Source organism: Helianthus annuus, chromosome 4 (genome assembly GCF_002127325.2).
Source record: "Helianthus annuus cultivar XRQ/B chromosome 4, HanXRQr2.0-SUNRISE, whole genome shotgun sequence".
Taxonomy (NCBI): Eukaryota; Viridiplantae; Streptophyta; class Magnoliopsida; order Asterales; family Asteraceae; genus Helianthus; species Helianthus annuus.
The window spans coordinates 144,972,936-145,045,024 of record NC_035436.2 but is presented as its reverse complement, the minus strand read 5'-3'; the positions used below and the strand labels follow the sequence as shown (position 1 = coordinate 145,045,024).

At 39.9% G+C, this 72,089-nt stretch overlaps 1 long non-coding RNA gene across 1 annotated transcript; it reads left to right on the top strand.

The window, feature by feature from the left end:
• Positions 1–27,059: 27,059 nt before the first annotated feature.
• LOC110936748 lies at positions 27,060–42,333 on the top strand. Its single transcript, XR_002590246.2, has 4 exons — positions 27,060–27,674; positions 39,537–39,718; positions 40,764–41,554; positions 41,685–42,333. It is a non-coding gene; the product is annotated as an uncharacterized LOC110936748 (long non-coding RNA).
• The last annotated feature ends 29,756 nt before the right edge of the window (positions 42,334–72,089 follow it).

Here is a 72,089-nt window from a genome sequence, read left to right as displayed (position 1 = left end):
ATGACTGTGTATTCATTAACTTTGTAAGCCTCCCCTAACAATGGCAGCGCTGTAGGTTGAGAAACGCCCCTCCCATAATATTATGGGTATTGTTAGGTTTATTCTATGTTACTCATTTACCACCCTTCTAGGGTTAGGCTATGTTAATTGCGGTAAACTTTGGTTTGAACACATAGATATCATCGTTACGAGTATAACTGTTAATATGAAATCATGTAGTCACGTGGATTTGAGCATGTTAAACTATTTCAAACATATTATACTATATTCAAACTTGTATACTCGCCAACATGTTTTGTTGACTTTATTTTAAATGCATACTGCAGGGTGAGGAAGTCAAGATTTGAAGAAATGAATAGGATGGCCTAGAAACCCACTTTTGAAATAAACTATGTTTAATGTTTGTTATTTCCTTTTATGACAATGTATGAAACTTTGCAATTTTAATAAATGAAATTTAATTATATTGTCACATGTAGTGTTATGATGTTTTGAGCAATTTGTTCGTCTCATCCCGATGTTTCCGCCATCGGTTGGGGTGTGACAGATTTGCCCATTTTTCTTATAAGTTATTTTCCCCTGGTGGATTACTGTTAATTTCCTGAATTTCCGGGTTAAACCTCACTCTCTTGGTTTGGGGTTTCTTTTTCTCTTGACCCTTCCTAATAATCAAATTCCTTTTCTCCGGTGTAAGTGGGTTTTCATAATTTTCCTTACGGACAAAGATTCTTTCCTCTAACTTGACAGGAGATTTGGAGGAAGAGGTTCCCTGTTCTTTGGGTGTACTATCTAATTTACGGTAGATAGCAGAAATCTTTTGTTTACCCATACTGTAATTTTAACAATTAGTCAGTTAATAAGCATGTATTCACAGAATGACAAATAAAATTTTTCTAATTGTTTTTCAATAGTCTTAAATTAATTAGAACAGTGAGCTTAATCAGTAAGCTTAAAACAGTGGCTCTGATACCACCTTTTCCTGTCACGGCCCCCGACCCGGTGGTCGACAATCAGGTGGTCGACAAAGCGAAGATGTTATGGGAGATTGCGGCGGCTCGAACTTAGTTTACACGTGTATATATTGTGCATATGTATTATATATAGACAAAACAAAAATCATCTAAACTTTCCAACTTAACTACAAAAATACATTATCAAAGTGATGTAACCTATATCTTGTAATCTACACTTCAACCCAAGCCAACATCTGGACAAACAAAATAAACAGTTGATAAACAGTTAAAAGACTTAATCATACAAAATTACCCACTTTAAATCCAAGGCAGCCATGGCTTTCTTAAATCACTGTCCTTCGATTATTAACAATTGGAAATCATCTAAACCGAAAGCAAAGCAAATTAAATCATTATAGCTTCATCCATAAATCAACTTGTTATACACTTATGGAAAAAAACAAATGAGTTAAACCTTATTGCAATTTTGTAACTGTGTATAAATATATGCAACTAAATGAACACAATGGCACCATTTCTGTAAGGAACTATACATAAAAAATGATTTATAAAGTAGAGGTTACCTTGTAGCCTTCATGGAATTCTAAAATTGTATGTTGCATGTTGGATGTACCGACTTAGTGATACTATAAAGTCTTCTTATAGCAACCACCGGGATTTAGTCTATTATTTTAATAAAAACTAAAGTTGACGGGTCAAAACAACCCATTTTGACAGAAACTAAAAGTTTACCTTCGAGCTTTAGCTTTAAGTTCACCCGTCTAAGCTCAGGTTCGGAACTTCGGGTGGCAGCCGAATGTTGGTATTTTTCAACTTCTGGGCGTTACAACTCAACTAAGCTAACTTGGTCAGATTAAAAAAAAACGCATGCTTTGATTTGGTCCCAATACTTAATGAACTATATAAACGAAAAGAGCGTAGAAGATGCACTTACATCAAACGAAATTCGAAAATAGGCATACCTTTATGAACATTTCTTCCTGAATCCTCTGGCAAACAAATCTCTCATCATCGATCACAATATATGTCTGGCCAACATCTTTCCTTCACTTGATGGAATGCAAAACAGCACACGATGGGGGGGGGGGGGCTGAAAAATCCCATTCAGTCGACCCCATTCAATGACAAACGGGTCAAGCATCTAAGCTAAATGGATTGGTTGATTATAGATTATTAATGCATAAAATAGGTTAGAAGGGTAAATTTAAAATAAAAAGTTGCAAAATATGAAATTGGTTAAATAGATCAAAAGTCCCCAATGGTGTATTTTCAATGCATAAAAACCTCCTATATCATGTCCATAAAAACTTAGATTATTGTTAGAATAACATACTTTTTGTCAACTGTATAATTGCTCTTTGTTCCTCAGCAACAGCCACATATATGGTTTACCAGTAGCATCCTTTACATGCCTACTAGCCAGTATCGAGCATGTTAACCTCCAGGTCATCATCAGACTCAAGAAGCATGAAAATGCCTTGCTTGATTTGTTTAGATCTGATGTCATCATCAGACTCAAGAAGCATGAAAATGCCTTGCTTGATTTGTTTAGAACTGATGGCATCAGAATAAAGAGCTTTTCTTTCTCCATGTCATGCCTATCCATGGGCATTGATACAAGCCTCTTAGTATTCAGATGACCCGAGTTCCCTGAGTTTAGATGCTGCTAAATCCACCTTTCTTTTGTACTCGTCCAACAGGTCAGAAAATGACCCCACAAGTTGATATGGCGCCTCCTAGATTACAAGACCATAAAGGCAATCACATGAGCATGCTAAAAAACTTATATAATCTAATTACTAAAAATAAGCAGATGATAGTCATTGTGGTCAATATGAGTTGTGGTCAATATGAGATTCATCGTCAGTGTCAAGTAGTTTTCCCTAAGTACCAACCAGCACAGCACCACCACCACCTGATTTCAAGGTCATTCAGCAAAACAGTATAATACAAACATTTAAAAGCTACACAAAATAAACCAAAAGCTTGAACACTCGTGACTACATTAGCTTGAATTCATAATAGAAATGATGAATTTTTTGCAAAGAGAGTAAAAATCAGAATTCAGTTACCATGAAACCGTCGACCGAACCCTGGATCTCCCGCTCTCTTCCGTTTTTGTTAGCAGTCGTGCGTAGCCGCAAACGATTTCCTTATTAAACACATCCCATCGGTAGCCTCTCTGTCCGATGAGGAAGCCACACCCATTCAGATGACCTACGACTTTAACTCACCTTTGCGTATCGGTATAAACAAGTCGATGTCGTTTAATTTAGTAGAGCTCGAGCTCGAGCAAGGCTTATTTTGAGCGGAGATGAGGCCTCTGATGGATGTGAATGCTCCCATTCGACTGCAGTTTTAACGGACGGGCATATGTTTTCATGAGAGATAGGCTTGTAATTTTCTTTTGGCAAAGGACCTCAGCTGAGAACTCCTCGTAATTCTGGTAATTCTGGTTGATTATAAGCAAAACAATACCACATGACCGTAAATACTTTAAGCTTACAGACCATGCCTACCCCTCTACATATATCTTATACTCGCTAGCATAAACACCACAAACAAAATAGACACTTGTTAAACAGTTAAAGACCTAACAAGATTATCCACCTTAAACCTAAGACATGCATGGCTTTCTTAAATCATTGTCCTCCCGTCACCAAATGAGAATCGTTTAAAATGAAAGCAAATTAAATCACCATAGCCTTAGGTTTTTACCCAAACCCATTTGACCCGTTACACAACCAACCCACCCGCATGTTTTGCCATCTTAAAGGTCTTAAGACAATTTAAATGCATGATGCTAATGAACCATAAGAAAATTGATAAAAAGAAAACTGCATTTCTTTGTTGGAATCTATTAAAATCACCAAAGGAAGAGTAAAAAAAGGTCACACCTCCAAAAGCCCATTTGTGTGAAGTTGCAGTTGTGAATAACCTGTGACATCACCTTAACCGATACAGAATTTGTAGAAGATTAAACATTTACAGCAAAAAAAAACCAAGAAATCTTATCAAACAATCAATTGGATTAATCACATGACCCACTTTGAATCAAGTGTTTAATCTTTGTTCAGAAAATAGAGATGAGATCAAACATTTTCAGGCACACCATTTGTCATTCAGAAAGAAAAACTGAAGCTTTAACAATCACGGATTTTAAAAGAACAATAACAAATAACACTAAGGAGTTATATGGGCAGGGTAATATCAAAACATTGAAACAAACTATCAAAACTTAAAACAGTCACCAAAACAGAAAAATACTTGTTTTTATGCCTTCTATAGTTTGGAAACGACCAGGACCGAATTTTGATTATGTGTCGATAAAATTGAGCTTGATCTCTTCAAGAGCCAAACAGGAAGTCTGTGCGAGCAATGATGATCTGGATTCATTAAACTTTTCAATCACATCTGCAGTAACAGTTTCCAAAATCAAATTTAACAGTTAACTATCTCATCAAAACTCACGATGCTGGATTCATTTGCAAAATAATGTGTATTATGTATACCTCTTAAAAAGACCTTCTGATGATGTGAGAGCGACTTCGAATCTGATAATTCAAATTCCAATCCATCTTTCCAACTTCAAAGCTAGAAAATGAAATCTCCACAAAAACCTATCCTGAAACAAATAAAATGATAAACAATAAGCAAAACATGTATGTGTTAGTGTTACTATTTAAATTCAAATATAGATTGAAATATTAATAAATAGAAGAAATTACCTTACTAATCAATACCAATTGAGGTATAAAGTATACCCTTAAGAAACCCTAGCCTTCATATAACTTGATTAATGGCCATCAAATACAACTTGATTATATTGAAAAAAATAGAATGAAAAAGACTTCGAATTACCCAAACACCAGTTTTGTTGCCGGAGTTAATAAACAAGGTAATCGGTCGCAACTTCTAAGAGCAAGAAAGGAACAGAGAAATCATCGGCAACTACTAAAAATCATCCACTCATTGAAAACGAGATGATGATTATTCAATACTTTGCCCTAAATCTGTAGAAAGGAAAGTAAACAGCAGCATACTTGAATGTTGCCTCTGAATCCGTCTTGGATTAATTTTCAGATCTGTAGTCATGGTTTGAATCATCGCCAGAGCAACCATACCATCGGAGCACACCATCGTAGTTTGGATTTGAAAAGATAGAGAGAGTAGGAAGATGAGAAATGAATTGTACTGTCAATTATAATCACCACTATGGGAGTTATAGCCATAAACAAAGAAACTGAAGAGGTGGGTATAACAGATAATGAATGCGGCATTCAATCGATCCTGTTGCGAAATCTCAGTTTTACCCCTAATGCGTCTTAAAAATAAATCCATCTCTCTATTGTATTGGCTTGCACATCCTTGTATATCTTGCTTTAAAACTTGTACTTATAGTTAAATTACAATATTGTACATCACTTTTCCTTTTTATAATAGTATAGATACTTGTATATACTTATTTCCCTTCTTTTTATTTGCTAAAAGAAATTCATTTGTTATTCTGTGAGAAATTGAGGACCTATGAATGCGCCAAGTTAACACTTGTTTTTCCCATAAATAAATTAAGAAGCTAGAAGGTTTTCCAAAATTTCCAATATGGACCAAGATAGTTTCAAACACTTCACTAATTTGAGCTTTCAGCTATATTATGAGGTTTGCTTCAAAAATCATGTTTCGTACACTATTAGGTAGCGTTTGGTAATGTAGGAATAAGACGTGGAATGGAATGGATGATTACGAGGGAATGAAGAAAAGGGTGTTTGGTTGGTTAATGGAATGGAATCACCCATTCCAAAAGGCATTCCATTCCCTCAAAATCATTCCTTCCACCCCCATGTTTTTTCCATTCTATCCCCTCTTGCATCATTCATCAATAACAGCACAACCCACCACCTTCGCCACAACCCACCACCACCACCACCCACCACCGACGCCATTGCCGCCACCTCACCCCGACAACCACCGCCGTCGCCGCCACCCACTCGCCACCGTTATCACCCACAGCTTCGACCAACTGCCAACGCCACTCGTCGCCGCCGCCCACCACCATCGTCGACGCCACCACCACCGCCACCACCAACCACCGCCGCCGCCACCAACCGCCACCTCTGCTGCCGCCACCACTCGTCGTCACCGCCGCACCGCCACTCTCCGCCACCACCACCACCCATCGCCGCCACCAACACCCACCACCGCCCCCTATAACCACCCACAATCACTATCACCGACCACCACCACCACTCACCGCTGATTTTTATTACTCCGTTTTTCTTGCCTACCGAACAATACACAATAATAATTCATTCCATTCATATGGTAACCAAACAAGACATGGAATTGGAATGGTAATGATCCATTGCATTCCCTCGTCCATTCCATTACCTCGTCCATTCCATTCCTTCATTCATTCCATTACCCCATACTAAACAGACCCTTAATAATTCTTGTTTTTAACGTTTCAAGTCTAATACTTTTAATCCAATTCATTAACTGTGTCAAATTTTTTTTTCTGTTAATTCTTCTCAAATGACCAAAATAAATTTGACAATTAAAAAATAATTAAATATGATGGGTCCCACCTTTACCAAAAAAATAGAGTAAACTGCTATTTTGGTCCCTGTGGTTTGGCCAGTTTTGCCACTTTACTCCAAATCTCAAACTTATTACATCTGGGTCCCTGTGGTTTGTATTTTGTTGTCATTTTAGTCCAAATTTCAAATTTGACCAGATTTCCCTGTTGCAACCTCCTATTTTGTCTTTTAGTTCAGGGGTATTTTAGTCATTTTGCTTTTCATTTAACATTTTCTTAATTCAAAAATTAATATATATATATATATATATATATATATATATATATATATATATATTAATATACACACATACATATACAGTCTATATAACCCTCGATCTCACTAAAACAACACAGATCCATACTCTCTCTCTCTCTCTCAGTTCTCTCTCCCTCTACACCATTCACCACCGTCATCACCACAAATCACCACCGTTCACCACTGCCATACACACTCTCTCTCTCTCTCTCGGTCTCTCTCTCTACACCGTTCACCACCGTCATCACCACAAGTCACCACCGTTCACCACCGCCACACACACACACACTCTCTCTCTCTCTCTCTCAGTTCTCTCTCTCTCTCTCTCTACACAGATCTCTCCTCCATAGGGGATTTTGGGTGTTTGGGGATTTTGGATGTTTTATGAAGTGGTTCAATTCCGGTGATAGGGGATTTTGGGTGTTTGGGGATTTTGGATGTTTTATGACGTTCAGCTCCGGTGATAGGGGATTTTGGGTGTTTGGGGATTTTGGATGTTTTATGAAGTGGTTCAGATCTGCCGGTGGTGGATTTACGGTGATGGATTTACGGTGATGGATGGTGGTTCAGATCTGTCGGTGGTGGATTTACGGTGATGGATTTACGGTGATGGATGGTGGTTCAGATCTGTCGGTGGTGGATTTACGGTGATGGATTTACGGTGATGGATGGTGGTTCTTGATGGATGGTGGTTCTTGATTTTCTAGGTTTTGTTTCACTAACTGTGAATATATATGGTTGAATAAAAGAGTTGTTGAGCTTGAAGAAGAGGTGTTTAGTGCTCTCATGTTGGTGAAGGTGAGGCTCGCTGATAGAATTGTGTAACCGTCGATTTATGGTTTGTCGTAATCATAAATTGTGTTTTAACTTTGCTACAAAGATTAGGTATGGAATATTGGAATTTGGTTTTGATGATGTTCATCTGGGTTTTATTACAAATATGATATTTGATGATGTTTTGATGATGTTCTTAATATGGGTTTTGATGATTTTCTGATAATGTTTGGGTTTTGATGATGTCTGGGTTTTGATGATATTCTTGTCTGGGTTTTGATGATGTTCTTGATCTGGGTTTTGATGATGATGTTTGGAGTGGCGGTGGTGGTGGTGCTATAGAGAGAGAGAAGAGAGAGAGGGAGGAGGTGGCGGTGGTGCTATAGAGAGAGAAGGGAGAGAGAAGAGAGATGATTATTTTTATCTGGGTTTTATTGAAAAAAAATGAAATTTTAAAAATGACCAAAATGCCCCTGCACTAAAGGACAAAATAGGAGGTTGCAACAGTCAAAAAATAGGGAAATCTGGTCAAATTTGAACTTTGGACTAAAATGACAACAAAATGCAAACCACAGGGACCTAGATGTAATAAGTTTGAGATTTGGACTAAAGTGACAAAACTAGCCAAACCACAGGGACCAAAATGGCAGTTTACTCAAAAAAATATTTTGTATGATACTAATATTAATTTTTGTCCCGTTTTCTCTTTAAAACTCCAAACCACACTTTGAACACTTTACCACCAATTCACCATCGACATTAAACCGCATTCAATCATGACGACACACAATTCACTATACTTCACCACCATCAACAACAAGAAACACCCATTTTCGTTTTTCTCTCACTTAGTTTTCCTTGTTTTGTTATCTTTTCACAAAGTTTTCATCTTTTTCATCAAGATTCCGTCACTCGCCAGCAATTCGTCGTATCATCTCCATTGATGTACACCGTAAAATATACCCCTCACCAATGCCCGTGCAGGAGATCAACAAAATTTGTAAACCCTTACCCAGATCCAAACACATTTCTGCCACATTTACGTAAATCTCACTCAATGTTTCATTCTAGTGGGACCCACTATATTTAATTATTGCTTTAATTATCAAGGGTATTTTGGCCGGTTGACAAAAATTAACTAGAAATATTTAACTGAGTTAATAAATTGGATTAAAAGTACTAAGACATTAAACGTCAGGGACGAAGAGTGATAAAGTTGGACTGGACTTACGTTTAAAGCAAACCTCATAGACAAAAAGTGCAGTTTCCTTCAAGTCTTATATTGGCCTTCCCGAGAAAAATGAACAAGTTTCATTATTGTAAAGTTTGATGGGAAAAATAAAAGTCTTTCAAATGCAGATATTCAATGGAACACTGACTCACATTCACAGTGGCGGAACTAGAACATCAACTCAGGGGTATCCAAATTTTTTTTTTATCGTGCAATCATACAATATTAGAAAAACATGTCATCCAATTGCCCAAATCAATAATCATTCAGTTTTGGGCTATTATTTACTTATTTGGGCTTACCTAATGTGTTATTATTTACTTATTTGGGCTTACCAACATCTTATTATTTTGTAAAAAAAATTTTGAGGGGTGTCCTCGTACTTGTTCAGGGGTGTCCTATGTATAAAAATCGAAAAAAATAAAAAATTTAACACTACTAGTAAAAACTTGAGCCGTAGCCCGGGCTACGCCCCACATAACTAAAGGTCCGCCCCTGCACATTCAACCGGCATTTATAAAATATAAAGTAAATAACGGAACCAATATTGACCAAACAACATTGGTACATGTATCCATATAATTTGAATTGGTCCTTGTATTCGTTTTTACTCTTATAATCTATTAAATACACGATTTGATTTTTTGGGTTACATCAAGATAGCTTTTTGCATTGAAATTATTGTAAGTTATTTTTATCATAAAATATACCAAGTAATGGTACTATAACCTACTTGGGAATGAAAATGAGACGGGTTTGAGTAATCCCAAACTCATACTCATTTATAAAAGCTTGTCCCAAGACCGGGTTAAAATCCATCGAGTTTCTATCGGGTAATTACCCGTCAGGTTTCTGGTAAACCATTTAGTTTCTTAAAATTACCGTTGGGTATATGGAACTAAAACTTGTTATTAATCATTTAAATTCTGCCATTTGGAGGGGTGGGGTGTGTGTGTGGGAGGGGGGGGGGGGTTTGCCACCCTAAACTTCCACCAATAATGCATTGTCACAATATTTTTTACACTCCGCTACTCTTTATTACCCTAATCATTGATACCACTTCTTTCAAATGCTCTAAGACTTTTTTTTTTATTATAATTAAATTAAACATTTAAAAACACACAAAAAACATTTATTAAAATTAAACTAAAATAAGAGAAAAGATCAAATAGGAAGTTTATTTTAGCTAGAAAGTGTAGAAGCAATAGGATTAGGACATGTGGCAACATTTAAAATAAAGAAAAAGGGTATTTTAGTCAATCCAACCATTTCTTCTTCCTTTTCAAAACCCAGTAACTTCAAAACCCAACATCTTCAACCATTTCTTCACTTTCTATCTCAATAATCACTACATTATAGTGCGATTTTCATCACCAATCAATGATTCAAACACCCGATCAACGTGTTCTTCAGCTTTTTTGAAGAAAACCCAGTTTAATTTCCTATAAAATCTCGTTTTTCCGGTGATTTTGAAGATAATCAATCGATCCGTTCGATTCGAGCGCTGATAAGTGTTTCAATCATTCAAAATTCGTTAATTGTTGAAGAAATTACTTCGATCCATGTAAGAAATTCTTTAATTTCATTTTTACGATCTGGGTTTTTGATTTAGTCATTGTGTTTTACAATCTTGGCGGGGGTCCGGGGGCAGCGCCCCTGGTAGCGGGGTCCCAGGGGCGGTAGCCCCTGGCGGGGTCCAAGAGGCAGAGCCCCTGGCTGGGGTTGAGCTGCACAGACAAATTAATTTTTACAGAGACAGTTCACAGCACAGACAATCCACAGCACAGACAAAACTATTGTCATGGTTCAATACGTTTTAGAGAGAACACTTTCTTTGGTGTTTTTAGGCAATTGCGTTTTAGAACTAAAACATTTTTATGTGTTTTCTGGCCATTGCGTTTTAGAAAAACACATTCTTGAAGTGTTTTTGGTGCATTGCGTTTTAGGTAAAACACTTGTTTAAGTGTTTTCAGTCCATTGCGTTTTACAGAGAACACTTTCTTTTGTTTTTTAGGCAATTGCGTTTTAGAATGAGTCATTTTTAAGTGTTTTCTGGCCATTGCGTTTTACAAATAAGACATTTTTTGAGTTTTTGGTGCATTGCGTTTTAGGTAAAAACACTTTTTTATGTGTTTTCAATTCATTGCGTTTTAGAAAACAGACATTTTAAGTGTTTTCTGGCCATTGCGTTTTAGAAATAAGACATTTGTATGTGTTTTTGGTGCATTGCATTTTAGGTAAAACACATTTTTATGTGTTTTTAGTTCATTGCGTTTTAGAAAGTACATTTTCTTTTGAGTTTTTAGGCTATTGCGTTTTAGAAATAAGACATTTCTTTGTGTTTTCTGGCCATTGCGTTTTACAAATAAGACATTTCTTTGTGTTTTTTGTGCATTGCGTTTTAGAAAAATGTCATTTTTTAGGTTTTTTTTCATTGCGTTTTACGTAACTGGGGGTTTTTCTATTGCGTTTTACGCAACTGGGTTTTTAATTTTTTTTTTTTTTTTTGAAAATATAGCAATAGTATACTCGTTTTAAAGATAAAAAAACGCTCGTTTTATGGTGCAATTTTTATAAAAAAAATAATGTCGTATGAAAGAGTTATTAACGTTTAAAAAATTGGGGGGGGGGGAATTGGAGGAGAGGGAAACTATTGCCTTGCATTGACTAGAATTGTCACACCCCAACCGATGGCGGAATCATCGAGGCGTGGCACTGAGCGAAACAGATTGTCCAGAAGTTTCCATAACAATTATCATTACCAATCAATTTAAAGTAACATGTCCCATACCATGTCTCAAAAGGTAAACAAATGATTACAGACAAAATCTAGGCAAATAGTTCTATTCCGACAACTCAGATTTTTACAAAAATTGCCCAATTGTTTATCTGCTTCTAAAGACTCCTGTTTTCAGATCTACAGACAACTATTTGTTGGGCTCTAGAAGCTTATTCTAGCCTCGCTTTCCTAGCAGATAAGCATCCTAATTACCTGTCACATACGTTAAAATAAAAGTCAATACACATAGTGTAAAGGCGAGTATACAAGTTTGAGAATAGCATATAGAGTTCGAAATAGTTTACGCATAACCAGCACGTACACAGCGGAAAACGAAGCATGTTAATTATTGATAAGGATCTATCTATACCAATGACTGCGGATTGACTGCCCAAGGCAGTTCGCAATACATGACCACCACTGTAGTCCATGCAAGTAATTGTCCTTAACAACCCCCGAGTGAACGGGTGCTGAGTCCAAACTATAGTACTATCATCGTTAAGGCAGGTAGACAACATTCCATGTGTAATCATAACAAACAAGCATTCATTAAGTCACGTAATACATGCGGTAACGATTAGCATTTAAAATATTGCGTAGTGCGTTCGATGTGATTTCGTATAAGTAACGTATGTAACACCCAAAAATGCTTAAAGCAAAAAGGGATCGAGTATACTCACAGCGGTTGATGGATTGAATGGAGTGCTTGCGAGTAATGTTAGCCTGAATAGTTCGATAGAATAATGATAAGTGACGCGTCAAACGAGAATAAGTGTTTGTGGGTCGGACAGCTGGTCGATCGGACGGCTGGTCGAATGAGTGAGTATCCGTTCGGACAGTTGTCCGGTCGGAGGGTAGTCCGATCGGATGACTTTTCGAGTGGATTGTTTCTTCCAATGAAAATGATGTGTTTGTGTATGATGGTTTGGCTTTTGAAGTTTTCGTTGTAGCATTTGAAAACATTGAAGTACATTTACCTTTTAGGTCGGTCGATCGGACGGTCGTTCGATCGGCCGGCATTCCGATTGGTTGACACTTTAGTGAGAACAAGTTCACAGCGGTTTGTCACTCGATCAGACAGCCGTCCGGTCGGGTGGCATCCCTATTGAATATGTTTGAAAAATCGATTAAGTGTTAAAGTCAAGTATCTCATGATCCGAAGAGTAATCCGGTCGGATGGTAATCCGATCAAACAGTAGTTCGTTCAATACTCAACTTCAAAAAGTGATTAAGTGTGGGACCCATAGTGCAAGCCGATCTGGTGGTCGGTCGTTCGGGTGGTTGTCCGTTCGGATAGCAGTCCGATCGGACGGCACCCTATCATGGTCGTTCCGTTCATCTTACACTTGGTTGTTTTCGATGGTTTGTCGTTTTATCGAGTTATTTTGATAACGAGTCAAACATTGGGAACTTGTCAATACTTGGTTCTCCTGATCGGACAGGAACCACCCTTACCCGATTAGTGAACGGTTCGAGACAGAGTTCTTGTTTAACCCGAAACCGATGAAACTCGTGGATAGGGTCGGATCTTGAGCTAACGTAACCGCAGAATGAGTATTATGTCGGCACAAGGCCCGATTCTATCGGTTTTGAGAGCATTGAGTGTAAAAGAGTTGAAAGAAAGTAGGAAAACCATCTTTCATTTCTTTCCTTAGTGAAAATGTTTAGATCTATGGTAGATCTTTGTTTATTTATGTGGAAATCGGTTAGATTCAAGTTGTTCTTGAAGGATTGAGGCCAAAACATGAAGTTCTTGAAGAACACCATGATGACGTCATCATAGAGCACTCGAATCTTGATGATTTCACGGTTAAAAGTTAATATCCAAAAGGTAGAAAGGTGTAAAAGTGCATATAGATCAAGAAAGTACAAGATTTAGAGCGAGATCTTACCTGGTTTAAGAGAAATCGAAGAAAATATGAAGTGCACGAGCTGGTCGGTCAGAGGGTTTCCAAAAGTGGAAATGATGACAATGACAGGGGTATTTATAGAGTTCCAAAAGAGGAAAGTGTTGGCCGATCGGTCAGCAGCTCGATCGGACAACCTGTCCAATCGGACGGCTGGTCGATCGGCTGGTGGCCTGATCGATCGGTCGCCTGTTTCGAGTGTTCGGTGCGATGAGTTTTGGTTGTTTCGATTTCGATTGCGAGTGTTGTGATGCGATAGAGTTTTCCTATTCAAATTACTTTTAATCCCAACTACTCATATCGAGCACTGTCCCTTCTCCACTAATTACTATACTATATCAACATACAATCATCCTTAATTCGTATTCGTTTTGCGATTGCGATTGAATTCGATTGCGTTTCGATTGATTACCACACATAACATAAATAAACATGCACAAGTAACACATAAGGCACACACACACGTATAATAATCACCAAAATGCATAATCCGAGTTGCGAGCGCGATGTTGATTAGATTAGTTCGATTAGCGTTTAATTTACTTTATCGCATTGTTACTTCCTGTTATTCACAATCGTAAAGCGATTCGTAGCAATAAGTATTCGATTACTGCGATTTTAACTGATTGCTCCACATAATACAACTAACGTAAAGCATAAAATAGACTATCTACAGTCAAAGAAGTCAAAACTGGGATTGACCAAGGAGAGATAGGTTGCAATTAGCAATCTTTTCTTTCTTTGACTTCAATATTGACTTTGACTTTGACTTTCGAAACACGGGGTGTTACAGGCTCCCCTTGTTGAGGGAATTTCGTCCCGAAATTAGGCTGAAAGATGTACAACATCGTGAATCACCTTGGAGAACTTTCTCTCTCTAGATTTTCACTCTCTAGAACAAGCTCCTCCAAACAACTGCGGGTACTTTGCCTTCATGTTGCTTTCGAGTTCCCAAGTGAACTCTACGCCTCTATTGCCTTCCCATCTGACTTTCACAATTGGAATGCGCGAGCGTCTGAGCTGCTTGGTTTGGCGATCCATGATTTCGACAGGCTTCTCCACGAAGTGTAGTGTTTTGTTTACTTGGAGGTCATCGAGAGGCACAATTAAATCATGCTCAGCTTGGCATTTTCGGAGGTTTGACACGTGGAAAGTCGGGTGGACGTTACTAAGTTCCTCCGGTAGTTCGAGTCTGTAGGCGACTTTTCCGATCCTTTCCAGAATCTTAAAAAGTCCAACATATCGAGGCGCTAGTTTCCCTTTCTTGCCGAATCTGACCACACCCTTCCAAGGTGATACCTTTAGGAGTACGTAGTCACCAACGTCAAATTCAAGGGGCTTGCGTCGTCTATTGGCGTAACTTTTCTGTCTACTTCGAGCTTTCAACAAGTTGTCTCGAATCTGGAGGATTTTGTCAGTCGCTTCTTGCAATAGCTCTGGACCGGTTAATTGCGAGTGACCGATCTCGTGCCATACAATAGGCGATCGACATCTTCTTCCATATAAAGCCTCGAATGGCGCCATTTGGATGATGGCATGATAACTGTTGTTATACGAGAATTCGACTAACGGCAGACATTTGTCCCAATTACCACCGAAGTCTATGACACATGAACGGAGCATGTCTTCAAGAGTATGGATCGTTCTTTCAGTCTGACCGTCGGTTTGAGGGTGGAATGTGGTACTCAGATTAAGCGTAGTACCAAGAGCTGCTTGAAACGTTTCCCACAGTCGCGAGGTAAACCGAGCGTCACGGTCGGAGATGATGTCACGAGGCGTCCCATGATTACAAATGATATCGTCGGTGTAGATTCGGGCTAATCATTCTACCTTGTAGTCTTCCCGTATTGGCAAAAAGTGGGCTGATTTGGTTAAACGATCAATAACAACCCATATGTTGTCGTGACCTGATGACGTGTGCGGAAGCTTTGTTATGAAGTCCATAGCTATACTCTCCCATTTCCACATAGGGATTGGGGGTTGTTCGAGCAAGCCAGAGGGCCTTTGATGTTCAGCCTTGACCCTTGCGCAAGTCAGGCACTTCCCAACGTAGAGAGCGATATCCCTTTTCATACCCGGCCACCAGTACTTGTAGCATAGATCCTGGTACATTTTGTCGACACCGGGATGAATAGAATACCGAGATTTGTGGGCTTCGTCCATTAGATTTTTTCGCAAATCGGTCCGCTTAGGGATCCAAATTCGGTCCAGGAAGTGGAATATCCCATTCGACTTATTTACCAGTTGAGCTCCATCATGATAGGTTCGTTCCTCCTTCAGAGTGCGTTCATTAAAACAGGCATGCTGGGCTTCGCGGATGAGGGTTTCGAGATCATATTGGGCTTGGGTATCGCGGATGCTAAGCAAATAACTCTGTCTACTAAGAGCGTCAGCAACGACATTTGCTTTGCCTGGGTGATAACGAATCTCACAGTCGTAATCGTTGAGAAGTTCTACCCATCGGCGTTGATGCATGTTAAGTTCCTTCTGGTTAAAGATATGTTGTAGGTTCCTATGATCGGTGAAGATCGTACACCTTGTACCATATAAGTAGGGTCGCCAAATCTTTAACGCAAAAACAACCGCGCCTAGCTCGAGATCATGGGTTGTATAGTTCTTCTCGTGGATTTTGAGCTGGCGAGACGCGTAAGCTATAACCTTGTCCCTTTGCATGAGAACACAACCAAGACCAAGGTTGGAAGCATCACAATAGACAATGAAACCGTCGTTCCCATCGGGCAATGTGAGAATAGGAGCATTGCAGAGCATGTGCTTGAGAGTTTGGAAAGCAGACTCTTATTCGGTTCCCCAAACAAAAGACCTATCTTTATGCGTTAGAGCGGTAAGCGGCACAACGATCTTGGAGAATCCTTCGATAAATTGGCGATAATAACCCGCTAGTCCGAGAAAAGAACGAACTTCGGACGGGTTCTTAGGTGTAATCCAGCTCTTAACTGCTTCAATCTTCGCAGGATCGACATGAATACCTTGACTATTGACAATGTGACCCAAAAACTGAACTTCCCCCAGCCAAAATTCACACATGGAGAAATTAGCATAGAGTTGATTCCCCTGGAGTAGCTCGAGAACCAAACATAAATGTTGCGCGTGTTCGGCTTCCGATCTGGAATAGATCAAGACGTCGTCGATGAACACGATGACGAAGCGGTCAAGATAAGGTTTACACACGCGATTCATCAGATCCATAAAAATCGTAGGTGCGTTGGTTAAACCGAAAGGCATAACAACGAACTCATAGTGACCGTAGCGAGTGCGAAAGGCGGTTTTGGGTATATCCTCCTCTTGAATGCGTAGCTGGTGATAGCCTGAGCGGAGATCAATCTTTGAGAAACACGTAGCACCTTGTACCTGATCAAACAAATCGTCGATACGGGTTAGGGGATAGCGATTCTTGATGGTTAGCTTATTCAATTCCAGATAATCGATGCACATCCTGAACGACCCATCCTTCTTTTTAACGAAGAGGACTGGCGCGCCCCAAGGAGAGATGCTCGGGCGAATGAAGCCTTTCTCCAGTAATTCCTGGAGTTGATTTGAGAGTTCACGCATTTCGGACGGCGCAAGTCGGTAGGGAGCTTTGGTAACAGGGTTGGCTCCAGGAATGAGGTCGATATGGAAGTCGATATCACGACTTGGCGGAAGTCCAGGAAGATCATCAGGGAATACCTGAGGAAATTCACGGACCACAGGGACGTCTTTTACTTCTGTATTCCTTTTCTTTTCCTTCTCCGCTACTACGATGTTGGCCAAGAAAGCTTTGTATTCCTTGTGGAGATACTTGCTAGCTTGGACGCCTGACATGAGTTTAAGACCCTTCGAAGCAGTTTCGCCATAGACACATAACAAATCACCATTCGCGAGTGAGAATCGATTCATCTTGTCGAAGCATACAACTTCAGCATGGTTTTCGCAAGAAAGTCCATGCCTATTATGATATCAAAACTTCCGAGTTGCATCGGAATAAGGTCAATTTGGAAGATGTGGTTGTTGAGCTCAAGAGTACAATCACGGAGAACAGAATTAACGGCGATAGTTCTTCCGGTAGCGACTTCAACATCGAACGTCGAGGAGAGATAAGAGCGCTTACGACTAAGGAGCTTCTCAAATTCGAACGATATAAAGCAATTATCGGCTCCAGTATCAAACAAACATGATGCATAAATACCATTCACAAGGAACGTACCATTGACCACATTGTTGTAGGTCTGGGCTTGGCGCACATTGATGTTGAAAGTTCTGGCGCGTGCGGCTTGTTGCTGCTGTTGAGGCTGCTGCTGCTGAAGAGGCTGCTGCTGCTGGGGCTCTTGTTTCACCACCCTGTTCGGGTACATGTTCGCAAAATGGTTAGGATCACCACATGCGAAGCAGACTCTGGCGTTGATCGCGGGTGCCGGAGCCGCGTGTTGGCCTTGCGGGGCAGGGAGTAGAGCTTGATGAGCAGTGGCAGGAGCTGTGGTGTTGCGAGGACCAGTACGGCAGTTGACAGTGAAGTGGTCGTACATGTTGCAGTGAGCGCAGAAACGACATGCAATACCCACCGGATGATGATAAGAGCATGTTGGACAAACCGGGTGGGGGCCTGTGTATGCACGCTTTGCTGGTAGTGCATAAGTAGTTGGAGCTGGACGGTGATGGTGCTGCTGCTGGGCCGGTACGGCCTGGAGAGGAGCAGCAGTGGTAGTGGCAGCGAAGTTCTTGTTGCTGGAGCTGTTGTTGTTCTTCTTCTTCTTTCGGCGTGAGGACTATGATGAATGGAGTGCGGTGGCGGTGGAGTCAGCGGTTGGTGTGGTAGTAGCTTGATGCAGATGCTTCGGAGTTTTATCCCAGACACCAGCCTTGACCCGCTTGTCGTTGATTTCAGCGGCCAGCAGATAGGTTTCCTCGATCGTCTTAGTCTTAGCCGCTTGCACGAAATCCGCGACACAGTCAGGCAGTGCTTAGATATACTTCTTGATTGCCATGTTAGAAGTCTTCACCTGATCAGGGCAGATGATGCTGAGCTGCTTGAATCGAGCAGTTAGAGCAGCGTTCTCGCCATCCTTCTGCTTAATGTGCCAGAATTCATCTTCCAGCTTCTGGCGTTCATTAGGAGGGCAGAATTCTTCCAGCATGACCTCCTTGAGTTCGTCCCACGACAGACCGTAGGCTGCATCATTCCCTCGCTTGTTTCTCTCGGCCGTCCACCAGTCTAGTGCGCGGGTCTGGAAGACGCCAGTAGCGTTTAGAGTACGGAGGTCGTCAGGGCAACCGCTCTGTCGTAGAGTAACCTCAATGGAATCAAACCATTGGAACAACGCTGTGGGGCCTTCCTCGCCAGTGAATTCCTTGGGCCCACAAGCCTTAAACTGCTTGAAACTGAAGGCAGCTTTGGGGGCAGCTTTAGGAGCTTCGGTTCTCGACTCCTCAGATGATTTTCTGACATTCTCGTAGACATCACTCACAGCTTTTGCTACTTGTTTGGCGATGATAGCAACAAGACGTTTGTCTCTCTTTTCTTGGCGAGAAAGTGACGGGCGACGGGATCCTGATGACGGTCCAGTTAACATTGTCTGCAATAGACATTGTCATAGGTCTCAGACACGTCATAGTCGAATCTCACCTCACACGTCTATTACTTATTAAAGCTTATGAACACGTTTAATCACATATACACATAGGCACGAAATCACAGATTCACATAGGGACACATAAGCACATAAGCACAGAAGCACAGAAACACAGAAACACACACGCATTTAGTCACCAGATGCAATCAGAATATAGAAACCTACCATTCAAAGCCTGCGATCGCTCGAATATAGCGATCGCGTTTAGCTTAGCGATTAGTATAGCATAAGCGTATAGTTTTGCGAGTATCATAGCGTATAGCGTTCCTTACAGTAGTAACGATTTGTTAACGTTTTGAGATAAAGGAGCAATGCGGGTCGTGTGTGTTGATCGAAGTGAAGGTAAAAATCGAATAAGTCTCAAAATGTTAAACACGCAACAGTTAAACACATATAAACACATAAAATCAACGAGTCATCAGAGTCAGCAGTTGCGGGCTCAGAATCGAAACACATAAAAATCGAGAAATAGATTGTATGCGGCTATTAGACATTGACTACCCAAAGTGGTCCGACTATTCTCAAGGCATTGGCGTGCACATTTTGACTTTCAGGATTGGGCCTCTGCCTCGATTCTTGGGCATCCGGCGCACATCCCTCTAGTCATATTGTGAGTTCAGGTCGTTGGAGTCTGTCGGGACTTTGGTGAGAGTTTTTGAAAAACCAGGGTCAAGTCGTCAAGGTCTGGGTTTCACCCCTGGCTTGACAACTTCCCTGTGATTTTAAATAAAATAGAGGAGATTATTCTTCAAAATATGGATTTCACTCCTGGTTTGGTATAATTCCCCCTGTCGATAAGTAAAATGTGGGTTGATCAAGCAGACTTTAGTTAAGAGTTTGCGGTTTTCACACCTAATCCGACCAAATTGCTTCGTCATTATTGAAAATTCGAGTGCAGTGATAGTGTAGTATAGGCGAGAATGGCGAAGATTAGCAATAAGCTCATACAAAATCCCTAACGGACATGCACGAGTCGGTCTATTGGGTCCTAACTATAGACTAGGTCTCTAAGACATCGACCCGGACTAGGTCGTGTCTTGCCTAGTTCCCTATAGTTATGGCTCTGATACCAAACTGTCACACCCCAACCGATAGCGGAATCATCGGGGCGTGGCACTGAACGAAACAGATTGTCCAGAAGTTTCCATAACAATTATCATTACCAATCAATTTAAAGTAACATGTCCCATACCATGTCTCAAAAGGTAAATAGATTATTAAAGACAAAATCTAGGCAAATAGTTCTATTCCGACAACTCAGATTTTTACAAAAAATGCCCAATTGTTTATCTGCTTCTAGAGACTCCTGTTTTCAGATCTACAGACAACTATTTGTTGGGCTCTAGAAGCTTATTCTAGCCTCGCTTTCCTAGCATATAAGCATCCTAATTACCTGTCACATACGTTAAAATAAAAGTCAATACACATAGTGTAAAGGCGAGTATACAAGTTTGATAATAGCATATAGAGTTCGAAATAGTTTACGCATAACCAACACGTACACAGCAGAAAACGAAGCATGTTAGTTATCAACACGGATCTATCGATACCAATGACTGCGGATTGACTGCCCAAGGAAGTTTGCAATACATGACCACCACTGTACTCCATGCAAGTAATTGTCCTTAACAACCCCCGAGTGAACGGGTGCTGAGTCCAAACTATAGTACTATCATCGTTAAGGCAGGTAGACAGCATTCCATGTGTAATCATAACAAACAAGCATTCATTAAGTCACGTAATACATGCGGTAACGGTTAGCGTTTAAAATATTGCGTAGTCTATTCGATGTGATTTCGTATAAGTAACGTATGTAACACCCAAAAGTGCTTAAAGCAAAAAGGGATCGAGTATACTCATAACGGTTGATGGATTGAAGGGAGTGCTTGTGAGTAATGTTACCCTGAATAGTTCGATAAAATAATGATAAGTGATGCGTCAAACGAGAATAAGTGTTTGTGGGTCGGACAGTTGGTCGATCGGACGGCAGTCCGATCGGACGGCTGGTCGGATGAGTGACTATCCGTTCGGACAGTTGTCCGGTCGGAGGGTAGTCCGATCGGATGACTGTTCGAGTGGATTGTTTCTTCCTATGAGAAGGATTTGTTTGTGTATGATGGTTTGACTTTTGAAGTTTTTGTTGTAGCATTTGAAAACATTGAAGTACCTTTACCTTTCAGGTCGGTCGATCGGACGGTCGTTCGATCGTCTGAGATTCCGATTGGTTGACACTTTAGTGAGAACAAGTTCACAGCGGTTTGTCACCCGATCGGACAGCCGTCCGGTCGGGTGGCATCTCTATTGAACATGTTTGAAAAATCGATTAAGTGTTAAAGTCAAGTATCTCATGATCCGAAGAGTAATCCGGTCGGATGGTAGTCCGATCGAACAGCAGTTCATTCAATACTCAACTTCAAAAAGTGATTAAGTGTGGGACCCATAGTGCAAGCCGATCTGGTGGCCGGTCGTTCGGGTGGCTGTCCGTTCGGACGGCACCCTGTCCTGGTCGTTCCGTTCGTCTTACACTTGGTTGTTTTCAATGGTTTGTTGTTTTATCGAGTTATTTTGATAACGAGTCAAACATCGGGAACTTGTCAATACTTGGTTATCTTGATCGGACAGGAACCACCCTTTCCCGATTAGTGAACGGTTCGAGACGGAGTTCTTGTTTAACCCGAAACCGATGAAACTCATGGATAGGATCGGATCTTGAGCTAACATAACCGCAGAATGAGTATTATGTTGGCACAAGGCCCGATTCTATCGGTTTTGAGAGCATTGAGTGTAAAAGAGTTGAAAGAAAGTAGGAAAACCATTTTTTCAATTCTTTCCTTAGTGAAAATGTTTAGATCTATGGTAGATCTTTGTTTATTTATGTGGAAATCGGTTAGATTCAAGTTGTTCTTGAAGGATTGAGGCCAAAACATGAAGTTCTTGAAGAACACCATGATGACGTCATCAAAGAGCACTCGAATCTTGATGATTTCACGGTTAAAAGTTAAAATCCAAAAGATAGAAAGGTGTAGAAGTGCGTGTAGATCAAGAAAGTACAATATTTAGAGCGAGATCTTACCTGGTTTGAGAGAAATCGAAGATAATGTGAAGTGCACGAGCTGGTCGGTCAGAGGGTTTCCAAAAGTGGAAATGATGACAATGACAGGGGTATTTATTGAGTTCCAAAAGAGGAAAGTGTTGGCCGATTTGTCAGCAGCTCGATCGGACAGCCTGTCCGATCGGACGGCAGTCCGAACGGACGGCTGGTCGATCAGCTGGTGGCCTGATCGATCGGTCGCCTGTTTCGAGTGTTCGGTGCGACGAGTTTTGGCTATTTCGATTTCGATTGCGAGTGTTGTGATGCGATAGAGTTTTCCTATTCAAATTACTTTTAATCCCAACTACTCCTATCGAGCACTGTCCCTTCTACACTAATTACCATACTATATCAACATACAGTCATCCTTAATTCGTATTCATTTTGCGATTGCGATTCGATTGCGATTGAATTCGATTGCGTTTCGATTGATTACCACACAAAACATAAATAAACATGCACAAGTAACACATAAGGCGCACACACACGTATAATAATCACCAAAATGCGTAATACGAGTTGCGAGCGCGATGTTGATTAGATTAGTTCGATTAGCGTTTAATTTACTTTATCGCATTGTTACTTCCAAGTATTCACAGTCGTAAAGCGGTTCGTAGCGATAAGTATTCGATTACTACGATTTTAACTGATTGCTCCACATAATACAACTAACATAAAGCATACAATAGACTATCTACAGTCAAAGAAGTCAAAACAGAGATTGACCAAGGAGAGATAGGTTGCAATTAGCAATCTTTTGTTCCTTTGACTTCAATCTTGACTTTGACTTTGACTTTGACTTTCGAAACACGCGAGTTGAGCCAATTTTTTTTGCACAAACGTAAATGAAAATATTATAAACACATCTGTAAAAAAAAGTAAAAAAAAATTATTGAGTCGGTAGTTTTGACTGATGCAAGTTTTTATAAGCGCTGGTGTAAATTTTGTACGAAGATAAATATTTTTTTACGCCTGATGTACATGTGGGTATGCGGCATTTTTTTATTTTTTTTATTTTGCTGAAACAAGTGATTTTTTTTTATGAATTTTGAGAAAAAAAAATTCGGAAAAAACTTTTTGATGGCCTAGTTCTCACAACTCAAAGTGGTTCTTATTTTAACCCAACCATATATATATATATATATATATATATATATATATATATATATATATATATATATATATATATATATATATATATATATATATATATATATATATGATTAAGGATCATGTACATTAATTTAAAAGTGTGAGAAATGTTAGTAATATTGTGAAGATGACATGTGTTCTCAATCTAAATTAATTAAAAAGGGTAAACAATTAATTTTCTCATTGATTCAATTAATCAATAACCTTCCATAATCGTCATCCTTTATTTTAGGAATACGAATTAATCTACGAATTTGTATTTTTTTATCGTTCATCAATTATAACTTTCCGAAGATTGCAAAATGAAGGTTTTTATAGAGTGTTATATAGTGATGGATGCAGAATGAAGATTTTGTACAATGTTATAGTGTTATATTTTCTGGTAGCAGTCTATGATGATGTATAGTGTTATATAATGTTATAGTATTATATTTTCTAGTAGCAGGTCTATGATGGATGTATAGTGTCATATAGTGTTATATTTTTCTAGTTGTAGTTCTATGATGGATGTATAGTATTATATAGTGTTACATAGCGTCATATGGTGTTATATATTTCTGGTAGCAGTTACATGTTTCTGGATTTTTAATGTTAGTTTAAAAATGGATCGTTGGAATTTAGGAGAGATTACCTTATTTGAAACATATAAAAAGTCACTATTACCCTTACAATTTTCAAATCAGTCCAAATAATTAAAACACAAATTACAATTTGGTCCATATTGATCTCAACCATTAGATCAAAGATCTAATGGTTTAAAACACTTCTCACACTTTAGCCTCTTTTTACACTATCCTTACCCCCCCCAACACACACACACACACACACATATATATATATATATATATTGTTAATTTGAATGGCTATATTGTTCCATTTTGTGAGTCATATATGTAAATCCAACCCGAGACACTGGCAGCGGTATCACCATTCGACGAGTAAAACCCGGACAAAGGTACCTAAGGGTGCAAAATAAAAGACAAGGAAAATAAATAAAAGAACAGGAGAATACAAATTAGTAGTCAAAGAAAGCAAAAGGATGTGTTTTTACAAACCAATCATGGGCATGCCATGATCCAACCCATTATAACAGAACTTGTAGGAATCCCTGCTCTTCATCTTGAGCCATGGTTATCTCTTTCAGCCCTGTCACCATATTATATATATGTCCTTGATTATATATATATATATATAGGAGGAGGTTCATTTGAGAAGAAAATTATTGAAAGAAGAAAGGACATATTGGTAAAATACTAATTCATTTATAACTTATCTCATTAATTTTTCTCACTTTAATTAATTAGTCAACTAATTATTAATTATCCTACATATAATCTACAAAACCTACACATATCAAAATTTTCCTACATATACCTTACACATTATAGAATTTTATCCTACACACGTCGAAATTTATCCTACACAACTCGAAATATATCCTACACAACTCGTAATTTATCTTACACACCACCTTTTAATTTATTTTACACTTTAAATTAAGTTGTTTTTTAATTTGAAAAACTATATATTTTGAAAAGAAGTTACAAATTTAAGTTAGTTAGTTATTAAAGAGGAATATTACTATTTAATGATCTATGTAAAGTTTACCAAGATACCCTTATATTAAAATTAAATGCAAATATTAAATGAAGTAAATTTAAGCATTCTTATTGGTTGAAACTTCTTCTTTCTTCTTACAAAAAAATTCTTCTCATTTGAACTCTCCACTATATATATATATATATATATATATATATATATATATATATATATATATATATATATATATATATATATATATATATATATATATGGTGCGGTTCCTCTACAAAGTGTGTTTTTCCTACAAAGTGTAGGAAGTGATCTTGATCATTGGATGAGTTTGTTAGATGGTTGAGATCATTTTGTGGCATTTTAGTAATATATGTTTCTTAAAAATATGCTAATTTAATTGAATGGGGGTAGATGTGTCATTTAATTTGTTTTAAATAAGGAAATAATTGCCAATCATAAACCACCTCCATAATTGTCGCGATTTTCTCTCTCTCATTCATTCTCTCTAATCTCTCACATCCGAAAACACCAAATCATACCAAAAATAACCATAAATAAAATCTAGATGTGTTTATAGTAATGTGTTTTATTGATAAAACACAAAGTGACGAACTAGTGACTGACTGCTAAAACACAACGTCAAGAATTTGTTTATGATAAAACACAATGTGATAAAACCAGTTAGTTACAATTACTGACTGCTAAAACACAACGTGGCGAATCAGTTACCGGATGCTAAAACACAACGTAGATGTGTTCATAAAAGTGTGTTTTAGTGATAAAACACAATGTGACGAACTAGATGCAATACGAATTTAATGTGAATATGTTGAAGCGATTGTATTATAATCATTAATTCACATTTGAAATCAAAGAGATATTTAGTTTCCTTAAAATTCTCATTAGTTAGTTTAGGATATAATAAATTTCATAATTAAAATAATTATCAAATTACTATCATGCCCTTTTGATAAAAATATCTAATTGCCACATGTCACAAGGATATGGCTTCCTACACTTTGTAGGAAAAGTTGGTTTTGTAGCCATCTCCTGCCCTATATATATATATAGGTATATATATATATATATAGAGAGAGAGAGAGAGAAAGGGTATAAAATATAATAGCCCTTAACGTACCACCAGTACGCGACAAAAAAAATAACATGCGTAATTTGTTAATACAACATGCGTGATTAGTGTTCGTTTTCAATTAGCCTAGGATTGATCAATTTCGTCCAATTCGTTTCAATTTTCTTTTCGTTTCAGTTCAAAATGGCCGTTGTTCGGTCAATTTCATCGAATTGTGTTCAAATTCATGTTTGATTTTGAAAATTTTCATCAAAAGTGACGACTCGAATAATGACCGTAGAACAGAGGATGCAGGATCACGACGAATCTTTGATTCAGATCGCAGAATAGAGGATGCAGGAACATGACCAAGCTTTGATTCGATTGGAGTCGGAGGGCAGTAACAATGGTTTTAGATCGTAGAACGGGGGATGCGATTTTTGAATTGGGAGTTAGGGCATGCGTGATTATAGGTATATAACGTGCGTGATTTATGTTTCCAACATGCGTGATTAGGGTTTTTGAGTTTTATAACGTGCGTGATTTTCAAATGAACGTGCGTAATTATATGTCGTACCGGTCGTACGTTAAGAGCTATTTTACGTTAACCTTCCTCTCTCTCTATATATATCTCCCCCTAGGTTATTTAATATATAAGGTTTTCCACCAATCATGCATTATCACCTTATTTTTACTCTCTACTCTTTATTACCCTAATCATTGATACAATTCCTTTCAAGTACTCAAAAACAATTCTTTTATTATAATTAGATTACACATTTAAAAACAAAAAAAAAACATTTATTAAAATTAAAGCATTCATAACTTAAATAAAAAAACATTAAAATACGAAGAATAAGAAAATCATGACTCGAGATAAGCTAGATCTAAAGCTCCAACAACGTTCCATTTAGTTATTGATTTTTTATTAAAAATGCTTCTACATGTATTTATAAGGAAAAAGCGCCAAAATTTAAAAAAAAATTGATTTTTAAAATGTTAAGTTGAATTTTTAAGAGTGTTCCCCGATTCATCACTTTTTTAGTGTTTACCATGTTAATTTGAATGACTATATTTAACCCGTTCCATTTTGTGAATCATACCTTCAAATCCAACCCGAGACATCGGCTGTGGTATCACCTTTTGATGAGTAAAACCCAGACAAAGGTGCTTAAGGGTGCAAAATAAAAAACAAGGAAAATAAATAAAAGAACAGAAGATTACAAATTAGTAGTCAAAGAAAGCAAAAGGATGTGTGTTTACAAACCAATCATGGGCATGCCATGATCCAACCTATTATAACGGAACTTGCAGGAATCCCTGATCTTTAGCTTGAGCCATCGTAATCCCTTTCAGCCTTGTCACCATACTATATATATGTCCTTGATTCCATTATGTTGCACCATCTCATATAAGTCCTCTCTCTCCCTCTCCCTACGGTTATTTATATATAAGGTTTTTAGTTTTCCTACGAAGCACCCAGCTCCGGTCTACCAAAACCGAAAATCGACCCCATCACATGCAAGCTTCACCATGACTGTCGTTTTGCTGCCAACACATATCGGCTTCATAACCTAACTTGCTCACACGACTTCTACAGCCAACGCTGCTAGAACACCCTCAAAGCCGTTGCTTGCCCCCACATTCTCGCTTCTCCTATCTATTTTACGGTCCGCATTTAGGTAAGCATCAACACTTCCCTGCTTCATTGGAATTTGTCCTCTGGTTTTGATAGTGTATATGTATAGCATTGCCCTATCAACAAGTTCTATTAAATATGATCCTTTTCCGATGTTCATATCCGCTTAGAGTTAAATTCTTTGTATCAGCCTTCCAACATGTATTTATGCAATGACGGTTGGAAGAGCTCATCTGTTTATATATATTTGTTGACATAAAAGATAAAGGTTCATAATTAATTATTGATGGTTAGAACTGTGTTCTTGGAATCACCTGAATAACACCTGTCACACCCCAACCGATGGCGGAATCATCGGGGCGCGGCACTGAGCGAAACAGATTGTTCAGAAGTTTCCACAACAACTATCATACAATTCAGTTATATAACACGTCCCATACCGTGTCCCAAACAATAACCAGTTATCATAGAAAGCAACTAAACAATATGGGAACTGTTCCGACCACTCGGATACTTAATTATTACAGACCAAATGTAAATATTGTTTTAAGACCTCTAGACGACTACTGTGGATCTTACTGACTACAAGTGCCAGTGCAAGATCTACAGATAATTATGGCCCTGGAACAGGTACGTGGACACCGTCCTACGGACACAGACTCCTAGAAGTTTATTATTGTCTCGCTTCCCTAGCACGCTAGTAGCTTAAACACCTGTCACATACGTTAAAATAAAAGTCAATACATATAATGTAAAGGTGAGTACACAAGTTTGATATAGCATATAAAGTTCGGATAGTTTACGCATAACCAAGCACGTACACAAGGGCAAACGATGCACGTAAATTATCAACATGGGACCATCGATACCAACGACTTCGGGTTGACTGTCCGAGACAGTTCGCAATGCATGATTACCACCGTAATCCATGCAAGTAATTGTCCTTAGCAACCCCCGTGTGAACGGGTGCTGAGTCCAAACTATAGTACTATGTTGCTAAAGCAGGTAGATAGCACTCCACGTGTAAACATAATAAACAGCAATCATTTAGACAAGTAATACATGCAAATAGGTTAGCGTTCAAATAGTTGTGTTGATTGTGATTTTGATAGTTTACGTATGTAACACCCAAAAGTGCTAAAAGCAAAAAGGGATCGAGTATACTCACAGTGATTGATTGTGGATTGAAGGGAGCACTGAGAATAGGTTAGCCTGAATAGTTCGATAACACAACGATGAGTAACGCGGAAAAAGTAAACAAAGGGAAACTGGATCGGATAGGCCAATCGATCGGACAGCAGTTCGATCGAGTGGGCTGTTCGATTGGTTTGAAAGTCCGTTCGAATATCCATTCGATCGGCTGGCTGGCTCGATCGGCTGGTTCCTTCAAGTGGATTGTTTCTTCCTTTGATGTGAAGGATGTGTTTGTGTATGATGGTTTGTACTACCTTTCAAGTTGGTCGATCGAACTGCTGTTCGACCGGTTACCCCAACCGATCGGTTAGCACTTTGCTGCTTTCAAGTATGTCACTCGATCGGTTGGTATGTTCGATCGGGTGACATTCCAATGCTTTGAAAAGTCTAAGTGTTTTTAAAGTATAGTATCTCATGATCCGAGCAGTAATGATTACAATCGAATGGCGTAGCCGATCGAACAGTACCTCGTCAATACTACACTTTGTGAGTTGGTGAGTCTAAGTGCTGGTCGATCGGTTAGCCTAGTCGATCGGCTGGCATAGTCGTTCGGTTGGGCTGTTCGATCGAACAGCCTAGCCGTTCGGCCAGCTTCTCGATTTGGTTAACTTATCACCTAACACTTGGTTATTCCCGTTGTTTGTTGGTGTTTTAGAGATATTTTGACTACGAGTTGAATCACAAAACTGAAGTCCCTATTTAGCCTACTGACTTGAGCAGGAATCACCCAGACTCGGTCAGAGACGGTTTGGAACCCAAGTTTAAGTTTAACCCGGAATCGGTATATCTCTTGGTAGAACTCGAATCTTGAACCATGTGTTTGTTTAGGTTGATTTGTAAATCGGTTCAAGTCTCGTTTTCACCTTCTTGAGTGTAAAAGAGTTGAAAGATAGATGAAAACCCATCTTCCAATCCTTTTCCACCGTGAAATGTTAAGATCTATGGAAGATTTTAGGTTATTGATGTAGAAATCGGTCAGATCTAGCTTATTCATGGTTGAATGAAGTCAAGAACATGAAGTTCTTGATGAACACCAAGAACACCATGATGACATCACTCAAGAACACCTAGATCTTGGTGATTTCATGGATGAAAATCGGATTTTGAAAGATAGAAAGATGGAGAATCGATTAATGAACAAAAACGTACAGAGATTGGAGTGAAATACTTACCGGTTTGAGAGAAATCTTGGATTTAGTGAGAAAAAGTGGCTGGTCGGTCAGAGCTTTTCCAAAAGTGGAAAGCTTGACAAGGACAGCCCTATTTATAGGCTTCCAAAAGAGGAAAGGTCAGCTGATCGAGCAGCATTCCTGATCGAGCAGCTGTCCGATCGAACAGTCCTGTTCGATCGGCTAGCCTGTTCGATCAGGTTGCCCTGTTCGATCGGCTAGCCTGTTCGATCAGGTTGCCCTGTTCGAACGGCTTGCCTGATTTTGAGTGTTTCGCGACGATTTTCGATATTTCGAGTTCGATGAACGATAATTTGAGAATGATAGAATTCCTAATCAAATTACTTTTAGTCCTAACTACTATATCTAACATACAAGCATCCTTACAACTTGTTTCCAAAGTCGGTCTCGATTGAGTTTGATTCACCTTCGAGTCTTGATTGATTTGATTGATTCACCACACACTTTAACATAAAAGTAAACATGCACAAATAACACATAAGGCACACACACACACGTATAAAAAGTACTAAAATCCCCACACTTGAGTTTGATGATTGATTTGATTAGCTTGATTATTGATTGACTAGCTTTATTGCGTTGTTACTTCCTATCACACACAATCGGTCGTTGATTCACAGTTCGATTATCGGTCGATTTGGTTTAATTATACAACACTTACTCCAAATAATACGAAAATCAAAATGAAACTAAAATGAAATTAATCTTTATTAATCTTTAATTCCAATAACAGTCAACACTTGATCTTGACTTTGACTTTGGAAAACACGGGGTGTTACAGTCTCCCCTCCTTTAGGGAATTTCGTCCCGAAATTAGGCCGAGAACCGTACATCGCCGTGTGATTTTACCTATTTGATGCTTCAGATCTACCTGAATAACTGCGGGTACTTGGCCTTCATGTCACTTTCGAGTTCCCAAGTGAACTCCGCGCCTCGTTTGCCTTCCCATCGTACTTTTACAATAGGAATGCGAGAGCGTCTGAGTTGCTTGGTCTGTCGGTCCATGATTTCGACAGGCTTTTCCACGAAGTGTAGAGTCTCATTGACCTGAAGATCGTCGAGTGGTATTATAGAGTCGTGGTCGGCTACGCATTTTCGAAGGTTTGAAATATGGAAAGTCGGGTGGACATTGCTGAGTTCCTCCGGTAATTCGAGTTTGTAGGCAACTTTACCGATCCTTTCCAGAATCTTAAAAGGTCCAACAAATCGTGGCGCAAGTTTCCCTCTCTTGCCGAATCGAACTACTCCCTTCCAAGGCGATACCTTTAGGAGCACGTAGTCGCCAACTGCAAATTTGCGGGGCCTGCGTCGTTTATCGGCGTACATCTTTTGTCTATCCCGGGCCTTTACCAAATTTTCCCTTATTTGGTGGATCTTGTCAGTCGTTTCTTGTAGAATCTCGGGCCCAGTCAATTGTGAATGACCGACCTCGTGCCATACAATAGGCGAGCGACATCTCCTACCATACAGGGCTTCGAAAGGTGCCATTTCGATGCTGGAGTGATAGCTATTATTGTACGAAAATTCGACCAACGGTAGGTGTTTGCTCCAACTACCACCAAAATCAATAACACACGCACGGAGCATGTCTTCAATAGTACGAATCGTTCTTTCAGTCTGCCCGTCGGTTTGCGGGTGGAATGCGGTACTCAAATTCAGCGTCGTACCTAGAGCTGCTTGAAAAGTTTCCCACAATCTCGATGTAAACCGAGCATCGCGATCCGAAATGATGTCTCGAGGCGTACCATGATTCTTAATGATCTCGTCGGTGTAGATTTGGGCTAGTTTGGCCACCTTATAGTCTTCTCGTATTGGCAGAAAGTGGGCTGATTTGGTTAGACGGTCGACTATAACCCAAATGCTGTCGTGACCTGATGGCGTGGTCGGAAGCTTAGTTATGAAATCCATAGCTATACTTTCCCACTTCCATACGGGTATCGGCGGTTGTTCGAGTAAGCCTGAGGGTCTTTGGTGTTCAGCCTTGACTCTTGCACAAGTTAAACAGCTACCAACATATAGAGCAATATCCCTTTTCATCCCAGGCCACCAGTACTTGTAGCGAAGGTCTTGGTACATTTTGTCCGCACCGGGATGAATGGAATATCGGGATTTGTGGGCTTCGTTCATGATAATCTTTCGCAAATCTGTCCTCCTCGGAACCCAGATTCGGTCCAGATAATAGAATATTCCGTTGGCTTTGCTCACAAGCTGAGTTCCATCGTGATAGATTCGCTCTTTCTTTAACGTACGCTCGTTAAAGCAAGCGTGTTGTGCTTCGCGGATGAGAGCTTCGAGGTTATACTGAGCCTGGATGTTTCGAACACCTATCACGTAATTCTTTCTGCTGAGGGCGTCTGCAACTACATTCGCCTTGCCTGGGTGATAACGGATCTCACAGTCGTAGTCGTTGAGAAGTTCTACCCATCGGCGTTGACGCATACTGAGTTCCCTCTGGTTAAAGATATGTTGTAGGCTCTTGTGATCGGTGAAGATCGTACACTTTGTACCATACAGGTAGTGTCGCCAAATCTTTAAGGCAAAGACAACTGCGCCTAGCTCGAGGTCATGGGTTGTATAGTTCTTCTCGTGGATTTTGAGCTGTCGGGATGCGTAAGCTATAACCTTGTCTCGTTGCATGAGAACACAGCCTAGTCCAAGGTTTGAAGCATCACAATAGACCACGAAGTCATCGCTTCCGTCCGGCAGTGTAAGAACTGGTGCATGGCACAGCATGTGTTTGAGGGTTTGGAAAGCAGTCTCCTGTGCGGTTCCCCACACAAAAGGCTTGTCTTTGTGAGTAAGGGCGGTAAGCGGTACAGCAATCCTTGAGAATCCTTCGATGAATCTCCGATAGTAACCAGCTAATCCGAGAAAAGAGCGAACTTCTGACGGATTCCTTGGCGTAACCCATCCCTTGACTGCCTCAATCTTTGCAGGATCAACGTGTATACCCCGACTATTCACAATGTGACCCAGAAACTGAACCTCCTCCAACCAGAACTCACACTTGGAGAATTTGGCGTAGAGTTGGTTTCCCTGAAGCAACTCGAGAACCAATCGCAAATGCTGCGCATGTTCGGCCCTCGATCTGGAATAAATCAGGACATCGTCGATAAATACAATGACAAAACGGTCTAAGAATGGTTTACACACGCGATTCATCAGATCCATAAAGACCGCGGGTGCGTTGGTCAAACCAAAAGGCATGACAACAAATTCGTAGTGGCCGTATCGGGTTCGAAAAGCGGTTTTGGGGATGTCTTCCTCTTGAATCCGCAACTGATGGTAGCCTGAACGTAGATCAATCTTGGAGAAACACTGAGCACCTTGTAATTGGTCAAACAGGTCATCGATTCTTGGTAAGGGGTATCGGTTCTTGATGGTCAGCTTGTTCAATTCCCGGTAATCGATGCACATCCGGAACGACCCGTCCTTCTTCTTGACAAAAAGGACTGGCGCGCCCCATGGAGAAGTGCTCGGGCGAATGAAGCCTTTTTCAAGTAACTCTTGGAGTTGGTTCGAGAGTTCTCGCATCTCAGATGGAGCGAGTCGATACGGAGCTTTGGCTACCGGGTTGGCTCCTGGAATAAGGTCGATTCGAAAGTCGATATCACGACTTGGAGGTAATCCAGGAAGATCATCAGGGAACACCTGAGGAAATTCTCGGACAACAGGAACATCATTGACTTCAATTTTCTTTTTCTTGTCCGTCTCTGCTACAACAATGTTGGCCAAGAAGGCTCGATATTCCTTGCGGAGATATTTGCGAGCTTGAAGACAGGACATGAGCTTGAGATCTTTCGCAGTAGTTTCACCATAAACACATAGAACATCACCACTAGCTAGCACAAAACGAATCATCTTATCAGCACACACAACTTCAGCATGGTTTTCACGAAGAAAGTCCATGCCTACTATGACATCGAAACTCCCGAGTTGCATTGGAATGAGATTAATCGGGAATATATGATTGTTGAGCTTGAGAGTACAATCACGGAGCACAGAATTGACAGCAATGGTTCTTCCGGTAGCGACTTCTACTTCGAAGGGTGTCGAAAGATAAGAGCGCTTACGTCTAAGAAGCTTCTCAAATTCAAATGACACAAAGCAGTTATCGGCTCCAGTATCAAACAAACATGATGCATATATACCATTCACAAGGAACGTACCATTGACCACGTTGTTGTCAGCTTGAGCCTGGCGTGCGTTGATGTTGAAAGTTCTGGCGTGAGCGGCTTGTTGCTGAGGCTGTTGTTGTTGTTGCTGGGGTTGTTGAGCTTCTTGTTTCGCCACCCTGTTCGGGCACCGGTTTGCGAAGTGGTTAGGGTCACCACATGCAAAGCAGGTCCGAACATTGTTTGTTGGGGCCTGTGCAGCTTGAGGAGCTTGAGGAGCTTGAGGAGCAGGGAGTAGAGCCTGGTTAACAGCAGCTTGAGCTTGAGCTTGACGGGGACCATAGCGACAACTCGCAGTGAAATGCCCGTAGACGTTACAGTGAGCGCAGAATCGGCAGGCCACACCCACCGGGTGATGGTAAGAACATGTAGCACAGAGTGGGTGGGGGCCGGTGTACGCACGCTTTGCTGGCGGCGCATTGATCACTGGCGCAGTGCGCTGTGGTTGTTGTTGTTGTGGCGGTACTGACTGAAGTGGGGTAGCATTGGTTGCAGCAGCGCAACTCTTCTTCTTTCTTCTCCTTGAGGACTTGGAGGCTTGAGCAGTAGGGTTGTCGGTTGATGCTGTGGTGACTTGATGCAGAGACTTGTTTGGCTTATCCCAGACACCAGCCTTAACTCGCTTGTCGTTAATCTCAGCGGCGAGTAGGTAGGTTTCCTCGATCGTTGCGGGTTTGGCGGCGTGAACAAAATCTGCGACACAATCCGGAAGAGCACGGATGTATTTCTTGATGGTCATGTCAGAAGTCTTGACCTGGTCTGGACAGATAATGCTCAGCTGCTTGAAACGGGCAGTGAGACCAGCGTTGTCGCCCTCCTTCTGCTTGATACTCCAGAACTCATCCTCCAACTTTTGGCGTTCGTGGGGAGGACAGAATTCGTCCATCATGATCGATTTCAACTCCTTCCATGTCAGCTCGTATGCAGCGTCGTTCCCGCGCTTGTTCCTTTCTGCGGTCCACCAGTCCAAAGCCCGCGACTGGAAGACACCGGTAGCATTGAGAGTACGGAGATGATCTGGGCATCCGCTTTGGCGAAGGGTAACTTCCACAGAGTCAAACCAATGAAACAGAGCCGTAGGGCCATCTTCACCGGTAAACTCTTTTGGCCCACATGCCTTGAATTGTTTGAAGCTAAAAGTAGCTTTGTTGGAGTCTTTGGGCGTGAGGGTTCGGGATTCCTCAGATGACTTGCTTGCGTTCTCGAATACTTCACTCACAGCCTTTGCTACTGTTTTAGAGAGGATAGCAGCAAAACGACGATCTCTCTTCTCCCGACGAGTAAGACGTTGACGAGGCCTTGATGATGACGACATGGTCTGCAATAGACATCGCCATAGGGCTCAACACAACGAATTCGAATCTCGCACGTCTTAGTTTACTAAAGCTCAGAATCACGTCGCATCTCACGTCACGTAACACATGTAAACACATAAACACATAATCACAAAGACACATAAGCACAGAAGCAACTCAAGCACAGAAGCAATTAAGCAAGTAGAGCACTTAATTTCCTAAACACGTACGAAATTTTATCACAGAAGCAGTCAGAAAACAGAAACCTATATCCACCTGTCGAGTATCGTTTGTTTTGCATATCGGATAGCATCACATTGTATCGTCTAACTTAGTCGTATAGCGTAGCCTAGCACACTGGTTTCGTTTAGATCACATCTCCAGAGATTTGAATCAAGATAGGATAGCAACAAAAGTCACGCCGATTGATAGCAAATGGAGTAACCCGCAAATTTTAAAACACGTAAACAGGTAAATCATATAAAATCAACAAAGCAACACTCAAATCGGAGATGGGATTGTCTGCGGCTACTAGACTTTGACTAACCATGGCAATTTAACTATTCACAGTTGACTTGTCGTCACTTTCGACTCTAGGGGACATGTTTCTGCCTCGATTCTTGGGCATTACGCATGCGCATTCTAGGTCATACTCGTGAGTTCAAGTCGTTGGAGTCCGTCAATTGCCTTGGCGAGATAAAGTAAAGTCGGAATAACTGCCAAGGTTAGGGTTTCACCCCTAGCTTAGCAATTTCTTCCTTGTTTTAAGAAAATTTAGAGGAAGTTTTCATCAATCCATGGGTTTCAGCCCCGAATTTGGTATAACTTTCCCCCCGTTTGATAGAAAAATCACACAAAATAATTAGCAAAATTTTGTATTTTCAGGCAGGAATTTGCGGATTTCACTCCTAATCCTGTCCAAATTACAAAATTTGGCTCGGAGTTCGGATGTAATGATAGAATAGAAGGAAACAACATAAATCAAGCACATAAACTTGGTCTCTTGGTTCCTAACTATAGTCTAGGTTTCTAAGACAGCGATCCGGACTAGATCGTGTCTAACCTAATTCCCTATAGTTATGGCTCTGATACCAATCTGTCACACCCCAACCGATGGCGGAATCATCGGGGCGCGGCACTGAGCGAAACAGATTGTTCAGAAGTTTCCACAACAACTATCATACAATTCAGTTATATAACACGTCCCATACCGTGTCCCAAACAATAACCAGTTATCATAGAAAGCAACTAAACAATATGGGAACTGTTCCGACCACTCGGATACTTAATTATTACAGACCAAATGTAAATATTGTTTTAAGACCTCTAGACGACTACTGTGGATCTTACTGACTACAAGTGCCAGTGCAAGATCTACAGATAATTATGGCCCTGGAACAGGTACGTGGACACCGTCCTACGGACACAGACTCCTAGAAGTTTATTATTGTCTCGCTTCCCTAGCACGCTAGTAGCTTAAACACCTGTCACATACGTTAAAATAAAAGTCAATACATATAATGTAAAGGTGAGTACACAAGTTTGATATAGCATATAAAGTTCGGATAGTTTACGCATAACCAAGCACGTACACAAGGGCAAACGATGCACGTAAATTATCAACATGGGACCATCGATACCAACGACTTCGGGTTGACTGTCCGAGACAGTTCGCAATGCATGATTACCACCGTAATCCATGCAAGTAATTGTCCTTAGCAACCCCCGTGTGAACGGGTGCTGAGTCCAAACTATAGTACTATGTTGCTAAAGCAGGTAGATAGCACTCCACGTGTAAACATAATAAACAGCAATCATTTAGACAAGTAATACATGCAAATAGGTTAGCGTTCAAATAGTTGTGTTGATTGTGATTTTGATAGTTTACGTATGTAACACCCAAAAGTGCTAAAAGCAAAAAGGGATCGAGTATACTCACAGTGATTGATTGTGGATTGAAGGGAGCACTGAGAATAGGTTAGCCTGAATAGTTCGATAACACAACGATGAGTAACGCGGAAAAAGTAAACAAAGGGAAACTGGATCGGATAGGCCAATCGATCGGACAGCAGTTCGATCGAGTGGGCTGTTCGATTGGTTTGAAAGTCCGTTCGAATATCCATTCGATCGGCTGGCTGGCTCGATCGGCTGGTTCCTTCAAGTGGATTGTTTCTTCCTTTGATGTGAAGGATGTGTTTGTGTATGATGGTTTGTACTACCTTTCAAGTTGGTCGATCGAACTGCTGTTCGACCGGTTACCCCAACCGATCGGTTAGCACTTTGCTGCTTTCAAGTATGTCACTCGATCGGTTGGTATGTTCGATCGGGTGACATTCCAATGCTTTGAAAAGTCTAAGTGTTTTTAAAGTATAGTATCTCATGATCCGAGCAGTAATGATTACAATCGAATGGCGTAGCCGATCGAACAGTACCTCGTCAATACTACACTTTGTGAGTTGGTGAGTCTAAGTGCTGGTCGATCGGTTAGCCTAGTCGATCGGCTGGCATAGTCGTTCGGTTGGGCTGTTCGATCGAACAGCCTAGCCGTTCGGCCAGCTTCTCGATTTGGTTAACTTATCACCTAACACTTGGTTATTCCCGTTGTTTGTTGGTGTTTTAGAGATATTTTGACTACGAGTTGAATCACAAAACTGAAGTCCCTATTTAGCCTACTGACTTGAGCAGGAATCACCCAGACTCGGTCAGAGACGGTTTGGAACCCAAGTTTAAGTTTAACCCGGAATCGGTATATCTCTTGGTAGAACTCGAATCTTGAACCATGTGTTTGTTTAGGTTGATTTGTAAATCGGTTCAAGTCTCGTTTTCACCTTCTTGAGTGTAAAAGAGTTGAAAGATAGATGAAAACCCATCTTCCAATCCTTTTCCACCGTGAAATGTTAAGATCTATGGAAGATTTTAGGTTATTGATGTAGAAATCGGTCAGATCTAGCTTATTCATGGTTGAATGAAGTCAAGAACATGAAGTTCTTGATGAACACCAAGAACACCATGATGACATCACTCAAGAACACCTAGATCTTGGTGATTTCATGGATGAAAATCGGATTTTGAAAGATAGAAAGATGGAGAATCGATTAATGAACAAAAACGTACAGAGATTGGAGTGAAATACTTACCGGTTTGAGAGAAATCTTGGATTTAGTGAGAAAAAGTGGCTGGTCGGTCAGAGCTTTTCCAAAAGTGGAAAGCTTGACAAGGACAGCCCTATTTATAGGCTTCCAAAAGAGGAAAGGTCAGCTGATCGAGCAGCATTCCTGATCGAGCAGCTGTCCGATCGAACAGTCCTGTTCGATCGGCTAGCCTGTTCGATCAGGTTGCCCTGTTCGATCGGCTAGCCTGTTCGATCAGGTTGCCCTGTTCGAACGGCTTGCCTGATTTTGAGTGTTTCGCGACGATTTTCGATATTTCGAGTTCGATGAACGATAATTTGAGAATGATAGAATTCCTAATCAAATTACTTTTAGTCCTAACTACTATATCTAACATACAAGCATCCTTACAACTTGTTTCCAAAGTCGGTCTCGATTGAGTTTGATTCACCTTCGAGTCTTGATTGATTTGATTGATTCACCACACACTTTAACATAAAAGTAAACATGCACAAATAACACATAAGGCACACACACACACGTATAAAAAGTACTAAAATCCCCACACTTGAGTTTGATGATTGATTTGATTAGCTTGATTATTGATTGACTAGCTTTATTGCGTTGTTACTTCCTATCACACACAATCGGTCGTTGATTCACAGTTCGATTATCGGTCGATTTGGTTTAATTATACAACACTTACTCCAAATAATACGAAAATCAAAATGAAACTAAAATGAAATTAATCTTTATTAATCTTTAATTCCAATAACAGTCAACACTTGATCTTGACTTTGACTTTGGAAAACACGGGGTGTTACAACACCAATTTCACTCAAATGTTTCACGGAACAAATTAATACTGCAATGTTCTTCGATTTTGGAATGCAAATTTACATGTTATTTAACCTACATTTTTTTGTTGCTTGTGCTTTTAGAGATACAAAGTTCAAGGGATGGAAATCTGATGGCTTGTAACTTTGAATGTTTTTAGATGGATTGAGGTTTATAAGGATCTATGGAGCAAACTTTAAGTGACGTATTATTAAACATCATCAATTTAGAAGAGCTATCAACTACGTTTTTCTTAGCTTTAAAAATTGTGAGGTGGAAATATGAGGTGAGTTTCTTTTCTCTAACATCTGTTTAAACTTTGAATCATCCATTAGATAGGGTTTCAGGCAGATAAATGGTGTAAAAAGTCTTTGTTATATCTCAATAGGAAAAAATAAACCGTATTTAAACCAATTTTTTAAATCAATAAAATTTCTATAAACAAAAACTATTGAACAAATATGAAGGAATGGTGGAAGAGAGTGACTACATTTAGATGAATCATATATGACCAAAATTGGCAAACTAACACACAAAAATGAATATAAATAATTATACCTATTTATTAAATCTATGTGTGAGTTGATGTCTAATCAACTATAGTACTACCACCAAATTGCTTATTAGGGTATCCGGGGCACCAAGCGGGGAGTGGTTCGGTGACCCTATCCACCGATCGGGAACACCGCCGCCATCCCTGCGGTGACCCAATTCGGGGAAGGGATTCGGGGAGAGTTCACCGAAGAAGGGGAGGGTTGTTGGTGGGGCCAGCCTCACTTTCAACCAATCACTGATTTTTTTTAATTAAAAAAATAAGTCACCTAAGAGGGGAGTGCCGCCATCAAATTGGGGTTTGAGAGGAGTTTAAGAGGGAAGTTGACATGGCATAACCTGATTGGGTGTGCGTAAGAGAGGGGACTCCCCTCTTAGGGGAGTGCCCCGCTCACCCTTAGTATCAATATTGTATTTGAAACAGCAAATTGTATGCTAAAAATCTTTTCATTTCTATATTCATTTTCTTATTTGGTAGATTCAACCGTGTTTGCATTATTGTTGAGTAAAATGTTTGATATTATCTTGTTAACATACATGGATATGAGTTAGAAAGCTCATTTAATAAAAAAAAGTTTTTGTTTTGAAAAGGCTTTCGTATTTTCTTCTTGATCTGCATTTTAAACAACAAATTGTTAGCTAAAAATATTTCCTTTTCTTACCATCCTTGCATTTTAAACAACAAATTGTTAGCAAAAAATCTTTCCTTTTCTTACCATCCTCCGTTACAATGTATGTATAGATATTTGAATCGAGTTTATTCTTCCAATTGTTCGTAGGTTGTATAATGGACTCCTCAGCTGAATCCATGGACGTTGACTCTTTCTCTGTCGCTCCGTCGTCATCGACTCCGCATGTCTCTAAGGACACAGACACACAACCCGGATCTTCATTTGTTCCATGAAACATCCGATGACCATGATGGTCAAGGTGCTTCTGCGGGCGATACCTCGTCGGCTGCTGGGCAGGGGTCGGGTGGTTCAAACACCGTGCCAAGTGACCACCTCTCCATCTTTGAACCAGTACAACCTAATGTGGCTCCAGTTGAATCCGACTCGGTCACTGGGCCGAGGGCTGAACAGTAGCAGGGAGGGGAGCCCCAGGGCCAAGAGGATCAGGAGGCCGAAGGGGGCGGACCTCAGGAGACTGAGGTGGCTGAAGGCGGTGGACCGCAAGAGGCTGAGGTGACTAGCGAGGAGCAGGAGGTTGGCGGGGAGGCTGGGGATGAGGACGCTGGGGAGCAACAGGAGGTTGGCGTGGAGGCTGGGGATAAGGACGCTGGGGAGCAGCAAGAGATTGGCATGGATGCTGGGGAGCAGCAGGAGGTTGGCGGGGATGCTGGGGAGGAGGACGCTAATGATCAGGAGGTTAGTGGGGAAGCTGGCGGGAATGCTGAAGGTGCAGGTGTCAAGCGCAACAAACGCGAAAGAGGTGATGATGATGTAGGAGGACCGTCAGGCGGCAAGATTGTCAAACCCCAACCGATGGCGGAAACATCGGGGCACGGCACTAGGCGAGCCAGATTGCTCAAGAAAATCCATAACAACTATTAAATGACAATATTTAAAAGGTTCGTTGTCCCATACCAATAAACAAATATTTCACAAACAGTCATCACAGAGTTCAAATCTCTTAAACAAAACCAATCTGACAACCTAAATTTTTATTTGCGGGTTTCTAAACTTCCTAATCCATTGCAGTTCTGCCTAACGATGAGGCGGGTCAGAACTTTGACGCTGGAAACGATGACGACGTTGGAAACGACATTTATGAAGTAGGAAACAATATTAATAGTGAGGACGTAGAGGATGTAAATGTGGACGATCCAGAACAGGTTGACCACAATCAAGAAGCTTTGAATGTGTAAGTGGAAGTTGTTTTCGTTAATCCAGAAATATGTGATATAGATCAGGTTGACCACAATGAAGAGGCTGTGAACGTGGAACTGGATGTTATCCTTGTTGATCAAGCTGATCAGGAGCAGGTTACTAATATTGGTCATGGTGGGGGAGATGAGAAGCAGGTTACTAATATTGGTCAAGGTGGGGCTGATGAGGAGCATGTTGCTAATCTGGATTCGGAGTAGCGTCAAGTAGGCGGCGAAATAGGGCCGCTTACTGGGAAACGCAAGAGGGATGATGGGGGCCATGAGCCGGATAAATGGAAAAACTAGCTTTGACATCTAAAAGTAAAAAATCCTTGGGGATTGGGGTGATTTTTTTTTCATAAAGTCTACAAGAACTTTGTAGCCATAGAAAAATACTATCTGTTGAAACTCAGTTGAATCAAAGTCATATAAACAGAAACCCGTTAACACAACCCCTTTTTATTTAAATTCTCATTCTCAAATATCATATTTAACATCAACTTTTAGATTTAAAAAAAATTACATCTTTAAACAAAAAAAATAGTTCAACCCAATCAATTTAGATCATTTTCCAAACCCGCCCATAGTGTCATCTCTAATAACAATAGTTGATTCCTTTTTAGAAGAAAAGGTCTCACCAGGGATTAAGTTATTCTACAAACACTCCTAATTGTAAGAAGTGTAAGAAGGATTTATAGAGTTACAAGTGTCCAATAACCTAAAATCTAAACCCACTACATCAATACCCAAAACCTAAACACCCACCCCCACCTCACCCCACCCTACCACCACCCAAAAACCTAACCCCCCCGCCCCCTCTCGACAAAAAAAATAATAAAAAAATTGGGGTTGGGGTAGGGTGGGGATTCAGGTTTTTGGGTGGTAGTGGGTGTTTTTTTTTTTTTTTTTTGTGTAGTGGGTTTTTTTTAGTAGCCTTTGTATCATTCTTACAATAAGGAGCCTTTGTATTTGATCCTAATCCATTATTAGCATTATACATCTTCACGTCATAAACAAAGATGTTAGAATTCAAACCAATAACTGATGCCGATCAAGCTGTGTTCTATCTCAAACGGGTCAAATTGAAAATTTTGGCTGAAATGTGAATGTGTCATACAAGTTAAAAGTAATTCAAAGTTTATTTTTTATTGCATACAACTACTATAAAGTTTTTATTCAAACACTATTAATAACAGAATAGTAGTGTCTTTGTAACCATGATCCGCATAATTTATTGTACAAAAAAACACTTTAAAATAGACGACAAAAAATGTGCAGATGAAGCTATCCATAAAAATATGCACCGTTTCAACCTAAACCCTTTTTGACCCGAACTCGTTTTGATATTACCCAACCAACCTAACCACTCATCATCTTGCCACCTCCAATCATACAACAAAAAGCCAACTGAAGATTTGCAAACTTAGATGGTGCAATAACCTAACAGCAAATCGAACACCAAAATCAATCAATACCAGGAAACACTCCATCATACATACGTGCAAACAATCAATTACTGCATAAAGTATGCAAATAAATCTAAACTGTGTAATAGGACACGGAATATGTTCAGTGTCCATGTAACATAAGGTAGTTCACGTTATGAAACTCATGACACCATTTCGTTCATTTTTCACTAATGTCTAGTGCATAGAGATTCTCTTATTTTTGCTTAATATATGGACTACGTAAAATCCAATGCCGGAGAGAAAATAAAACTCCAATCCCTTTATTTCAAACATTTTTATTTAATACATAAAAAACTTATTTAAAATAACATACTGATATACTTTCTTGTTTCGAGCAAAACTAGGATTTTGCTCGCCGCGCGTTGCGGCGGTGCGCGACGGGTGGAAACATATAGTAAGACAAAACACGATTCGTAAAACGCAGTGCTTAAAAGTCAATTACAAAAAAAAAGTGTAAGTCACAAAGGTAGACACAAAGTGTACAACACAATGCATAAGACATTTCGTAAAATACCATGCATTGGCATTTGCAAAAGTAGGAGTTGTAGTTTAGGGGGTTACAATTGCAATTTTTTAAACGTTGGGCATGTGTAAAAATGGAGTAATAGTCCAATGGGTAAAAAAGCAAAATCTAAAAAAACAAAGTGTAAAAGTTTAGGGGTGGTGGCGGAAATGTGTAAAAGATGAGGGGGTGTTGGTAGAAATGTAAAAGAAGATGGTTGGTGGCGTAACTATGTAAGAGCTAACGGGTTGATTGTGAAAAACCAAAGTAGAGGGTCGGTGCTGGTAAAGTTTGAAAGATGAGGTTGTGGTTTTAGAAATTCAAGTAGGAGGTTTAGATGCTAAATTTGTTATTTTATAAAAGTTTAAAGACAAAGTAAAGGGCTAAAATAGCAAAATTATTAAAGTGAGGGGGGCATGGAGCAAAGACAAAGTAAAGGGCTAAAATTGTAAAATTATTAAAGTGAGGGGGCATGGAGCAAAGCCGGTGGGATTTCCCACCGACTTTGTCCTTTAAGTCTTTAGGGTAATATGAAATATTTAATAAATTTATACTTACTTGTTCGCTAACTCTGTTATAAAACAAGCCTAATAGCAAAATAATATAGGAGAGATGAAGGGATAAAGGGATTGCTATTTCATTAATAGGTATGATTTATAATGAGATACAATAGTTGTATATATAGGTGTACAAAACTTGGAGAGAAATCTAATCTATTTTTTATGTTGATAACCACATTAATAATAGATATATTCATAACACTCACCCTTGGTTATTAACATAATACGCTTGATGCTACCTTGTTAAAAACCTTGCTAGGAAAACCCGGTGGGACAAAACCTTACTAATGGAAAAAGAGTGCAGCGTGTAATGCGCATTAGTCCCCCAGATACTTCTAGATCAGGTATGTTGCCTTATTAAAAACCTTACTAAGAAAACCTAATGGGACAAAACTTAGTCAAGGGAAAAAGAGTGCAACTTAAATAAGTCCCTCCCCCCTCATTTTAACATGTATCCTTTAAGTGACGTGTGTCCATCTTCCTTGAAAGTTAATCAAAGCTTTTATAGTCAATGATTTGTCGATTGATCCCTTAATGTGCAAAACTTTTTTTTTGTTGAGCAATGTTGTATAATATTCTAACAAGACTTTAGGTGCCTCCTTTCAAAAATTATCATATGTCCACGACTGTGTTTAGTTACATTCCTGCATCTACAAGACTAACCAAACTTGTTTTGATGTGTTAGTAAAATATAATCAAAATATCGTTTATACCTGAAATATTTCGTTGAACTCATTCCAATGTCTCTTCACTTGACAAAGGTTATATCATGATAATAAGCTCAAATGAAAGATATTATAATCATACATAGCTAGCAAAACATTTTAGTGCACACATGCATTTAACGATGAAACTTTTAGAATGAGAATCTCTACTTTGGTAGAAGATGATAATAGGCATTTCTTATAACAAATGTCTTAATAACCTTTAACATACTATAAGGTTCAACTATGTACATGCTAAAATATCCCAACATCATCTTCTAGATGTACGTGAGGGATTGATATAATATAATTACATATATACTCGAACTGCAATTCGAGTAATAATTAGATCGTGCCAAGGTCATTAAAAAATTCTCCCTCTAAAAGCTCGACAGTTTCTCTCGATGATGCCTGAAGGGGTATGGTCCCAGATCTCGCACCAACATGGCTGCGAGTGACCATTACTCTTATCAAAAACCCTCACCAACAAGAACTTATCTGTGTCCGTGCAGGCACGCACGAACACAGCGGTCGAATCCAATCTGTCAAGTGATAAGAAGAAGACTTACCTTGTATATGAAAATGGGTGTTGTGATGTGATTGTCGTGGTACACGCAAATTTAATCCCAATAACAACTATAGATAGTGGTAAATGGGTATCGAACTCAGGGAGTATGTGGAAAGTGTGTTGATTTTATAGCTTTGCAATTAAACTACAATTAACCTAATTTGCAGAAAATAAAGATCAATGAATTGGATTGTTGTTTTAGAAAACTAAATTAAAAACTAATTGCAAATCAAATGTTGGTTGTAAAACAGATTAGGAGAGAACAATGACCATCTTAGGATTCAGTTTCTTTAAACAATTGTGTGAAATTCCAACTAGAAAGAGTTACATAGACATAACTCGTGCATAAATAATCGAAGTGATAAAAGGGAACAAAGTACTCGGATTATATAAACGCGAGGTTGTTTCCCGATGATCAAATAATCAATAACCAACCCTAACCCTTCCCGTGATATTTCGATTGCCAACGGCACCAAGAACGTACGATTGAGATTATAAATTGAACTATCAATTAAAAAGCTTTAAACAATTATGCATACACCATGATATTCAAGCAACGCAAGTTATCATTCTAGAAATTCAGAAATAAACACACAAAAGTTCAAGAGAAACCTTCACCTAAGATGATCACCGAAAGTTTTAGCCACACATAGCTTGGTGAATCATCATAGCAACAAATTCAATGTTCATACAAATTGAAATCACAAACCGAATGTTAGCAATTGTTTAAAACCAAGCAAAGATAGCCAAAATCACCCCCAATGTGTTCTCTCACTGACCAATCATGAGATTAGGTGAAAAGACACCATAAAACTGCATAAATGATGGCAGTTACGGTTTTGGCGTCACTTCCACCGTAACTTACGGCTCTACCGTAAGTTACGGTGCACATAAAAGTGTTACGGTAGCTTAAGTCTGATTTACGGTGAGATTTAGGTGGAATTCAGGTCCACCGTAATTTACGGTGGAACCGTAAATTACGGTATCAGCCTGGATTTTTCACTTTGTTTCATCTTTCGTTTCTCGCACAACCCGTTCAACTCCAAACCGTCCAAAGCTGCGTTTTATCCACTTTAAGCTCCCAAACCGCGCCTGAAACATAAGCAACCGTAGTTATCTAATTCCAAATAATTACACAATTAAGTGAAGGATTAATTCGTCTTTTAACATGATTAAGGGTTGTCCTATGGACCACCCGTCACATCCCCACACTTAACCGTTGCTTGTCCCAAGCAACTCATCAAATCAATTTCAATACAAGTGATCAATTTAAACCAAGCAAAAACGTGCAATCCTTTTACTAACCCCTTTTTAACACCCTAAGCAATACACCCCTCTCTAAATCTTTCCTCTCGGCTACAAGTCAAAACTAGCAAAGATACGCTAGACACACATAAGGCAAACGGGTGGTTGCACCATTATAGGCTTGTACCTGAATCGATCCTTCTCCTACAAGTGCTAAACATGAATGCAAATCAAAAGGACTTTCGAGGTTATAACGTGGCTAGGTGTAAAGGTGGGAAATGGAATATATATGAAGTAGCGAAAATTTAACCCGGTCTTTTTATTACACGAATAAGCAAACTAACAACTACCAAACTAAACTACTAAGTACAAGACAACTAAACATCCTTTCTTTTCATTTTTCATTTCTTTTTTCTTTTTTTTCTTTTCTTTTCTGATTTTTCTGAATTTTTTTTTATATATATATTTTTTTCAAAGCAAACAACCATGCAATAAAGCATCAACATATCTACATCATATTACTACAACTACTACTACTAACACTAAAAGACCGGGTCAAATTTGGGTAAATTTTTAGGTAAGTAGCTAGGGGTAACAAACAATAGGCTTTTAGGCACAAAATTGGCAACTAAATGTCCAAACCCCTGCCCCTCTCGCAACCATGCTCATATATATAACTTATGAGGTCCAACCCCCCAAATCCCACACTCACACACACTCAAGACGAGGCTACCTAAACACCCTTATCCTTTTCGCATTCATGTCTAACTAAGGACTCAAATCGCATTCAAGCACAAGTTCTAACGCACCCCCACCCGTAGCCACTCTCATCAAAGACAATCATTATTTATGTATAAGTGTGGTTACAACTCGCACCAAGAATGAAAGGGTATCAAGGGTTGTCGGTGCATCAATTTAGGGTTAATCTAGGGTGTTCAAATTCTCACAATGTTTTGCTTGATTTAAAAATTTTTCAAAAACTTCAAAATTTCCCCCCATCCCCACACTTGGGATACATTGACCCCAATGTATGATTTTAGGAGGCTTGATCACTAACATTCATTCAACCTCAACAAAAAGCTCTTTCACTCAAACCCTAAATTTCTTTTTGGATTTTTCATTTTATAATTTTTTTTAAACACATGACACCACCAACAAGCACCATCCCAAACTCAACATAACAATCATACACCACCCAACTGCCCAACCATAAACAAAACAAAACAAGCTAACACATATGCACAAAATATACAAAGGGAAAACACAACCTGACTAATAATAGCGCGGTCCCGGCGGTCCAAAGATGGAAGACATCATGTCGTTCCATTCTCCAAACGCAAATGAGCCGCTACTACTCCCTCCTTGTTGTTGTTGGGCTCCCTCTTGCTGCCTCGGATCAATCCATTGTGAGTGGTGAAGCTGTGGAGTCGGATATGACACACTCCCATCATAAGGTGGAAGCAAGGCATAGTCCACATGTTGTGGATCCACAACCACTGGCCTCCCGGCATGCCAATCTGCATGCATCCTTCTCTCTTGATCATCGTGATACCGATTATTCATTTCCACCTCTTGGGAATACGCAAAGGTGCGATTCCACGCCTCAGTACGATCAAAGCTTTGTTTCAAGGACCGCTCTATGCTTGCACTCATCATGGTATTTTGATCATATAACGTCCGCTCCGGACCCGACCAAGTTTCAAAAACAGAAGCCGGAGGACGTTGATTTGCTATCACCTCTTGCATGGTACCTTCATAAGCCCACCCGGGCACATAAGATCGCTCCGTATAGTCATAAAACATACCACCATAACCCCCTTGACCTACATTTTCCCCACCATGCGGCTCGTCCGCGTAGTCCTCGTCACCACTTGGAACTACTTCTTCATCACTTTCCGGCTCGTCCGGCTCACCCGGCAAAAGATCTCGTGCACCCAACTTTAGTGCTCTCCACCTTTGCCCTTCCGACTTAAGCTTATGATACCGCTCCGATTGTGTATACGTCCAACCAATTCCCAACTTGTCTAACGTAAACGGTTGATGCCTTTTCGTTGCCCCTCGATCTTCGGACGTAAGAGCCTTTTGTTGCTTCATTAACCCCGTTATGATTCGACAATATGGTATAATGTCCCTTCCATACTTATTCCGGAAAATCCATAAGTGGTTCTTGATCAGATAGCGTATCGGAAAACGCGGAGACCCATGCATTAGCGAATAGAGGACAGGTACCTCCGGGAACCTCACCTGCTCCTTGTCCCCCCTTCGTGGAATAACATTGAGAACACAAATTGCTAGCGACAATTTAGCTTCTATTTTTAAGTTCTTCCGGTATAGAATACCACTGTATTTACCGGGTAAAAACAGTGCTGCTAACATATCATTCCATCGAACATGTTTCTCCGGTTTAACCAGAAGGTCATCAAGAGTCGGTATCATGTAATCACGGGCTGGAAGACTGTCATATTTCCCAAGCTTCTTCAACGTGTCAAACGACATCTCCACCGGAATTCCATTCACAATACCCGTTAGCTTCATTTGTGATGGCCTTTCGTATGTGTTGCATTTGAGAGTAGCCATCCATTCTTGTATTTCGGACATGAACAAGTTGCTCTTATCTTTGTCAAAACAACTAAGTGCAGACTCCCAACCTAGAGCCCGGAACTTGTCAAACACCCCGAACTGACCAAACTCAACTTCTCGAACGTCCCTCTCACATATAAAAGCCGCTGCTTTATTCTTCAACTTATTCATACGGTCATGATAGAGTGTTGGTTGCCACTCCTCTGGTTGCTCATCCAATGGTCCCGAATCCCATATCGGCTTTTCAGTCGGGTCCAACTCCATCTCTTCCTCACTTTCACTTTCATCCACTCGGCCCAAATATTGTCTCTTTCTTGGTTGTTGTTCCGGCTGTTTACCCTTTCCCTTCGAAGATGAAGATGAACTAGCTCCGGTCTTTTCTTTTGTTCGTGCCATTTCCTACACACATTAGAGCAAACAACACAACCAAGCGAAACAAACTTAAACTCTTTTCTCCAAAATATCCCCACACTTGCTTGTTACTATGATTGTAGATGTTAGTGAACTACAATTTTATAAATTTTTCAAAAATTTGGGCATGGTGTCTCTACAATGTAGAGATTCCCAAAAGTTCACTACTTTACTAACAAATCCCACATCTACAACCATAACCATGTTCAAATAACCAATTTCATGACCATATCTAAGAACAAGCAAGTGGGTATGGCCAAGTAACCTAAATGACCTTACTTTTCACAATGTAACATCAAAATATAACAAATAAGCTTTCATACCTTAGTTTGAAGATGCAAGAATGCTTGTGAAACAAAAACTCCCAAAACCCCCAAAATTTTTTCGAACTAGGGTTTGAAGTTCGAACCCTAAAGCTTCGTTTTCTCATGAATCTCTTGTCAAAATCAGAAACTACGTGAAAAAATAGTCAAGATACACTCCGATTTTACTTAGTTTGGACAAGAATTGAGAAAGTTATTAAGGATTGAAGGTGGAAGAAGGTATGAGGTCTTGTAGGTCTTTGTGAAAGAAATGGATGTTGATAGAGAGAATGAAATTGTGTGGTTGGGGATGACTTCACGTGACCAGATGTTATTATTATTTATTTATTTTTATTTTTTTATACATGCAAGAACCGGAACGAAGCATTGACTTTCTAGGTCCACCGTAAATTACGGTAGGACCGTAAATTACGGTAGGACCGTAAATTACGGTGGATACTGGAAACATATTTCTACCGTAAATCAGGAGCTTATTACCGTAAGGCCCAACATTTTTTCACATCCACCGTAAATTACGGTGAAACCGTAAAGTACGGTGGTCGCTGGGCATGTCTGAATTGCTGAAAAGGTGACTTTAAGTGACATTTTTTTATATTTTTCAAGTTTTTTTTTTATGTTTTTAAATATTTCAAAAAGCATGTAAAAATCACCCTACCCCCTCGAAAGTCCCGTGCTGTCCTCAACACAATGTTAGAGTAATTCGTGACCCGAATATCCCCACACCTGTTTCAAACACAGATTTCAAGGAAATACAGTAATTGTGCAAATTATACAAAACAAACAAAATGAAATGCTAACTATTTACACTACCAAACCTAGGCCTCTCATGGTTGCTCATCGTCGACCGGGCGTAAGATGTAGCCCGCTTTATCAAGCTCCAAGTTGTTGATGTCGTTCCCTTCCAAGTATGGCTTCAACCGGTGACCGTTCACCGTTTGTTGTTTTAATGTTTGCTCGTCTTGGATGTCTACGTCACCAAATCTCCCAATTGTCCGAACAACATACGGGCCCATCCATTTGCTTTTGAGCTTGCCCGCGAACATCTTGAGTCTTGAGTTATACAACCAAACTTTTTGACCCACTTCGAACGTTTTCTTTCTCAATTTCGCATCGTGTACTTTCTTGAGCTTGTCTTTATAAGCCGATGCACATTCATATGCCTCATCTCGAATCTCTTCTATCTCGCTTAATTGTAGCTTTCTTAACTTTCCCGCCTCGTCATAATCCGCGTTGACCGTCTTAATTGTCCAATGTGCCCGATGCGCTAACTCCATTGGCAAGTGACAACCCTTTCCATACACCATCCGGTAAGGCGTTGTGCCAATTGGAGTCTTGTAGGCCGTTCGGTATGCCCACAATGCATCATCCAATTTACTCGACCAATCCTTTCTATCCGTTCTTACCGTCTTCATGAGAATTTCTTTGATTTGACGGTTGGACACTTCGACTTGTCCACTTGTTTGTGGATGGTAAGGTGTGGCAATTCGGTGATTCGCGCTATACCTCTTCAATAATTTCCCAAAGTTGAAGTTCTTGAAATGCGAACAACATCACTTATAATAACCCGCGGGATGCCAAAACGAGAAAAGATGTTGGATTGAACAAATTTACAAACAACCGAATGGTCGTTTGTGCGTGTTGCAATAGCTTCAATCCACTTCGAGACGTAATCCACCGCTACCAAAATGTATAGAAAGCCATTCGAATTCGGGAAAGGACCCATAAAGTCTATACCCCATACATCAAATATCTCTACAACCAAGATTGGTTGTAAAGGCATCTCATCCCTCTTCGATATGCTCCCCATCTTTTGACAATTTATGCAATTTCTAGCGAACTCACAAGCATCCTTGAAAATTGTGGGCCAATAAAACCCACATGAGAGAACCCGGTAGCCTGTTTTGTGCCTACTAAAATGACCCCCACATGCGGACGAATGGGCATAGGTCAAAATTTCCAACACTTCTGTCTCGGGCACACACCTTCGTATAACTTGATCCGGTCCAATCTTGAAGAGATCCGGTTCATCCCAAATATATTGCTTCACTTGAACCATAAATTGTTGTCGACGCTTCTTGGTCCAATGACTTGGGATGGCACCCGTGGCTAAGTAATTAACATAGTGAGCATACCACGGTGCAACAAAGGTGGAAACGGCTAAGAGTTGTTCGTCGGGAAAACTTTCATTGATTTCACTAATATCATCGATGTCACGACCCCCGACCCCATCCTGGCCGGAATCGGGCGCCGCGAGCAGTCCAGTGGTACCGGTGATTATTTTTGAAAAACATTGCAACGAAAATTTTATCAGGACCGTGAGTTAGGAAAAATATCAGAGTTTAAAAACACCGGATTTTTATTTATTAAATAGGTAAAATGAATTCATGTTTTATAAAGGTAGCTTTTAATAAAATGATATTTCTAAATAAAATAAGCTACTTCTTGAAGTCTTTTAGTGCCGGATCCAATCCTTACTCCAATCTACTGTAATTACCTGAAACGCGTTTTAAAAAGGTTTTGTCAGCGGGAAATACTGAGTAAGTTCATTCAGCTTTTATACAAAAACAGATTTGTTATAATTCACAGTATTAAGAGCGATTACAATGTCTCTAATATCAAACCAACTACCCACGGCACTTTACCACTCGACCCACTGGCCCACCTGTCCAGTGGTGTCTGTGATTATGGTCATATCACCCATTGGCTGCCCCAATGTTGAAGATTATCAAGTAATGTATACAAAACCCCACATACCGGCTGTAACTTGGTGATTACAAAGACTTAATCCCTGTAATTATAACTTTGAAAATAACTTGGAGTTTTGTAAAACAGTTGATAAAAAGAGAATGACTCACATTGCAGATTTTACGAGCAGAGTATAAGCTTACTGATTAGCCTTCTAACCTAATTTAAATACAATGCACACACAAACGGGGTTAGTAACTAATTCAGCGGTTACGTCAATTCACGAGATTAAACCCTCACAACGATTTATAAGTGCAATACTTAACAATTCACGGATTCACAACGAATAACAGAGCATAGTCCGAATTCGAACAGCACTCAAATATTCAAGTCGAAATCACGATGAATAACAAAGTATAAGCTCAATTCGAGCAGCACTCAAACAATCGTTGGATAGTTATAATCGATCGGACGTTGAATCGTAATAGCGATCGAGTTATTACCCTGATTGCGGCAGCAATTAGTGATCCGTGTGTGTTAATTGTGGTAAACAAAACATAACTCAGTGTCTGAAACGAATTTCTTCGTCGTTCAATCGCCAGAATTCAAGTCCCACAGCCTACTATTTATAGCTGGAAAATCAACCCCCTCGCGTGTCGCGAGGGGTTGCCTGGGCGGCGTCGCGTGGCGCGACGGGTTACTTTTCACCATAGGGTTGCTACGTTTATGGGTAGGCTAGCTGAGTCGACAGTTTTGTTAATTTCAATTTTGACAACAGTTTATAGAGATAATTGTTAACTAGGGTTTATCCCCCTTGAGTTTGAGGGGCCCTGATCCTGATTCTGATTGTTCTGAAAATTTTAAGAGTTGTGCAGAATTACTTGGGTGTGTCAACTAGGGTTTCCTATTGGGTAAATAAAATAATGGATATGACTTTTGATGAGAGTTGTTTACAAAATAGAATAATAAATAATAGTTTTGGGTAAATCACAAAAAGAGAATAAAACAAAGAGAATGGACCCACTGTGTAACTTTAGGGTTCAACTAGAAATATTCCTGGTATAAATTTTAGGTATAACTTTTGGACTATAAAAATATATATTGCACTCGTGTTAGGTATAGTACCCCTAATTCAACCTTGTCCCGAAGTCCCGAGATAGAATCCCAACAACTTAGTCGGGCAGAGCCCTGACATATATTATGAGACTCAGATCAATCAGAAAGGGTAGCGGTGATCGGGAGTTAAAACACTTAAAACGAAGCAATGCTTTGGAGTATTATATATATATATAACACTTAAGAAAATATATACATATGTAAAAGCAACAGAAAGAAGGCGATAGAATAAGAAAAGGAATCTAGCAAATGGAATTTGTGAAATGGTTATCTATATTTATATACTTTCAATTTCTTGCATGAAAAGCTTTTTGATTCAAAGTGTTACACGTACATACTTACGTGTCTTGATTTTTATGTAGGTTAAATTTATTCTATTTTTATATTTAGAAATTACACCTACGTGTATTTTGGATTGTAAATTAAGATTCTTTTATTTTATTTAGGTTTTTGTTTATTATTATTATTATATTTTATTAATTTATATTTAATTAATTCAACTGCTTTATTTATTTAGCGCGTATAACTTCCAAAAGATAACATTCTAGAAAATAATAAATATGTCATTAGAATGAGAATATTTTTTGTCTACATTTGGGTCTAAGTTTTATTAAAAATAGAGTAGGTTCAAAATACCATGTATTTTATAATTTAATTATTATATGGTTCCTAGACCCGTCTAGAAAACTTCATATTTCTAACATTTGACTTACCCGAAATCTACCCGTCTAATAATATAAGTTTATATACTTTTATTTTATTTAGAAAGGTCACCCGTATACAGGCCAATTAGTTATAATATTATATATAGAAAATAGTGTTTAAAACTATTTGGGTTGAATATTTTCATATTAAAAATAAACTAGTTACTAGTGGTTAATAAATTTTACCAAACTTATTATTCTTATATAAAAATAGGAATGTTACAATCGATCCCTTCCACCGGAATCCGAGACAAGTGATCCGCTACTACATTCTCACTTCCCTTTTTGTCTCGGATTTCTAGATCAAACTCTTGTAGCAATAATACCCAACGAATCAAACGAGGCTTCGCGTCCTTTTTCTCCATCAAATATCGGACCGCACTATGATCCGAATAAACCACCACCTTGCTCCCCCAAATGTACGAGCGAAACTTATCCAAAGCATACACCACCGCTAGTAATTCTTTCTCGATTGTGGTGTAATTAAGTTGCGCTTCAGATAAAGTTTTGCTTGCGTAGTAAATCACCACCGGCTTTCTATCAACCCGTTGACCCAAAACTGCACCAATAGTGGTGTCGCTTGCATCACACATTATCTCGAACGGCTTCGACCAATCCGGTGGTTGCAAGATAGGAGCTTTGACCAAATGTTCCTTCAAAACAGTGAACGCTTGCATACACTCGTTAGTAAAATCAAATGGGACATCTTTTAATAACAAGTTGCATAAGGGTTTGGTGATAACACTAAAACCCTTAATGAAACGTCTATAAAAACCCGCGTGTCCCAAGAATGATCTTACACCCTTAACATTTTTCGGAGGTGGAAAAGATGATATTACCCGTATTTTTGCCTTATCCACCTCCATCCCCCTTTCAGAAATTACATGACCCAACACAATGCCCTCTTGCACCATGAAATGACTTTTCTCCCAACTTAACACTAAGTTTTTCTCAACGCATCTTTTTAACACTTTTTGTAATTCGTTGAGACAAGCATCAAAACTGGTGCCAAAAATGGAGAAGTCATCCGTAAATACTTCGAGCGACTCTCCAACCATGTCCGAGAATATACTCATCATACATCATTGGAAAGTTGCCGGAGCATTGCACAAGCCAAATGGCATCCGCCGAAAGGCAAAGGTGCCATATGGACAAGTGAAGGTGGTCTTGTGTTGGTCATCCGGGTGTATTGCGATTTAATTGTAACCCGAATACCCATCCAAAAAACAGTAGTATTTTTTACCCGATAATGTTTCAATAATTTGATCAATGAATGGTAGCAGGAAATGATCCTTAGAAGTGGCGGCATTCAATTTCCGGTAGTCAATACATACACGCCACCCGGTAACCGGTCGGGTGGCAATTTGTTCACCACTTTCATCTTTGACTACTTGAATGCCGGCCTTCTTAGGCACAACTTGGGTGGGACTCACCCAAGCACTATCCGAAATCGGATAAATAATTCTCGCATCCAACCAATTAAATTACCTCTTTTTTAACTACCTCCCGTAGGTTCGGATTCAATCGCCTTTGAGCTTCTCGTGTCGGTTTGGCATCTTCGGTGGTAATGATCTTATGCATGACAATGGATGGACTAATTCCTTTGAGATCGGCAATCGTCCATCCGATAGCTCCCTTGTTCTCTTTCAAAACTTCCAACAACGCTTGCTCTTGTGCCAACTCCAAATTAGAGGCAATAATGACCGGTAAATTGTCATTATCCCCTAAAAATGCATACTTCAAGTGGCTCGGCAAGTCTTTAAGTTCCAACTTTGGCGGTTCCTCTAACGACGGTTTAGTACCCGAATCTATCTCCGTCGGTAAACCTTTAAATTGATGAGTCCATGGTGGTCTACCTTCTTTCAAAGCCATTGCATCTTGCTTTTACTCTTCAACCCGAAGTGCATAAGCATGTACCTGTTCAGAAAAATCACACAGGCAAACATCCAAACCATCCTCCTCATACTCATGCGGGTTGTATCCGTCAACTATATCTGCCATGAAACACTCATCAACACCATTAGCATTAGAATTGTTAGTAAAAACATTCAAACGCATTTTTCGATTCCCAAAAGTCATGTCGACCGTACCAAATCTACAATCGATCACGGCATGTGCGGTGCTCAAAAATGGCCGGCTCAAAATTACGTTTTGTTGTTGTTTTGGGTCCGCAGACGAGTAGTCCAAGACTAGAAAGTCAACCGGGTAATAAAACTCATCAATTTTTACAATTACATTTTGAACCATACCCCTAGGTAGCTTATGAGACAAATCGGCCAAAACAACTGTTGTCTCCACCCTTGCTAACGGACCAAAGTCATATTGGTCATATAAGCCCCCCGGTAAAATGCTCACCCCGGCTCCAAGATCTAGCAACGCCTTAGCCATTTGAAAATTACCAACTTGTATGTTAATCAATGGCGTGCCCGGATCTTGGAGCTTAGGAGGAAGCTCCCCATTTAAAACTGCACTTACTTGCCCGGTTAAATCGACCCGCTTAGGCACTTTCTTCTTGTTTTGCCTTTTTTGTGTACATAACTCTTTTAAAAATTTGGCATAGGCGGGTACTTGTTTTATTGCATCAAGAAGTGGGAGGTTAATTTTAACTTGTTTGAACATGTCCCACATTTCTTCTTTTTGGGGACCTCTCGATGCAATAAAATTTTTCTTTCCCGGGTCAAGTAAAGCCGACGGAAAAGGGACTTGACTCGGTTCACCCTCAACTTTTTCACTCTTTTCATTTTCACCCAAACCCGGTTTGTTAACATTTAATTCTTTTGGTTTTACCGGTGAAACATCATCATCACTTTCCATACCCGTAATATCCTCAACTACCCCCTCAACCAATTCGGGTGACAAATTGGCTTTAAACTCTTTTCCACTTCTTAAAACACTAACATGATGAACATTAACATTACCTCGTGACGTACCATGCGAAGGATTTACCTTAGTGTCGCTAGGAAGTTGACCCTTGTTTTTCTTCAATTCAGCCACGTCGGTTGCTAATTGACCCATTTGGGTTGTTAGTGATTGGATGCTTTTGTCACGAACCTCATCCTTTTGCATTCGAACTTCATCGAGTTGGTTCCGTTTTTGCATCTCCATTTGCATGCTTTTTAGCATCTCCATCATCTCGTTTCCACCCGAAGACCCCCCTTGTTCTTGACCCGTTTGATATTGCTTTTGATAGCCTTGGTTATTCCCGCCTCGATATCCACCTTGGTTATTGTAAGGTTGGCGTGAACCAAAGTTACCTTGGCTACCTTGAAAGTTCGGGTTATCTTGATTTGAAGGGTTCCCATACCGAAAATTTGGGTGGTTCCTCAACCCAGGGTGGTATGTATTAGAGTTCATGTTGTTGTAGTTTCTACCACCCCCTCCTTGACCTTGAACCGCATGGACTTCTTCATATTGCCCTTCCACCATCCCTTGGCAATTTTCAGCCGCATGACCTATTTCATTACACAAAGCACAAACATCATAAATTTGGTTAGTAGTTTGAACATTACCATCATCTATGGCGTGCACTTGAGGTCGGGCAATGGCCGGTCGGGCTCTCCTTGATGCTTGAGCTTTTCTCTTTGATGTAGTTGCCATGCTCTCCAAAAACTCCCAATCATCGTTCTCATAATTTGTACCAAAAGTCCCACCGGTAATGGACATTAGATCACGAGCATCTTCGGCACTCAACCCCTCGTGGAAGGCATTCATCAACTCCCATAATTCAATTCCATGGTGAGGGCAATTCTTTATCATCATATTAAATCGTTCAAAAGCCTCGTGAAACATCTCACCATGTTGTTGTTGGAAGCTTCTCAACCCCTTTCTTGCATCGTTGGTCTTTTGGGCGGTGTAAAACTCATCCAAGAAAGTTTGTTGCATTTCCCCCCATGTATATATGGATGCCGAAGGCAAAGTGTAGAACCATTTTTTCGCCTTATCTTCCAAAGAAAATTGGAATAATACCAATTTAATATCGTCGGCTGAGAACCCTTGACTCCCAAGAGTGTTGCAAATTGAGTTATAAGCCTCCAAATGAAAGTAAGGCTCCTCCGTTGCTAACCCCTTATATTTTGGTAAACTTTGCAAAGAGTTGGTCCTCACTTCAAATGTTCTCCCTTGATCATTGTGAGGAATGACTACCGGTGAAGGGTTATGAGTGATTACCGGCCTAAAATGTGCTTCGATGCCCCTCACGTTTTCTCTAAGGTGCCTCCTTGGTACACCGAACCTACCCCTTGGAGGAATAGGACCCATTGGCCTTGGTACATGCCCTTGTTGTGCAGTTGGTTGTTGAAACTGTTGTTGCGGCATTAGTGGGCGTTGAGGTGGTCTTTGAAATTGTGGTTGTACATTTTGCGGCCGGACTTGTTGCAATGGTATAAGGCGTTGCATTGGTGGCCCTTGTGGTCTCGGCCTAATGTGTTGTGGTATGAGTTGTTGTTGTGGCATTCCACTGACACTTGCCATCCCTTGCGATTGACTTTGCACATAACCGAATTCTCCTTGATCACCATAACCCCCGTAAGCATACCCATCTTCATCATACCCCTCAAACTCCTCAAATCCTTCATCTTACCCATCTCCTTGAATTCCCGACGATTGCCCAAATGGAAGGGTTGAATATTGAAAACCCGCTTGGTTCGATGGTCTGAATGTTGAAGTAGCATGGACAATGGTCGAAATTGGTGCTATGGTATGGCTTAAATATGACGAACCCGCACCCGGGAAGAAATGGGATAATGGTGGTATAGTAGTGGAAGGGTTAAAGGTAATGGTTGGTTCTTCTTGGGTAGTAATGGGTTGTGTGGTGTTGGTTGGTGTAGTGTCATGAGGTGGAGTAGGAATTGTAGTGGAATTTGGTATGGTTGTGTTTGGTGATGGTTGTGTTGAAGTAGGTATAAATGATGAGGTCGTTTGACCCGTTGTAGGTGGAATTTGTGAATCAGCCATGATGTTTCTTGGTGTAATGGGTGAAGTGGGTGAACCAATAATTCTGTTTTCTCGCAATAAAACCCTGTTTTGCCGTAACGTTCTTTCGATTTCCGGATCAAATGACAATGGTGACGCTTTGTGAGAGCCTCTAGTATGCATGCACCTGTAGAACCTGCACACTAAACACACCAGTGAAAACCCGAAAATAACAAAACAAAACTAACAAACTGACACACGTTGCGCACTACTCCCCGGCAACGGCGCCAAAATTTGACGTGATTGTCGTGGTACACGCAAATTTAATCCCAATAACAACTATAGACAGTGGTAAATGGGTATCGAACTCAGGAAGTATGTGGAAAGTGTGTTGATTTTATAGCTTTGCAATTAAACTACAATTAACCTAATTTGCAGAAAATAAAGATCAATGAATTGGATTGTTGTTTTAGAAAACTAAATTAAAAACTAATTGCAAATCAAATGTTGGTTGTAAAACAGATTAGGAGAGAACAATGACCATCTTAGGATTCAGTTTCTTTAAACAATTGTGTGAAATTCCAACTAGAAAGAGTTACATAGACATAACTCGTGCATAAATAATCGAAGTGATAAAGGGGAACAAAGTACTCGGATTATATAAACGCGAGGTTGTTTCCCGATGATCAATTAATCAATAACCAACCCTAACCCTTCCCGTGATATCTCGATTGCCAACGGCACCAAGAACGTACGATTGAGATTATAAATTGAACTATCAATTAACAAGCTACAAACAATTATGCATACACCATGATATTCAAGCAACGCAGGTTATCATTCTAGAAATTCAGAAATAAACACACAAAAGTTCAAGAGAAACCTTCACCTAAGATGATCACCGAAAGTTTATCCACACATAGCTTGGTGAATCATCATAGCAACAAATTCAATGTTCATACAAATTGAAATCACAAACCAAATGTTAGCAATTGTTCAAAACCAAGCAAAGATAGCCAAAATCACCCCCAATGTGTTCTCTCACTGACCAATCATGAGATTAGGTGAAAAGACACCATAAAACTGCATAAATGATGGCAGTTGCGGTTTTGGCGTCACTTCCACCGTAACTTACGGCTCTACCGTAAGTTACGGTGCACATAAAAGTGTTACGGTAGCTTAAGTCTGGTTTACGGTGAGATTTAGGTGGAATTCAGGTCCACCGTAATTTACGGTGGAGGTATCAACCTGGATTTTTCACTTTGTTTCATCTTTCGTTTCTCGCACGACCCGTTCAACTCCAAACCGTCCAAAGCTGCGTTTTATCCACTTTTAGCTCCCCAACCGCGCCTGAAACATAAGCAACCGTAGTTATCTAATTCCAAATAATTACACAATTAAGTGAAGGATTAATTCGTCTTTTAACATGATTAAGGGTTGTCCTATGGACCACCCGTCATGTTGCACGTAGCGATGAGGCTTGACACCGCATCCTATGAACATTTTCGTCACGACAAGGGATCTGGACAACAGCAACAGTCACCACAAGTGGCGATGCGGCCTGGCACCGCATCTCGCATATGTCTTGGCCAGAGCAAGAACGCGGAAACAACAACAGTTACTGCGAGCAGCGATGCGGCACGACACCGCATCCTGCCCTCAAGGCAAGTGGGACTAACACCACAGAGCAAGTGGCACCAATGACAATCGTCTATCAGCCCAGGCGTAAGCAACAGACTGACACCACAGTAGGACGTGGCATCACCACCATAACCGACAAGCCTGACACACCTGCAAGAGGCTGTGCATTGTCAGTCTAGCCACTCAATTACCCTCCTTCACTCATCGGCTATAAATACCCATCCCAAACCAGGTTTGAGGTATCTCCTCTCAACTCTCTCACTACTACTACTATCACACACTTTGCTTCACAAGCACATTACTGATTCTCACGCCGGAGAGTGGTAACAAGGAGCACCCCCACCCCATCCTCCTTGTTACGAGTCACGGTTTGTTTTCCTCATGCAGGAGATAGACCAGCGGACGATCCAGCCACCAATACTCGGAAAGAAGGGATTAACCCTACTTGACGAGACCAGTGAATTAACCTCCCTTGGTTAACCACTGTTTCAACATTGGCGCCCACCGCTGCTCTTAGCACTTTTTTCGCATCCTTTTCTTTCTTGAGATCATGTCTGATCGTCAAAACAATACTACCGGGGAAAGCCTAAACCCCGCAAACCCAGGGCCTGCAGGGACTACTCCCCCAGCCCAACACGCTGGCCACATTGGCACATCAACACAAGGGGCATTCTCCCCATGTTCACACCGAATTTTTCACAGTATGCTTCTGTGATACCACCGGGCATGGACCCCCATGCCTGGTATTACCAACAACAAACTATCCTGGCCGCAGCCTATAATCGAGCTTGCATAGAAGCGCAAATTCCCGACGGCCCCACCCCTGCACCAAACACAATTGCGGCTCGTATCTTGCAATACGAGGGCAGGGCCCCCACACACCCAGCCTCCCGAAGTAGGCGCGAAGACCACATGTCCTCCTATTGTAGCATCCGCACGCTCGAGGAGGACGATTCCACATATGGGTCCCGCCGCAGGGCCCCAATACAAAGCCGCATAGGCCCTCATGACGAAAATAGGCGACAGTCCACAGCCCACCGCGGCTCCGGCATCCATAGCCGTCTGGGACCATAACCACACAACGAGGGGTATGATCGTACCGACCCAGACGACCGTACATATTGCGGGAAATCCCACTCAGCTAACAGCCGACCAGGAGGATACAATTACGTTCCTCCCACTGAACCCCGCACTACCTACCTCTGCGCTGCTAAGCGCAACCAAACCCAACCCTACAGGCCAAGATCCGCGACCGAAAACTCTAAGTTCGTACCGGAGATCGCCCACGCCGAAGTCACAACAACTAAACTCCCACTTACGATTGGGAAATACAGTTGTTCGTCCGATCTGGACGACCACATGAACATTTTTACCAGCGTTGGGTGCATGGGCAAGTGGGACGAGGCCACATGGTGCCATTTTCCCCCCAGACCCTCACTGGATTAGTGAGGGCATGGTTCGATTCTTTGCCAGTTGGATTGTTGGCTTCATTTGAACAACTTCAAGCGAAATTTCATGCACATTTCAGCCAGCAGCGATGTCACAAACGCGATTCAATGGACATTATGAACATCTAACGCGGAGACAACGAAAGCCTTGAGTCGTTTGTCATCCGCTACAATAAAGAGTGCCTCGAGATCGGCGGAATAGCAGATCAAATGGCACGAAACCATTTCATCCGAGCCGTCAAGGACGATGAAATGGTCATGACCATCTCAGGCAAGGAGGGTTTGCCAGAAAAGTGGGACGACGTCATGGCCGCGGTCAAGACGTATGCCCAAACTCAGCGGTCTCTCAACCGGGACGCGTGGAATCGCGGCAACGATTCCAAACCGTACGTCTCAAGCAGTCCTAATAAACTTATGTTCGGTATGTGTTCGTGAACAGTTCGTGAACATGTTAATTTCCTTAACGAACGAACACGAACACGAACATGGCCTTGTTCGTGTTCGTTCGGTTCGTTTACAGCCCTAGGTGTACCTAATGCTTGGGGAGTTCTCCAAAAATATTTGATTATTTTACTTTTAGTCCTAAAGTATTTGATATATTACTTTTAACCCGAACTATTTGAATTTTTTACTTTTAGCCCAAAACTTTTCATCTTTTACAGTTTAACCTTATAACTTTTTTACTTTCGACTTTGTTCCCCTATACTTTTTATCTTTCACAATTTTTTTTCGTTTTACGCTTTGTTCTAAATTTTGTCAGTTAAGACGGTGCAAAATGCGTGTGTGGTTCAACGTTTTTACGTCGCCTATTTTTATATGTTTTACGTTTCGGTCTAGTTGCTCCGTATTAACACGTCGCAAATTTAGTGTTGATGGTCACTCGAGATGGTGTAACATTGATACTATTTTGCATGGTTTTACACCCCCGCCGCAACGCGTGGGTGCTTAATACTAGTTGTACCTAATTTATATGATTAATCCGACATGCGAGTATTGTTAAAGGAATAAACATGAACCATGCCCCGACTCGTGGGGACGGTGGGTGGCCTCTGCTTTCGAGTTTTGATAAGAATTACAAAAGGAAAAGCAAGTATTAGAAGATCCTCTTTTGCCCTACCATTCTTCTGAAGAATTCTTGTCACCATTACTTTAGTAAATATGAGTGGCTTGGCTTACCTTTGTATAAAGAAAAGCTTCCCACTTAAACCATTAGTAAACAATTCTCTGGTGCTTAGATGGTTAATGTACAATTCGTAATACATAAATGATGAAGTTAATAGTTACTAAAGAATGATTGCCTAGCCTTAAGACTTGCTGCAAAAGTAGATAGATTAGTAAAGGGTATAAAGCTTTACTAAAAAGATTCAGGTGAACAAAAATTAACTTTTAGCTTTTGAACAATGTCTTTTGCTACCTTGGTGTCACTGGTTGACAAGTTTCCTAGTTTATCCTAGCAAACAATAGAGCATAATTGTGGCAATGGTTGCCAATTAACAACAATGAAGTATGTTTTGCTTCTATCATGTCATGCTTCTATCATGCCAATTAGATCTTTAAGTTTTAGTTATCTGTTGGTGTGGAAGTCATGGGTTCAAATCCAGACAAGGATGTAAATAAAAAGGAATTTTGGGGGTTTGTTTGGGGATTCTAGGGTGTTGCTCTCCTATCCCAGGGGTCCTCTAGGTGGACATTCAAAAAAAAAGTTATCTGTTACGCAAGTAGGACTGAAGGTAATTCTCATTGGACAAAGAAATTTTAAGAAAGGCCACCGAAGATAATTCTCATTGGACAAAGAAATTTTAAGAAAAGCCTCCACTATATAATGGTAATCCAAGGAATCAAGACTCTTTAATCCTTTTTGCTATGCCATATTAACAAAATCATGAAAGTAGTAAAAGCTAGGTCCAACAACAAAAACCTATTTGGGTTATTTTGGGTCATTTTAGAAATGAAACAAGTCACAATGGGTTTAGGAAATAAGTAAGGATGAGTCAAGATAGGTTTTAAAATTTCAATTTAAAATTAGTCATGGGTCAGGATGTGATTTTAAGTTTTAGCCAACATATCTAAGTTATCTACATCGCGGCGTGAAGGAAGAAAGATTCAAACATTTGATCGTTACATGCGAGCAAAGGGGGGTGTTTGACAACGAATGACGGAACCTGTGATTGAAGGGTGTTCGGTCGGATTTACAGGAAGAACTAGCCGGAACAGTACTGTGCTCCCCGGATCGGAAATTGTTGTATCGTATAAGAACAGCAGCAGCGATAAGTGGATTAGCAGACTTAGAAGTGACGATTAAGAGACCTATGATTAGAGGCTCTTAATCAAGGTGAAGCAACTGATCAGCAACGATACTGAGATCGGAAGAAGACAAATTGCTTTGCCCCTGTGCTTATCCGTAAAAAGGCAATTCCTCTTTAAATCCTTTAAAAGACTTTTTCACGTTTTGAAGTAAAAAGCAATTGCTTCCGATAAGGAAAAATTAATAAAAACGAAAATTAATAATTAGGTAATGATGGGTAGAAGCTTTATGACTACGCGCTCTAATGATATTAATGCCCCTTTATGATGTGGCATGCCATGTCACACCCCAACCGATGGCGGAAACATCGGGGTGAGGCACTGAGCGAAACAGATTGTCCAAGAGAAATCCACACAACTAATTTACCAGATAATTAATATTATGTCCCATACCATAACTCATCAAAGTAAAACAATTATTACAGACATAGGTATCTCAAGGCAAATCATTGTTCCGACAACTCAAACATAAATTATTTTTGTTTGTTTCTAGACTCTCCTACTTGATTCCACAAAAGCAAGAGCACAACATCCTAAGCATTCAAACACCTGTCACATACGTTAAAATAGAGGTCAATACACATAGTGTAAAGGTGAGCACACAAGTTTTAATAATATAATAGATAGCAAAATTCGTTTACGCATAACCAGCATGTAACATGTAGCAAGGTGAAAGCTAGTAGGTTATCGACAATGAAATATGCACAGACGTAACTGCGAGTTGTAGAATGCGCAACACATATCCCCACTAGGACACGTGAAGTAAAGCCCCTAACAACCCCTGTCCACGACAGGTGCTGATTCCAAACTATAGTACTATCGTTGCTAAGGTGTTATGCAACAATCATTGTGTAAGCATAACATACAAGCATTCATCGAATAACACGTAGCATGCAATAACGGTCAGCGTATAAATAGTGTTTGCGTTGTGTGTCGATTGTGATTTGAATAAGTAACATATGTAAGACCCAAAAGTGCGTAAAGCAAAAAGGGTTCGAGTATACTCACAGATAGCGTTTAATAAATAAGCATTCTCTTGGATTGAAGGGAGCGCTGAGAGATTAGCCTGAACAGTTAACGATAGCATAAGTGGTTGAACGACGCGTTAAACGGTGAGAAGTGAACCAAGTGACGAATGGTAATCCAATCGGATGACAATCCGAAAGGATGGTCATTCGATCGGATGTCAATCCGTTCGGATGGTCATCCGATTGGATGGCCATTCGGTCGGATTGACATTCGTTTGGGATGGATGTGTTTGTGTATGGTGACTTTGAAGTTTTTGTTGTAGCATTTTAAAATCAGAGAAATAACTCTACCCTTCAGGTCGCTTGATCGAACGGTCGTTCGATCGGAGAGTGATCCGATCAGGAGACATTCCAGTGAGAACAAGTTCACAGCACGATGGTCATTCAATCGGATGTCAATCCGATCGGATGGCAATCCGTTGGAACTGACATGTTTGAAAGTGTTTGAAAAATCTAAGTGTTGGGGACCCAAATGTCATCCGATCGGATTGTCGTTCGGTCGGATGGCAATCCAATCGGACGACAATCCGTTCGACATTCTGATCGTTTTGAAACTTGAAAATTTATTAACTTTTGAAAGTTTTGCGGTTTGGTCGAGATGGTATGACAACGTGTTAAGCAACGGAACCTCGTCAAGTCCAAGTCGTCCGATCGAAGTGGGAATCACCCCAGTCCGCTCAGTTAACTGTTCATGATGGTTGTTCATGTTCAACCCGAAATCGGTTGTCTCTTTGATAGGAACCAGATCTCAGACCGACACTTACTAGAAACGATTAGAAGGCCTGAACGAGCTCCGATTCTATCAGTTTTGAGTGCATTGAGTGTATAAGAGTTGAAAGAAAGTTGGAAAAGCATCTTTCAATCCTTTTAACTTTGAAAATGTTTCGATCTATGCGAAAATAATGTTTAATCATGTGGAAATCCTTCAGATCTGAGTTGTTCTTGGTGGAATGAAGCCAAATCTTGAAGTTCATAAGAACTCCATGATGACATCATCCTAGAACACCTCAAATACGCTGATTTCACGGTTAAAAGTGAAGATTCAAAGATGAAAATGATGAAGAACTGTGTGTAGATGATAGATGTACAAGATTTGAGTTGAAAACTTACAAGAATCACGAGAAATCGAGAGAAAAGAGGGCTTGAGCACGCTGGTCAAACGAGAGAGCTGTCACATCACTGTTGGTGATGTGACAGGGTTATTTATAGATTGCCAAAAGAGGAAAGAGGAGCACATGTGACGGATCAGATGTCACTTCGATCGGATGGCCATCCGATCGGATGGCCATCCCTTCGAATGACCATTCGATCGAAGTGGTCCGACGAGTTGGGTTTCGACGTTTCGTTTAGCGTTTTGAGCGTTGCGACGCGTTCAAGCGAGTGTCGATTAAGCGATGCGATAGATTAATAATAGTCACACAAATACTATATCTAACATAGAATCAACATAAATAACTTGCGTTTAGCGTTTGCGATTTAGATTGCGTTGCGATAAAGTTGCGATGGCATTTCGATTAATCACCACAACATAAAGTAAACATGCACAATTAACACATAAGCAACACACACACATAAAACAATATACAGAACCTATCAATCAAGTTGCGATTGCGATGCGATTAGCGATAAATAGATTAACGACTAATATCGATTAAACCTCGATTATTATAGATACTCCACATAATACAACTAAAGCAAATAAATAAAAGGGATTTGATTACAAGTCAAGACGTACAATCGCTAATTAAGCAAGGAGTGACAGATCGCAACTAGCAATCTTTTCTTTCTTTGACTTTGACTTGTACGTTGACTTTCGAAACGCGGGTTGTTACATGACACATGTTGCATAACGCCCCAAAGGGGCTTTATGACTACACATGACCTAAGAGGCAATCAAATTTAAATGGGAAGGGAAAATTACATACTTACCCTCATATGACTTTCACATGCTTATATATAATGAGCTAATTAGACAATCACTAGTATAAAGGTCCTAATTTGCAACAAGCTAATGTATATAAGGGTGGACGGTATGGTAGCGCGGAGTGGGGTGGGGAGTGGTGTTTACCGAGCGGCAAGGGGATGCCACCCCTTCGGTGAGTTCAGTTTGGTGAGTGGTGAGGGCCAAAATCAGTGGGTATTCACCGAGGGTGAAGAGGAGTGATGTGGGTGAGGGAGAGTGATAACGGTGGGTCCCAACCCCTTCTAACCAATCACAAATTTATCTTCTTTTTTTTAAATTGTTTATCACTCTCCAATGGGGAAAAAGGTTGCACGTATCATTTTAGATGAAATGTTTTGGAGAAATATTTTGTTAACTTTAAAGTTAACAAGTCCTCTTGTTAGTGTCCTTAGAATGGTTGATGGTGAAAGAAAGCCGACAATGGGTTACAACTATGTGGATATGGCGAGTGCTAAATCGACTATTGAAAAGGCTTTTAACTTGAAAAATGAACTGTATGAATGTATGATAAAACTTTTGATATTATAGATAAAATATCGGAATGTCAACTTCACAAGCCATTGCATACGACGGGACACTACTTAAACTCGTCTATCTTCTATGAGAATAAAAGAGAAATAATGGAGAATGTAGAAGTTATCGATGGTTTACTTGAATGCATTAAAAGGTTGTCTCATTGAGGAGAAGAAGTACAAAAAAAGATCACCTCGGAACTTACTCGATACCAAAATGCCGAGGGGCTTTTTGGCAATAAAATGGCTATTAACCAAAGGACGAGCAAAGCTCCTGGAAATTACAAGCATGCATACTTTTATCTCATATATTACTAAATAATATTATGCATTGTATACTCACTTTTAAAATTGGCATATTTTAGCGGAGTGGTGGGCGCTATTTGGAGCTTCGGCTCCTAATTTACGACGATTTGCTATACGAGTTCTTAGCCTCACTTGTAGCGCTACAAGTTGTGAAAGAAATTAGGGCTTAAAATTGGCATATTTTAGTGGAGTGGTGGGCGCTATTTGGAGCTTCGGCTCCTAATTTACGACGATTTGCTATACGAGTTCTTAGCCTCACTTGTAGCGCTACAAGTTGTGAAAGAAATCAGGGCGTTTTCCAACACCTTCACACCAAGAAAAGAAATAGATTGACACAAGAAAAATTGAATAACATGGTGTATGTGAAATTCAATCGTGCATTAGAACATCGATATAAAAGTGAGGGAACCTCCAATCCAATCGAATTGGAAGACATAGATGATAACAATGAGTGGTTAGTGGGGAGAATGGAAGATGATGCTCAAGTTGATGATGATGATGATTTTGTTTTTGAAGGTGAAGATTTGAGATGGAGTGAAGTAAGCAAAGCTACGGGAGCAAAAGAGCCCATTCATAATACGAGAGCATCAAATGTTAGAGCAAGGGATGGCGGGTCCGGGCCATCACAACGTGATAAAGGAAAACGACATGCTCTATATGATGAAAATGAGATTGAAGAAGATATCGCGGAGTATGATGATGAAAGAGATAGACATTTGGATGGTAATTCTGATGATTTTATGATAATTGATTAGGAACTAGTAGTTAAGAGTATGTTTAACTTTTTAGTGTTTTGTTATGTCTAAGACTAAGTAAGTTTTATTAATGTTTTGTTATTTTAAGACTAAGTATGTTTATTAATGTTTTGTTATTTTAAAGACTAGGTATGTTTTATAAGTTTGTTATAAGTAGTTTTTATATGTATGATTATTTTATGGTACTTTTATACTAAGAGACGTCCAGTATACGTGATGCATGCGCATCACGCATTGCCCATCACGCATCGGATCTTTGGACCAAAACGTATCAGAGCGCAATACGCAATTTAAAACCAAGCTCTCCATGTGTTTGACCATTGCTAGTGATTGAGTGCAAAATAGGGAGTGGAGTGAGGACTTGACATGACATTACATTATTGGCTAGAAAATTGTTTAAACACTCATCAAGGGGTGACCACTCCCTTCACCCTAACGTAGTTAATAAACATAAGATAAAGGTTTAAACTTACTATACATAAAGGTTGAAATTTATAATAATTTACTCATTCCTAAAGATTTGAAATTTATAATAATTTACGGCCGGGTTGGGTTGGTCTTTATTGAAATTCTCTATTGACGCCTATTGGTCAGTAATCAGTTTAGTGACACACTGGTGACTAGACAATGACGATAGAAACCTTGACAAAGTAGTCATATAATTGGTGGTGGTGTTGATTGAATGGACACAAAGTGTTAGTATTTGACTACTGAAATCTTTTTCTTACTAAAAATATGTGTATGTATCTTAGTTCACTTATGTAAGCCTCAAAATGGATATATTCTTTTCGCAAACGCAAGATGTTAGCTTAGCATTGTCCTGAGTATGAGTTGAGGAAATGACAGCCATTTCGTATTTAATTTGTTGTGATTCCTGGTTTAAGGAAGCAACACATGTTGATCATCTATTAACATACTAATTGATAGTATTATTGGTGTTCATAAACCGTTAAAACCGACCAAACTGCCCAAATTAAGGCAATTTGGTCGGTTTGACGAGTTGAAGTCTAACGGTTCGATTTTAGCATTTGCCTATTTAACGGTGAGAAGTGGGATATAAACGTTTGTGGGTAATTATGTAATGCATGCCCATATTTGATGTAGGGAAACTATGTATCTAACCTAGGTTTAACATGTGTACTTCGACTAGCCCTTTACCTTTTAGGCTATGTTTTGTGGTTCAACATAATGCTTAGCAACGTTAATTGTCACTGTCATGTAGACAATGTGCTTTAACTAATTCCCAAGTAATAACTATCACGTTGTGGTTTAACTAAAAAACAACAGATTTAAGATTAGTTGACTTTTGGTGGCCCCCACACTTGGGATGGCCAATGCCCATGAATGGAATGCCGAACCCATGTTTGGCACCCCCTTTTAACTACCGTGGTGGTAGGGGTGTTGAAGGGTGGCGTGAAACGACAATGCATGGCATTATTATTAGTATATTTTTCTCAATTTTGGAATATATAGGTTAGTCGTTTACCTTCTGTTATTTATGTACTTTTCTCAATTTTTGGAATATATAGGTGTGTAAAGTAATTATGAATCATCTTTAGCATTTTTTTTAGAAAAAAAAAACTATTGATTTTAATATGAAAAACTATTCATGCCGTTAAAACCGAACGGATAAAGAGCCAAACAAATAAAACCAGCATTATGGTCGACCAACCCAATCTAGCTGGTTTGCTTTGTGGTTTCCGAAACCATAGTTAACGGGCCGGTCTAGAGTTTTTACCAAAATGGTTCGAACTAGACCGTAAAAATCTCTTAATGGAATCATGACTTTGGTTATGCGTCCTGCCAGAAGAGAAGTTATTATTGAGCAATCCTTATTGGGTTTTTTATTTTTCTTACTTAATCTATTGTATGACTTCTTTTAACGCTTGAGTGTGACCTCTCTACAAGTTTGTTATGCTACTAGTGTTCCATAAAGCCTAAAGGAGCATAAAGGAGTATAGTAACTCATTTTTCTGCTTCAGAACACTCTATTAACTATGGTTTGGTTAGAAACTATGCTTTTTGTGTATTTACGTCAAGCTATGAAATCAAATTTTATGTCTTTATTAGTTGGTAAAAAAATCAGGAGAAATTACAAAAGAGGCTCAACTTGAGTCCATAATTACAAATTTGTACTCAAGAAATGAGAGCGTGCGACATTTTATGTATGTGGCAAAGTGAAGTTTTGTGAATTTTCAACTAATTATATGTTCACATGTGTTTGTGTATATGCGCTTTCACATTCATGTGTTTATTTATATAACTAGTTAAATTTTCGCCCGCGCGTTACGGCGGGGACCCAATGACTGCAAAACGTGTGTCAGTAACGGCAAACAGATACCGAATATCAAAACACAAATAAAAATGTCGTGAAAATGATAGTTAATCCGTCCTAAAAAAAAGCGATTTTAAAGAACCTAATATATAATAATAGGACCCACATGTCCTACACGTTGGAAATTCGGTTGTTTTCAGTTCAGATATTACGGTGCTAACACGTTAA